This window comes from Rhipicephalus microplus, chromosome 9, assembly GCF_043290135.1.
Source record: "Rhipicephalus microplus isolate Deutch F79 chromosome 9, USDA_Rmic, whole genome shotgun sequence".
NCBI classification, from domain to species: domain Eukaryota; kingdom Metazoa; phylum Arthropoda; class Arachnida; order Ixodida; family Ixodidae; genus Rhipicephalus; species Rhipicephalus microplus.
The window spans coordinates 25,560,652-25,632,740 of NC_134708.1; the positions used below are offsets into that span (position 1 = coordinate 25,560,652).

Below are 72,089 nucleotides of genomic sequence, written 5' to 3' on the forward strand. Positions count from 1 at the left end.
TTATGTGGCAATTCGAATCACGGACCCAAAACGTGAATTCTCCCCCTTTGGAGGCAACATCACGACCGAGGATATGGGAGACCTGGTTTGCGAGCAAGGATCGGAAAAGCAAACTGGCTTTTCTAGACCAAACCCAGCGAGCCACAAAGGCCAGTAGAGCCCTAAACCAAGGACCGCACCCACTTGCCCAAAACGTTTTGGCGAATAAAAAGGAAGCTTCTTGTTTCACTCGAATACTCGAAGGCACCGCGAAAAGATTAAAGTGGCGTTGAAAGCATCTAGTATTCCTGTTAAGCATTTTCAAGATGAAACTTTGCAGTGTGCTAGCAGTGTGTTTTATTTGGAGTACGGTCAAAGCAAATAAATACATAAATAAATAATGACGTCATCGTAGGTCGCTGCTGGTGCCTTGCGGGCCACGTGATGACCAATGGCACCTGCGATCCCGTGGACTGCCTCGACGACTCGGAGTGCACCGAGGAGAACACGCGCTGCATCGGCCGTCACTGCCGCTGTGCCAGCGACTTCGACCTCGTTGAGAACAGGTGTCGCAAAAGCAAGGTGCGCTTATTTCACTATTCGCGCACAAAGGACGCTGCTTGTGGCGGCATTTTGACACAGACGCTATATAGGCTTGTGGAGTCACATTTCCTTTTAGAAGCTCTGCCTATCTATAGACAAATTCCACCGGACTTACGTCACGAAAATGCGGTGGCGCGGTCTTGGTAGGCAAAAGACGCTCTGCCTATACCGCAGTTTCTGATAAGGTTTCAATGGTGCATGTGGTGTTCTCTGTCAAGCAACGAGAAAAAAAAAACGGTATGCCGACCAGCTGCGTCGTGGTTAAATGTGAGTGGCGTCTCACAACTTAGTTTTGTTTGTTGGCGCCACAGAGTTTCCTAAAATCAACTAGCGGGGACTCTGGCGCTGCGATAGTTCAGCGACCGTGGGAATGATGGGTATAGTACACATTATGCCGAGTCTTCGTACTTGCGGGTGGTGACTAATACTTGCGACTTCGTTTATTGCTGGTTACGGTTTCTTTTTTGAAGAAAAGAATGAACCCTTTTGAACTTTGTGACCTGATCAGAAAAGGTAAGCTTTAAAAAAAATAAGGTGGTGAAGCACAACCGATGAACATTTGCTGATTTTTTTTTGTTTCGTGAGAAAACAGCTCCAAGCCACACACACGAAGACAGAAGCAGGCCAGAGGTACGAAGATTAGACAAAGGTGTGTACTACCCATCATTCCGATGCTCGCTGAAGTGCCGTGCGTTGCAGTTCCCGTAGACACTAGCGCCAGAGTTCACTCTATAGTGTAGTTTAGGAAACTCTATGGTTGGCGCCAAGGAGGATTAAAAAAATTGCTGGAGTGGAAATGATTGCGCAGAAGTGAAGCCGATCCTCTGGCAAGATGGTGGTTATGGCGGCCATCTTACTAGGGGAATTATAAAGTATCACCGTTCAGCGATTAAAAACAAAGCGTTTCCCTCGCACGCCCAATAGTTTAATGTGGGAACTTTTTCGGGTCACATAGTGCTCCAAGTGCGTCTTACAGTTACTAGTTTTCCTTAGTGAGCCTCTAATTGGAGGCAAATTTCTTTGAAGATTCAGTTATCCATACTCGTTTCTGCGTGTTATTTCGTCAGGAACAACTACCTTTTAATATCGAACTAACGTAGCATTTACATGAAATATCAAAGCCACTTGATCTTTAAGTGGGCACTATCAGAAAAGAACATGTTTCCGCCATCTTTGCAGTGGCAAAAGGCGGCTTCACTTCTGCTGGCAAGGCATTGCGACAGCTTCCACTCCAGCAATTTCTCTTTAATCCTCCTTGGTTGGCGCACATCGCAGCCCTCGGCGCTTATGGCGGAAGTCACGTGCGGGCGTCGCTATAATTTTAACCCTAATGTCGACGTCGGCCTACCTTTTGTTTACAAACATGGAATGGGTCGTGTCCCCAGGTGGGCGAGTGCAACCTGGACGCGCCCTGTCCTCGCAACCACTCGACGTGCACGCACGAGGAAGGCGAGTGCTTCTGCGCGCCGGGCTACCGCGCTGTGTTCGCTCTCTCGTCAGCCGAGCGCACCTGCCTTCGCGTCTCGTGCGATCTCGACTCGGACTGTACGGCGGCGTCGGCGGTGGCCCGCTGCCAGAGCGGCCTCTGCGTGTGTCCCGACGACAGGCCGGCCGGGAGCGCCTTCTGCCTGCTCCCTCACGACTCCCGAACAGTGGCGCAGGTGAGCTGACGCTTCAGTGGGGCCCAAAAAAAAAAAAAAAAAAGGCCGCCTAACTGCGTCGTCGAAATGACTTCGAAAGACGATAGTCTTCTGCTGGCCTTCTTTCGTGCACTTCGTCGCGTTTTGTGGGCAGCTTAGGAAACACTTGATTTGATATGTGGGGTTTAACGTTCCAAAACCACCATATGATTATGAGAAACGCCGTAGTGGAGGGCTCCAGAAATTTAGACTACCTGGGGCTCTTCAACGTTGTCCAAATCTGAGCACACGGGCCTACAACATTTCCGCCTCCACCGGTAATGCAGCCGCCGCAGCCGGGATTGGATCCCGCGACCTCCGGGTCAACAGCCGAGTACCTTAGTAACTAGACCACCGTGGTGCGGCATAGGAAACACTAGTGTCTTTACAATTACGCATATATGTATTTTAGAGTAGATGTGCACACCACCTAATACTTCCGTATTGATGTTGCGCCTCGGGTATGCGTAATGTTCGATTTTTGATCGACAATGTTCAAATGAACGAACGCAGCTACCAGATAAAGTTGATTTAGAAAATCTCGTTTAAACGTCGTCTTTGAAATTTGTACCGCAAAGCAACACATGGAGAAAGAGAACCAAACTGGCGCTAACTTAAAACTGTGTTTATTGGAGAAACGTACGTACATATATGCCCTGCACAAGAGCAGCAAAGCGCGTTGCCCCCGTGTTGACCGAAAACCAAGAGACAGCAGGAAAATATTTTGAAACATCGCACCACGGGAACGCATATAATTTTGGTCGGCTGCGCGCGTGCTGAACAAACTGATAATCCAAGCAAGTAGATACTATGATTTCTTGTGTGTTTCTTTGCGCTGAAATTTTTTTCCTTCGGAAATCATAAATCAACTAGTCCGAGAAAACGTTTTTCTGTGTTGACTCTTCTTATCTTGCGTACAGAGCGGCATTCGCAGGTATGGATTACAAGAGTGTGCTGCGTTGCTTACCAGAGACGGCTACATCGACAGTCAAACGGACAGCGATGATATTGTTACATACTGGCTCTTACGTAACAGGCAAAATGGGCAGCTTTGAAAAGACGGCATCATACAAAAATGACGCCGGCTAGTTTATTGTCTGAGAAGTGAAAGACGTTGGGCCAGTGATGTTGCATAACAAAAGGGAAAAGCAGATCGTGTTTTCATAACTTCCCATCCTCTTCGTAGAAGCGCCATTTTTTACCCTTTTCGGTAATGTACAAAGATAGTGGCTCAGTCAAATGGTCAGTATAGTCATGTGCAGACAAGGATACAGTTTACACTTGTTCAGTAAGAGAAACGCTGAAATATTTTTGTCAACTGTAACATCCCCACCCCACCCCCCCACCCCCCCAAAAAAGGTGAAACAAACATTTATTTTACTTTTTTTTGCTTTCGTTTAGAGACGCAATTGGTTCGGACACGTACTTGGGCGACTTGGGCTTGGTGCTGTCCTCGCAGCTATCAGCGTATTTTATCTACCATGCTCTTCTATGGGAGCATGCACAGCTCCGTATGGATGCTAATGCCACGAAATTCTATACTGCTACGTAGATATGTAAATCAATAGAAGATTAGGCAACAACACACTTACAGAATAGAAAGAAAAGTAGAGTACATACGCGGTAGTGGGAATCATTCATCACTGAGATATATTAGCTAGATGGGTGAAAAGATAGAGGAATAGCAATAAATTGATGGAGGGGGATGACCACAGGTAGGCAGAATGATTATACACCAAAAGCTGTATACGGTTATGAAACTCCCCCTCACAGAACGGGGAACTCTGCGCATACCCATGCTCATGGGTAACCTACAAGCACGGAACTCTCTTATCGTACGTAGGGACTGTGGGGCGTGACCAAGATGATCACTTACTGCGTCGGCCTCGTCGTCGGAGTCGTCGCGTTCGCCGCCGTGTTCATCGCCCTGCTGAGGGCCAGGGCTTCCGCGGGCTACGCGTCCAGTCCGGGCGACGAAGACGACGAAGTGGGCAAGAAGCTGGGCGACGAAGGTGCCATCATGGCCGAGGCTGTGCGCATGCGAAACCGGAGGGAAGGTACGGGAGACGTCCAGGCGAACGTGGACTTTGACGTCGGGGAATTGGAGCTGGACTACGACCTCGCGCTGTACTTGGACGAAGAAGAGCTGCGCACGGACCACTTGTTCGTGCGCTCGCTTTTTCCGAAGATGTGCGACGGGATGTTCTTAGCGTCGCACGGTGAAAGCCGATCGTCCTCTTTGGGAGGGGTTGAAGGCATGTCTCCGAGGACGACCGTTCATACTTAGATTACTTTAAAGATGAAAGCAATGACGCAGAATTCCTTGCTTTCAGTTTGCGATGCGTTCAATGTAGCTTGCAGTGCCTGATGTTTTATGGTTGGTGTTGATAGAGTTTATGAACTGCGATTGATTCATTTTATAATGGCATCACTCAAGTACGGTGCTTCTGATGTATTTGATTTTCCCCATTTACGACCTGTTTACCGTAGGAGGGAGCTTCTATTAATAAGCAAGAACGTTTTTCAATATATAGGAACATTTGATGAAAAATGATTTATGGTGCTTAATATTGAAAAGATGTACTCAACTGGGTTGTGTGAGGTCGTACTGGAGGAAACATTAATGATTGTTGTGAAAATGCGATTAATGCACGTTGAATTTGCTTGCTTGTAAGTGTATACATTTGGCTTGTGCTTAGTGAAGGACGTGTACAATATGATTTGTATTGCATTGTTATAACTTTGTATTATATCTTACTGTGCTTGTTTTTTGAACATTCTCAGTTAACGCAAAGGTAGAAGTTCAGGAGATGGGATTTTGAAAAGATGAATTCGTGAATCGGCACCCCGTGCTACAGAATTTTTCATCTACCTTCACTCAATCACTGTAATTGATATATTCATACTTCTATGCGTCATTCAGACAGGAATATAAAATGCTTTTAATACTGAATTTTTATATTTAAATAAAAACTACAGATGTCTGCATCTTGTTTTTGCCACAAGTAGATTAGTCGAAATCATTTGTGATATAACATTGTACTAATCCATGCACTTCAGCGTACATCGGCATATCTACACCAGTGTCACTTTGGCGATGACTATACAACTTATATAGTGTTTCGAACCGATCCTTGATATCGCACCTGACTTCCCGATTCGTGTCGGCCACCCGATCCCGACGACAGACGGTCTAACCCCCCTCCCCCATCTCTCTACACTACCCCTAACCGGCAGATCAGCTACCATCATATTCAAGCCTCGTCAGGGTCCAATTTAGAAACTCCCTTTTAACTATAGAGAGAGCACCCAGGGCTCACTGACGCATGCGTAGTCCACACCGTATACATCGTTACGTATACATGGTCCTCCGTGACGATCATATTCAATCCTCTTTTTTCCTATGGCGGCTCAACAAAAGGGACCACCGCTTCCCCATTCTTTCCCCACGTACCAAAGCTGATCGCCCTTTCGACCTTTATCCTCCCACTGTTGTCATGCATATTCCTTCTCTGGTTTCCATTCTGTAACTATACAGCCGCTCTGTGCAGTGACTACACGCGCAGCGCACATGTGGCACATGTATCCATAGGCCGCACGGGGAGAGAGGGGGAGGGGTGTCAGTGCGCCTTCCAATCTACCTACGCCGCCGACGACGATGGCTTGGCGTCCGAAACGGGGATCGCCATATGGCGCGGCGAAGGCGGGGCGCAGAAACGGGAAATAGGGATTCCGAGTTGGGGAAAGGAGGAGCCAAGCACGCGGCGGCTGGCTTTTCACTACGCGGTGCACGTTGTGCGGGGAATAGTTGGTGGTAAAGTGCGTGCGCCCCGATTCACTTAGCAGTTCCGTTCAGCAGCATTTACATCCTCGGAGATTGTCGACACTGCTCCCAGTTAGCTTCGCGAATGTACACCAACCTGCTAACGTTTGTGGAACGCGAAATTTCCGAGAAATTCCAATTCCCGCTCTGCCAGTGAACATGGGCTCTACATAAATGTTACAGCCTATACTGCTTCTTTCGACTTACACAGCTGCCCGCTAGTTTAGAAGCACTGTGTACTAAGACAGTGTGAATTCACGTTTAGAGTGGTGCTCACTATCCGGAAACTTCTGGGGTTGAGCGTACGGAAGGGAACAATTGTAAAGGAAACACTTGGGTTCAAGAATTTCACTCTCTTGCGAAAAAAAAAAACATAATGATTTGATTGATATGAGGGGTTTAACGTCCCCAAACCACCATATTATACGTGACGCCATAGTGGTGGGCTCCGGCGATTTCGACCTTATGGGGTTCTTTAACGGGCACCCGAATTTGAGCACACAGGCCTACAGCATTTCCGCCTCCACCGGAAATACCGCTGCCGCATGCGAAAAAACATAGTGGCATATATTTGCCTGAGACTATTGGTGTATTGGTGTTTACTGTTATAACTCCATTGGACTAACTAGTACCATCCAAAAACTACGTTTCTATATCCACTCGCGGTTTTCGAGGCCAGTAAATTTAGAGGAGTGAATTTGAGTGCTCCCTTGTACAACGAACTTAGCTCTACACGCACTTTGCTTGCAAACATAGTTGTGCCTGTAACTTCGACATGTCTGTACATGAAACAGCTTCAATGACCTAGCCACGATAATAGTGCCCCCATAAGCTAAAGAAATGTGCTCACTTGTTTTGTTGAATTCATTAACAAAATATTGACGAATGCTATCGCATAGAACGACGGGAAGCCAAGCAAGTTCGTATGCAGAAAGAGACTAGCGAAGTACGCGTGCACTATAGAAATACAAGCAGGACGACAACTCAAAATGTTCGTCACACGGGTGTGCAGCAAAGCTTTTCGTAACATCACAGTTAATTGCATTAATACCAACAGACTGCCACTGGAAAACATTTATAGAATAATTAGCTCCAGTTCTCGTCTATTGAATGTTGGGTCCACTGGAAGGCTGTTATAAGTCAACTAAACGTAGAATGCGAGCGCACAAGACCACAAAACGCGCGTCAGTGCACCGAGCATCAGGTGCTCGCATTCCCCGATTAATTCGGGCCGTGTTGCACACCTTCGGCAGTGCTGTACGGAACTATATCGATAGCCTCGCACCTCTCAACTTCCCGACCTGAGCGAGCTCGTTTGCGTACCGCCCCCAACACAGATTGTGCTCACCCTTCTCTCCCAGACTTTGTGCGGCTGCCTTTTCTTCCTTCTTTCCCAAACTTGTTAAAACCTCACTTGCGTGCCTATGTGAGCGTGCGGGAGGGCTGTTGTGGCGATGGGGAGAGGCCTGGGGTCCCGAATCTCGGCGCCACATGGCTTCTGATGAAGGATATGATGTCGGAGCGTGCTCGGGAATAAACTTCAGGTCCTTGTTCATGCACTGTCATCGGGCAGAACAGACGGGCCGCTGAGTTCAGGCTGGCAGGAAGTACCTATTTATTGTAGATATTGCCTTTGATTAGTTTTTTTTCTTATGTTATTCCTAATTCTGCTTTTTGTTTGTTTATATTGTACATTACTGTTATGACGTTGGGATAGCCGGCTCAAACGTAGCTTACCTTGGCACGTTCCGCCAAATATAAATAAATAAAAAAATCATGCTCCTAAAGGAAAAATCACAGCATATCCACGAAGTTAATGATGATGAGTAGGCGAAGCATCCATCCGTGAGTCTGTCTGTCCATCCGTCCGTCCATATAGTGAACACTCCAAGTACTACCATCTCGCATCATTTCATCTCATATTAATCGTCTACAAGTACCGCCATCCAGCAGACATTCTAAGTACTATACGAGAAGTGGCTATACACTACGACGACGACCATGGCCCATGGCGTGAAGAGCTTCGCCCCTAAAAAATTTGGCAGACCCCACGCACCTTGGAAATCGACGTTATGCGAAGCATGGGGAGGAAAAGTGACTATAGGATTTCTTTTACACACGTGCACGGAAAGACCGATCAAGTAAAAAAAATAATATTTAGTTGTTGGCATGAAACTAATCTGAAGCCATGATCAATCTTTCAACTCGTGAGGGCCGGGCGCTCCCGTGTTACAAGTCGTATTGAGTGCACCTGCACGTGCGAGAGACATGAACTCTCATAGGATATCGTTGTGCTCTCTGCGCGCAGTACACAGTTTTAGGATGAAAAGAGTACTTAAAGAGTAGTTCTGCATGCCACGCAGAAATAGTAGTCAACTTGCGTCATCACGACAAACTTGGTCACGAACTACACCATGAAGTACGTGCGGCCTATGAGCGTGACATACAATTATTTGATGGAAGAGTAGTGAGAGCGAAGGTTTGAAAAAAAAAGTAATAAGAAGCACGAGCAAGCCAGATGACGCTTATAGCTCCGTGGTATAAATACTCTCCAAAGACTCCTCTTAAGGTGTATAGTAGGAGCAACATAGAGTTGACGTGTCTGTAATTATATACCTGACTTGCAAGTCAGGATTCATCGGGTAGAGTCACGCGTGCTGCTTTCATTAGAGTGTATTGGCCATTCCATGAAATTAATTGAATTCACAATGTTCCGAAAGGGAATTCTCGTGTCATACGCAAATGCAGGAATTAGCAGTCTAATGAGCGTTCGTAATAACGAATATTGGGGCGCATTGAATGTTACCCTAATAGTATTATACTGACGGGTGATAAACACGTCAACTGTCAATTAGCGAAGTTCAGTTTTTAAAACTGCATAAGACAGGGAACGTTATATTTTCATTTATCTGAATATTTTCTCGAACGCTCCGCTCCTGACAAGTGAAAATTTGCGCTGGCCGTTTAAATAGATGTGTAAAAAAAAGAATACGCGCTAATACGGGATACTAAAAAAAAAAAAAAAACCTTTCCAAAACGAAAGACATAATTTGGACTTCATGCTGCGCGATGTAACATGAATCAGTTGCCGACCAAGAAGGGCAGCACAGTTCAAATAAAACTTAAAAGATACAACAATTTTACAGGGGCTAGACCCTAATCGTAAATACCTTGCTAATTTTTTCTTTTGACTTTCATCTCTCATAATCTCTAGTGAGTGCTTGCTGTGTTCAGCATACAAGCACATACGCTGCAACGGTGTATGTTGCAGTGATTTCACTTACAAAGGCATTCTGCTAAATTACATCTCACTTTTGGTTTAAAATATCGAGCCCTTCAGATCAAAGGGATCTCAGGTAACTAGGACGCTAAGGGAGACGAGGTGCTTTATCAACGGTTCATTTTCACTCAGGTATATCGGCGAATGCTGAAAGCCATCACGTGTCGCGAAGCTCCACCGGCCGCTAACAAATTGCCGGTGACAAAAGCGAGAAGAAAAATTGCCGTGAAGTTTGTACAAGTGTTTTTTTCTTTTTCGGGGTATGGAAAAGGTTCCAGCTACGGGTTCCTTGTTGTTGTGAGTTTTCAAGTTTTATGTGATAACTTCTAAGCCGGCTTTTCTTTCACCGAGGTATGACGTGGCCTGCTTCCATATAGTATGAGCGTTAAAAAGTTGGAAATTCTTGCAATATAAAGGAATTATACAGACCATAGTTCATTGAATAATACAAACTCTAATTTTACGTGAAATTCACGAAGGGATTACGAGGCGCGTCTTAGCGTAGGGCTCCGGAAATTTCGACCATGTGGTGTTCTTTACCAAGCGATGACACACGGGTCTATCGTTTCGGCCCCATCGAAATGCGATCGCGACGGCCGGTGCCAAACCGGTGACCTTCGCCTCACCAGCCGAGCACCGTAAGTGCTGTACCATTGAAGTTTTTATCTTTCTTTCATAGTAATTATGAAAATGTGTGCTAGAATTGAAATAAAATGACACTCTTAGTGCGGAGCATGAGTACAATCACACAGCGAGGCAAACCATGTATTGTTTAGTACAGCAGACCGGGGTACTACGCTCGAGTTACTTCACGGAGCATTCCTGCAAATCTACAAAGAAGCAGAAGAAAGTCCCAATAAAAAGTGAATAGACTCGGTGTTGACATGAAAGTTTTTGTTCTATCAATACCTAAATGTCGCCAGATTCCGACCTCTTGTGTTTGAAAAGAGCGCGGTAATATTTTTTTTTCGACGGCCTTTAATCTACTATGCGCATGCGCCTCGACTGTGGTGAACTCATCGTCGAACGCAACACCCCCTACGGCCAGATGCTTGTCTGCGGTCAGAACGATACACACCGCCCCCTTCTGTCACTATGTCGCGTGCGCCGATTCTTTTATGCAGCGTCATGTTCAGACTACGTCATCGCGTGGTGCTCGTTCGTGCCATTCGAGGTCACGCATGCGCAAAGTAACACCGACCACCGAAACCGACGGGGCGCCCCTGTCGGCCGTGCTTCGAAGCCACTCCCCGCTGCCAACGCTCCAGTCGGGGTGGCCAGAAGTCCGTGGAAAATGCAAGCGTATTATGTGACTTCCATCGGCCAAGTGCCGCATTGTGCATGACATCGACAGATCGTATCGTCAGGGGTAGCGCGAGCGTATATGGTAAATTTTATTTTATTTTTCATACTTTTTGTTCTTGTTCTCTTTCGCCACAATTGCCCACGGGTGACTTAACCGGGGAGTCGCGTCTGATACCAGTTTTCCAGGGGACGTATGCGGAGAAATTGTAGACTAAATGCAATTTGAAAATGAGAGTTTGTGTCCCGGTCCACTTATTCGTAATGCTATTGACAGGTAGTCGTAAGTGGAAACCTGGGAGTCCTAATGAATCGAAAACCTTAGATGACTCATCGAACGTGAATCGTGAGCGTCTGCTCAGCGCGAGTGATGCGAAAAAAAAAAATATCCTTTTGTGTCGTCATCTTTTTGTGATGGCATCGCCGCATGACGTCACCACTTATGAACTTCGTGACTTCATCATCATCATCATCATCAGCCTGACTACGTCCACTGCAGGACAAAGGCCTCTCCCATGTTCCGCCAGTTAACCCGGTCCTGTGCTTGCTGCTGCCAATTTATACCCGCAAACTTCTTAATCTCGTCTGCCCACCTAACCTTCTGTCTCCCCCTAACCCGCTTCCCTTCTCTGGGAATCCAGTTAGTTACCCTTAATGACCAGCGGTTATTCTGTCTACGCGCTACATGCCCGGCCCATGTCCATTTCCTCTTCTTTATTTCAACTATGATATCTTTAACCCCCGTTTGTCCCCTAATCCACTCTGCTCTCTTCTTGTCTTTTAAGGTTACACCTACCATTTTTCTTTCCATTGCTCGCTGCGTCGTCCTCAATTTAAGCTTCATCGTGACTTCATCGTAGCGTAACTATCAACCCACACAACATCACGCCATCACGTGATATCATCGCCAGGTCTGAGGTGTACCGATTCCGGAGGCACTTCAATACCACTTGATGGGCAGAGAACCTCCATTACCTTCTACCTCCGATGCAGTAGAAAACCATTATGGGTGCTGAAAGACTTGCGGTATGGGGGGGGGGGGATTCATACAATCAACTAACAATAAAAATGCGATGGCTTTCGCTCTTCAGTCGTCTTAGGAGAATCCATAAGGGGTAGTGTGACTTGGCAACAGGCTGGCAAAGGGGAAGATTCATAGGCGTGCGTAAAAAAGGGCACCCACCCTCCCCTCCCTTAGTCAACAAGAGGAGTGTTCAAAGACAGTACTATACATTGACATAACAGGAAGGGGAGGAGGGCTGCGTATCGAAGGGGGGGGGGGTGATAAGTCAGCCCCATGCATTGACATAATAGGGATGACAGGGTGCTGCAACAAACCTTCGCCCCTCCCCCCAACGCCTAAAGGGGAACCTTACGCACGTCTATGGTAAGGTCAGCAAACAGCTTACGCAGAGGCTTGTTGAGACCTCGGGGGCAACATGGAGAATACGTTATTTTGGTTTGTTTGTGTTTAGTGTTTAGGTTTTAGAAGACCTTGTCCACCGAGGGACTGGAAGCAGAAACCAATCTGTTATTTTTCTTCGTTCAGCGAACTGGGAGCGCAGAGAAAAAACACAAAGGACGAAGTGAGGAACCACACAACACGAGCTGTGTTGTGTGGTTCCTCGCTTCGTCCTTTGTGTTTTTTCTCTGCGCTCCCAGTTCGCTGAACGAAGAAAATGAATTACCAACTGGCCCACATTTTGATCCTTTTCCAATCTGTTATCTCTTCTAAGTACAGTACCAAGAGGATGGGACGATGCAGGAGCTGCAGGAGGTCACAGTGTCATGCTGTAGGAGCCGCGATTCTGGAAGATCAACGATTATCTGGCATACGTATATACGATAACAATAAAATATGTTCTAAGGACGAAAGCCGCTGATCAGAAGGCGCTTTTTTGCTTCATAATTAGAATAATCTTGGCAGAGGGGGGGATGTTTTCAATGATAATCTGAAGGCCCGCCGATTCTGTATATTAATATAACAAAATGTAACTTTAAAAAGCAAAATTGGAGGCCTCTTGCTTTTGGTGTCTCATCCTCACTATTAGCAGGCCTACTTTTCTGCATGATTGCGCTTACAGGTACGGCGTCATGCTTGGAATGTCAGGTCGAGCTTAAGATAAGGACTCCCTCAGCAAAATGAAAGGTTAGTTTCCTCCCAGTGAAAATGTGGGTGTTAATAACGAAAATTGTCACGCATGACGCATACTACAGAATCGGGACGTTCTTCGCCCGAGAAAATGTCGGTCTGGAACGCGATTCAGTCGCCGCAACACCATACCGTGGTGTGGTGTTCAAATTTCAGCACCACGCACAAGCGAGATGCAGGCGAGCGTTTGACGCGATTACGCCCCCCCCCCCCCCCTCGCGCGAAATCCCCACTCGCAGACCACCAAATCAAGACCGTGGCACGACTCGCAAATAAGTTTCGGCTCCCCGCACCCAACTCCAATCCCGGAACCAAACTCCTCTCTACCCCGCACCCCATTTTCCTACCTCTCACCCTCCTCTTGCCTGTTGCCTTCCTGCATCAATCCCGCATAGCAGGCTCCCGGCCAGCTAGCCTCGAATGACGTCGCGCTAGTTTAAATACTATTTAAAACTGCTTCGCACACCCCCTGGGGGTCTAGGGAGAATGATGACACGTGCCAGGTGTTGGGTGGCGAGTGACGTTTGGGTGACGTCAGACGCCAATCTGTCAGAGGTGATAGTGCCCAAGCCTCTCCGCATTGAAAACGCCACTGCGGTACTAAACGAAATGTAACAGATTGGGTTCGGTAATACAGAATGAAGGGGGGCAAATGCACGCCGTGTTGGTCCGTCTACGTGGATGGGAGAGGGAGGAGAGGGATCGCTTTCAAAAACTAGTGGTTGACGCTTTTCGTGCTCGTTAAAGATAGCATACTAATTTCTTGTTGTATGAAACGACATGTTGTTGGGCCTTCTATTATTTGTGTCTACCCTTCGTTATAGAATATTATTCCTGGCTTTTATCGCTCATTTTTTTCCAGGCTTCTAAGGGTTGCTTTCTCCTGAAAAAGTTATCCTATGGATCAACTAACCACGCTTTTATTCCGACCGTGTGCTGTAGCAGCTGTTATACGTTGTCTTTCCCTAATTCCAAGGTTAATATTTTTTTCCGCACTAAAGATACGATAAGTCAGGGTAACTACAAACATTGTACTTCTGTAATTTCTATGTTTAGCTGACCAATAATAAACTCTTCATCAGATTCATTTTCTCCATGTATTGGCTTCAATAGTGATTTCATTTAGCTTAAGAGACAACCACTAAATATCCAAAGCAAACCATCGCTTCCTGATGGCTCTACTTTTAGCGTGAGAGCTCCCACACAAAATCATTCAGACTTGTAAAACATTAAAGAGGAAATACCCAGAAGTGTTAGGCAGTAAAAAAAAGTAGAGCATATCGTGCGAAGCATTAAAAAAAGTAAAGAGATTAGCAGCGCGACACCCGCTGGGCTCTTTCACTTCAGGACGGCCCAAACGAGAATGCGTCCCCCTTTTCCCCGAGAACAAAGCCTTAATGTAAGTCCTCTTCCCCACTACCCTCATTTCATCTCTCATCACGTGATCACCGCCTCACCGTAGCTTCTGCAAAGGGGCGACAATTCTCTCCCTCTTCTTCTTCGTCGTCGGAGGGAGAACTTCTTCGATCGCTGCTCACTCGAAGAGATCCCTCTCTCCCCACTGTTTCTCAGCTGCTTTCCCGGAATGATTGGGGAAGAGGGAAGGGGGTCCCGCTTCTGCCGCGAAAAGGAACGAGCCACTCCTGGGACGGGTCGTTCGAGACGAGGGGCGGGATCGCCTCGACTGATATCGCCTTCCCTCGCTGGCGCTGCGAAAGAACCCTGAGCCAAGACTCCGCCCGCGGCTACTCAATGTTAAAGGGATCTCTTCTGGAGGCGTGCACACTTCGCCATTGGTTCGAGGAGGAGACTTTCGGAGAGAAAAAAAAATAGGAGAGATGGGACGGTAAGCGCAGTAGAGTAGGGAAGAGATGATAGAGAAGAAAGGAGGAGAACGAGAGCAATGGGGGAATAGGGACTTTTTTGCCCCTTTTGCTCTTCCTCCCACCGAGCGCTACTGAAAGTGTGTTCTCTCCCATCAGTTGCTCATCCATTTGGACGATAACGACATCCAAAAGGAAGATAAAGCAAGCTGAGAGTAATCCTCCGAAGAACAAGATCAATCGGCTGTTCGCTTGTCGGTGACGTGTGAGAGAGAAGGGAAATATCAAGAGGTTAAAAAAAGAAGTTCAAACAAAGAGGTCGTCGAGAAAAGTGGTTTTGATTTTGCGTATCCGAAAGCCGCTTGACGCGTGGCGAACGAGGAAAGAAAGATGAGAATGGAAAAATTGTTGAGAAGGAAAAAAAGAATAGTTTAGGGAAGAAAAGGGAGCCACAGCTGTTCTCTTCGTTTTTTAGGCAAGTGGTGGAAGCTTAGGCCCTTAAAAAGATTTTGAGATCCAGAAAGACAAAGGAATTCATACTTTGACTGTATCATCTGCTGGAGATAATGGGTGTGCTAAACATTACAAAGCATTTAATGGAGGAAGTGTATAGTACTTTGTTCTTGACAACGGTTGGATACCCTAATGAATGCACTGTTTGAGGGACAAAATTCCTATAATCCTAGCGTCTAGGTGACGGAAATGCGGACGCATCTAAAGTGTGGCGTGTAAGTCTAGACTGTAGCAACCCTAATCTTTTAACCCGACTGAAGCTCGTTATTGCGATGTGGTATATCTGGGAATGTTATACTCGTCCAAACTCGCTGATTTGATGCCGTCGGCGGTGGTCCCACTTCGGTGCTGGCCAGTCGCTGGAGGCTCATTTACATAGATTTTGGTGCATGTTGAGTGACCGCAGGGGGTATTCTCGGGACCTCCGCAACGGCAGGCATCATATCATATCAAACTGTTGCAACGTGAAACCAGTACCCACCATATGGCACACAGTGGCGTCTAGGCACACAGTGACGACTATGGCACACAGCCGACTAGTAGCAAAAGCACAGCTACGTAAATAAAAAAATAAAGTATTAAAAATTTGAAGCTTTTGTAGCAGTTTCCTCGCAAAACTTATGAAAAGCCATGCTGCAGAAACCGTTAGCAGGCAAAACTGAAAACCTTTTGAATGCTAATTAATAACGAGAAGTGCTCATAATTGAGAAGCACAAGAGGATATGGCCTCATCGATAACGGTGTTGCAAATAAGGCTTGCATGACCGGTGATGGCATTTAGGGAAAGGGTCTCAATGGGAAGAGGTCGAAGGAAAGGGAAAGGTACAACCTAAAGAGGGAAAAGTATGCTCTCCCCCGCTGGCACAGCAGCTAAGTCGGGACGGCCTGAAAGGCAGGGTCGAGAGAAAGAGAATAAAAAGAGGTCACAAATGAAACAAAAAGAAAGAGATATGACTGCGACCGACACAGAGCTGCAAGAAGGAAAAAAAAGAGAGAGTGGATGCAACGAAAATATAAATGACAGAAGGGAAATGTGGAGGGAGAGGTTAGGGTGGGGGGGGGGGAGTACAAGGGTGCACTTGCGGGGAGGTGTCAATCGGTGGCCTGCCGGCGAGGGGCTGGCTCTGCCACCCTGCTCTTTTCCCCCTTATTCCCCTTCTTTCGGACTTTCGAGAGGTCCCCCCTCCTCCCCACCCTCTTCTCCCGAAAAACTTGTCTGGTTTGCTGCTCCCGGAAAGCGCCCTTCCTAACAATTCCGGCGTGTTCAGTGGCGAAGTGTGAGCGACGTCGAGCTGACGTAGCCTCGCGTGGAGGCGCTGTGCTCACCGCGATGGTCGCCGTCAAGTGAACCTGCGACGTTGTTGCCGGGATCAGGCGGAGTTTGTTTGTTAGTTTTGTCGATCCATTCTCGCGTCTTTTCTCTCAGCATTCTTCTCTTTATTTGTTTACTTCGTGGTGTGCAAAGTATCGTTGAATGTGAGAAGAATTAAGGTTGCGCCGATGGACAGCAAAGATGAGAGGAGGATTCTTTTGTGCTGTGCTTGATACATCGCGACATCGATGAATGACAAGGGGTACTTAGCTTCTCGATCGGTAATGAGCTGTGTCGGGAAGGAAATCGACGCCGGGTTCTTGTGAAGATCGCGTCATGGATCCGACATCGAACGCCCTTCAAAGCCAACCGGTTGCTCTATGTTAGGTCTACGATACCGTGAACTGAATCGATGACAGCTTCTGGTGTGCAGCGATTTCAAAACAGTCGAGTGGGTTTTCCAATACAAAGCGTATGTCCAAGTAAACGAGGAATCCCGGACTGCAGCTGATTGCACCTAACCGCTCCTGATAGGGGATATCGACAACCGGTAAGTCGATGTTTTTCATATATAAGCAATTTCACAAGATTTGTTACTAGACTATCATTAGCATACCAGATGTTTTTATTATACGCTATATATATATATATATATATATATATATATATATATATATATATATATATATATATATATATATATATATATATATATATATATATATATATATATATATATATATATATATATATATATATAAGGGAAAGAAGTGTATACCTAAGGGCTCGTTTTTCCGTGTCTTTAACACAATAATAATGAGATATAACAGGCAGTAATGCCAAGGAATGTACAGGGGAAGTTATTAACATTAATGGAATGTAAATAAGAAGAAAGAAAAGTGGATGAAAAAATTACCAACTGTAAGCAGGAATCGAACCTACGACCTTCGAATATATATATATATATATATGTGTGTGTGTGTGTGTGTGTGTGTGTGTATGCAATTGTAATCACACATTTATTTTATTCAACGTTTACATTATTCGCATGTTGTAATGCGAAAACCTGTTGATGTTCATTTGCAATACAATTGAAAGTAGAGCTACGACAAAAGCTTGTATAAGAGTTCTTCGGTATCTGAGGGACGAAACAACTCAGATGTAGTCAGTCAACCGTATTGTTGGTCAAGTATTTTTTATGTTCTTCAGTGACCCATAATCACGGAGCACCCACAAAAATTAACCATGGATTACATAAGATGTTTTTATGAGGAGCTATCAGGTTTTGGAGGTTTAAATACATTGCTCACCGACGCGTAGCACTTTGTAAAGACTTTTTTGCTAATAGAACTGCTGTCAACGCCTGGTGACACTGAGTAAAGGTTTCATGAGGAATGTGAATGATGCTAGGTAGTACGTAAAAATTATAAGTATTAGGTTTACTACGTATGTATATAGGCGGCAAGCATTTGCAATGGTTCAGTTCGCCCCGCTCGCTTATCACTATACTGCCGGGCACGCACATCATGCAGCACTGCGTGGTCCCCCTGTAGTACACTATTTTTCCTCATGTTCTAGTCATGACATGGTGTCACGATGACAATCGCGAGCGGCAAGGGTGTACAGAGCACTTTCTGTGGGATAAGTTTGATCTCTTCTTGCCTTTATTTCGCTCCTTTGAATTATTACGACTTGAACAGAAGTGGAAAAATTAGCACTAAATTTGGATGACGCTGTGCTGCCAAACAGGATGCGAGTTCGTCATAACTGGACGGCGCGCAACTGCACGATTGCTAATGCCTACCGCATATCACGTTTCGTTTGACGACACCACGCTTCAGTTTCATTTGATGGTACCGAATGTGTGTCCAAAGTATTTTTCTCTTCTTTCTACTTGTATCTTGCAGGTTGACTCATCTTCCAGCTACTGCAACCGGGCACCGAATTCAAAGAAATTGCTCCTATTAGCGGTGACAATTTGTGGCGATAGCGATAATTACGTTCTCTACGAAACAGATGACTCTCAGCATCGTTGGCGCAGTGTCACAACGTCACGTGAGGCTGAAGATGAAGCGCGTCGTTATCCAACAAAATGCGGCTAAATGAACGAACGGATAAATTGTAACACTCGCGGGGATTCCGATGTTATGTTGTTCCTCGTTGAAATCGGACCCAGAAGCGAAACCACCTATAAAGGATGAAAAATAGCAACTGTTTGCGCTTAGCTGGTGATGGTGACATCAGTGAATATGTAGATGTGAAGTCGAGAATCAAGTATGAAGTTTCAGAGTTGGTTTTTCGAGTGAAACATTGAAACCAGGCAACAGTTTGTTATCGAAATTTGTCCTTGAAAGGGAATGGTACCACGCCCAGAATGTGGTAGCAAGAAAGTTGTAGTAGGCTCTAAACACGTAGAGACGGCCTCAGCATGGTAAAGGTGGCGTGAGATATGTTGTAAAAAGAACCTGAGGTTTCAAAAGCTTATCAGTGCTTATCAGCATCAATCGTCAGATTAGTCATAGTCAAAGAACAGCGACAAGACCTTGCCTCACATGAGTGCTTATTCGTACTCGTGTTTCTGTTGCATTTTCTCAGCAGCAGTCTTTGATAACTTTTGCTCGCACGCAGTGCCAAAGGTTCTCGTTTCTCACGAACCTAATAACTTAGAAGTGTGAATATTTCTTGCAAACTATTTCGGATAAACAGTGTTCAGTAAAATAAACCACGGAATCGTCAAACAGATGGTGGATTTTCGTGAGTCAGTCGAGTGCTAATGAAAAACTTGAACGAAAAAAAACTTTATACAGGTACTATAAAAACAGCGGGCACTAGGCATTGAGTTTGTTTTGAAAAATCCTCATGTTTAATGTATTTAAAATCAACATAGGTGCCGTCTAAAATGCCATAGCAGCAGAAACTAGTACCAGTGTTCCAGATCTTGCGCCTCAAAAAAAAAGTTATTCACGTTCTGCTAGAGTAGATGTTCATAAATACATGTTATCCTTTACTCCACACAGGTCAAAATAGTGGGGGCCAGAGCTTTGCTTATTTTGCGACTTAAAGATTCCCTCTTATGAAAAAGGCTACGTCACAATTTTGGTATTTACTTTCTTCAGTGACCGCCATAAAACTTGCGATAGACATAACCGCAATCCTCCTTTTTTAAAACTCTGGATTTTTATGCTGTTGGTAATGTGACTTACTTCTTGTTTTCGCACTAATATATATTTTATCAGTTCTCACGAAAATAACTTCGTTAAAAGTATTTGCCATTGTTCTATCTGCTTCATAGATTTGTCTGCATTCCAGAGAACTTAGGAGTAACGTTACAACGTAGAAGGCAATGCCTGACTGACTGTGCAAGGAACGTCTGGCGCTTATGATGAAACCCTTCTAACTTATCTTAACATATCGGTAGTCATTACCCAGATCTTAAAGTGAGTGTCACGCCCTTATCAATCACAAAAGTGAGCAACTCCAAATTAACAAAAAAGAACTCTAGGCTCCAGAAAGCCAAACATCACTTAAGCTTTGCCATAGCTTTGACCAAACTGCAAATTGAAGTGGCCATGTTCGGGGTCTCCTGATGAGTACTATGGCGGCCTAAACATCAGAACCGCATGTAAAGAAACTTTCGTGTTCAATTTTGTGAGGAATAACCCTACCAGATACTCTTGCAATTCTTTGCAATATGACTTCAGAGCGCCGAGAACAATCGCGTCTTGTTGACAGCCTCACAGAGACTTAGTTCATCAAGCAGGTCACCTTTACCGGGGAAGCAGTCAATCTAAACGACTGAAAAACATAGATACAGCTCTGATGAAGCTATTCCATACTACGCCGCCTTTAGGCTACGCGTAATGTAACGATAACTTTAGCTACACTGACACCGTATCACCTTGCAAGAAACAATATTCTTGGATATCGTGAACATCAGCATAGAGACAGGTCCGTCTTGAGCCCTCTATCCTGAACGTCACCTGTTGAGCGAATCTTCGGACTTAAAGCAGCGAAAACCGGAAGCCGCAGCTCTCCGAACTGCACCTCAGTTCTCGAGCATTCACCGAAAATCTCTGAGGTTTTCACCAAAAATCTCCACTCGAATATTTCGCCTTAAGTCGCACATAAGAGTTTTTCAAAAGGCGTCTTCACTTGAAGTCATCGTCTCGCCGGAAAACCTCCAATCGACAACGTTAGAGAGCGCGTGGACGTTGACCCAGACTTTGAAGACACCTCGTTCAGAGCAGTGCCGCTACATGGAAGCCAGCGCGGGTTTTCGGATCGGCTTCCCGTACGCCCTACACGCCCCAGGTCTGTACGGCCCACCGTCCTTCGGCAGCCAGCTGTCCGGTGACTCCGCGGCCGCTGCCGTTCTTCGAGGCAGCGGTAGCAGTGGACGCGGCGGTGCCTCCCCACCGGCCAGTGGCACGACCCGGGCCGAAGTGGCGGACCTCGGTGAGGAACTGCGAAGTGACGACGACTCGCCGGGACCCGTGGCCCGCAGGATGGGTCTGTCGCCCACCAGTTCGTGCTTCGGCGGTGAGTGGGAAGCGTATAGGCCCGTATTCACAAACCAACCTTGTTCTTACCGCTCGTTTTGCTCAAGTTCTGTATTTTCTGCGTGTGTTATAACAGAAAAAGAAGGAAGGAAGGGAAGCAACAAAAGGGAGAAGGAAGGGAGGTTAACCGGAAAGACATCCGGTTGGCTACCCTACACTGGGGGATTAGGAAAGGGAATAAGAAAGACGAGAAAGAGGGAAGAGAGGGAAAAGAAAAAAAAGAGTAAGAAAGATCAGAGAAAAGCAGGGAGCTTAACCAGAAGGTGGTATCTGGCATGCTACCATGCACTGGGGCCAGGGAATGTGGGAATAAGAAAGAGATAGAAAACAAACAATAAGGGGAGAAAGAAACGCAGCCACCCTCACACGAGAATGATCAACTGTGAGTAGTTCTGACAGGCCAATAAATCGCAAGACAAGAAACTTAAGAGCGCTTTTAAGGCCTTCTGTAATTTAAATCGGAACGATGACATATGGCTGGTAGAGTTACGTGGCACGTGATCATTATTCAACAATATATTATAACCCCAATGTAAAAAGTTATCTAATTATTTGCAATCAGTTAAGCTATGTATCTTTGTAAACAAAATTCAATGAACCACCAAAGCTACATCTTATAGTTACAATCTGGCCATGAAAATTACCAAAATAATAAAATATATATATTTTTTGGAAACTTGCTGAAATTCCTCACGTCGAACGCCCCGTTAAACACGTGCAGTATTTACGAAAGCCATCGTGTGAGGCGATATATTTATACCACAAGTGATATAAAGAGACTTTAGACCGCAAGAATTCTTAATTTACTACTACATTACTGCATGGGCCCTTTACTTTGTCAATAGTTCACAGAAATAGCGAAAATAGGTCTGCAAATGAGGAAACCTTGTGAAAAAAAAATTGTCCCGAATCTGCATGTTACACTGCAAATATCGTCGAAAGAGGATAGTATTGCGTCTGGAAAGAGTGAACAAAACGTTTATTCGATGTTCTGTGCAAGAAAACCGGTGAATGGTATGCTGTAGGCGCTGCGTTAGAGTGCCTCAAGCGTGTAGCGGAGGTGAACCAGCGCATCGAGGCACGTTAGACACGAGCACCATCTGGCAGTTATCTTCGAAATCGAAGGCATGCGCGCCCGCGGATAAAAATGCGTGCCAATCTCGGAGGTGATAATAGAGAGTTTTAGTACTGCGGAATGGTGCTACGTACGCATCACGCAAGCGCCTTGCGTTAAGTGGCGTCGTTTGCCACTAATCGGCTTTTAGTACGCCGTAGTACCCGCGTACGTAACTAGCGTGAAGCGTGTTGCGTCATCTGGTAGATCAAAATAGAAGCACGTGTTGTTGACAGCCAATGTGAGCCAATCCAAGTGTTATAGCCAGATTATGGCCATATTTTAAGCCACAGAGCCTGTCGGTGCTTGCCTTCGATGCCACCATTTTGCAAAACGAAGTCTCATGCTGTCGCAAACTTGTTCGAGAGCGGCGCGATCAGCTCATACGTACGCACGCACGCATTTCATGCGTGCGTACGTAGCGGCTGCGTACGTAACGCGATACGTGCGCGTTGTGGTCTGCGCATGCGCACTACGCAGAACGTGGCGTCCTTACGTACGCAACGCCGCCACGTACGCAGCGTACGCAGTACTAAAACTCTCTAATGTGTTGAACGAAAAGCGACGGGCAGGTGCCATTACCATGACGTCGTAGCAAAGCGTTGGAAACACTTACCTTTTTGAACATCGGGTTGCACTGTCAGCGTAGCCCGATATTACGCTACAGTCCTTAGACTTACTTGTGTGTGCCTCTTCTAGTATAAAGGCAGACATAGAAAACATCGAAGCGTTGTTGTGGCTCCTCAGATATGCGCAATATTTGTTTTTCAATTGACAATCGTACAACTTTAAAAGCTAAACCTTGAGCATTAATGGTGGGCTCTGCAGATGGGGTTGGCCGTTTGGTGCCGTTTAAGGTATTGTTAAGGGACGACATACATACATACATACATACATACATACATACATACATACATACATACATACATACATACATACATACATACATACATACATACATGCATACATACATACATGCGTGCATACATACGTGCATACATACGTGCATACATACATGCATGCATACATGCATACATACATACATACATGCACACATACATGCATGCACACATACATGCATGCACGCATACATACATACACGCATACATACATGCACGCATACATACATACATACATACATACATACATACATACATACATACATACATACATACATACATACATACATACATGCCCCGCCGCGGTGGTCTAGTGGCTAAGGTACTCGGCTGCTGGCCCGCAGGTCGCGGGATCGAATCCCGGCTGCGGCGGCTGCATTTCCGATGGAGGCGGAAGTGTTGTAGGCCCGTGTGCTCAGATTTGGGTGCACGTTAAAGAACCCCAGGTGGTCTAAATTTCCGGAGTCCTCCACTACGGCGTCTCTCATAATCATATGGTGGTTTTGGGACGTTAAACCCCACAAATCAATCAATCAATTACATACATACATACATACATACATACATACATACATACATACATACATACATACATACATACATACATACATACATACATACATACATACATACAGGCAGACCACAATTTTTCCGTTGAAGGTCCCCAAGAAAGACTATCGTCTTTAAAAGCGTTATGAATGTTTTCAGGTATTTGTTCGGTGTGACCTACTGACGCACAGGCTAGTTAGGTGTGTGAATGTACGCGTAGTATAAGCAGTATAATGAGCATTAGCAGTATTTACTCATATTAATGGAAACAGACCAGGACTAAAGCTCAATTGTAATGTTACAGTAATGCCCTGAATCCACAAAGGGTGTCCATTTACAAGCGAATCTATAAAGATGTCTCCAGAGACACCTTTCTGCTCCTTTTTTTTTGAGCGTATGTCTAACACTGAATTGTCTGTTCTCTTGCGTGCTTAGAAAAAATCGGATATATAGGGTTATGATTCACCATACACATAAATGCCTTATTGTGTAATTAAAAAAGCGCCCCAGATCTTGTCTTTCTGACTTACAATTAATTGTTTTGCGTTGAATTGTCATTTCACTTGCGGTGAACTCGTGTCAACAATTTCTACAAAACAAGCGTAATTTTCAAGGGAAGTACAGGTATAAGTAAATCCGACAGAGAATGGTGAACTGCACGGAGTAAGTTTCGAATCGCACACCAAAGTTTAACATGAGCTAGTTGATACATTCTAGAGAGAGAGAGATAAATATGCAAAGAAAGGCAGGGAGGTTAACTAGACGCACATCCGGTTTGCTACCCTGCACTGGGGAAGGGATGAAGGGGAAAAAAGAGGTTTCAGAGAGATACGAAGGTACACACAATCACGAGCACACTCGGGGAGCACACACAGTCTACAGGCGGTCGCTCAAGTTTGTTGACTTTAAGTAAAGTAGCAGTGCTTTAGTCGCTTTCTGCGCAACTGAGGCAGATGCCCAAGGTCCTAGTATCTTCTGCACACAAAATGGTCCGGGGTCAAGTTGATTCATTCTAAGTTATGCTTATAGTATAAGGCATTTTAATGTAATCATTCATTCACCAGAAACGCTGTGGCAGTTATGCAAGAAGTTCTGTCAGCAAAATATGCAAGTTAGCACATCTCACGTTTGAATATCGTTGAATAACCTCCGCGATCGGTTCCGTCTGCCCGCTGCCAGAACATGTCGTGGAGGCCACGACGCCACAACAAAGAGACGAAAAGTGATCCAGGACGACCTATTGACAGCCGGGCAAATAACGGGGCATTTCTATTCAACAACACACGAACCACGTTCCTTTATTACTTAGTTCTAAAAACGAAAAAAAGAAACCCAATGACAAGTGGTAAAAGCATTGAACTATTTATTGATGCAAACGAATCTAGGACGACTGGTGTCGTTAGCTTCAATCACGTCACGTTTGGTTTAAGAATCGGAGTCTAGTAGCGCTGAGCGATATGCGCGAAAGAGTAAGTACGAGGAATGAAAAGTCTGTAAGCAGGAGTTGTGTCGAAACTGATGTTTCGACTAGCAGACTTGTCTTCCTCAAGGCTAGAACGAGGAAGACGCATAATGTAAAACAGGATACAAACACGCACAACAGGATGCATAGGACAGGGCAGATGGTTATCCTGTTCTGTATGTCGTTAATTCTTACTGCTCGCTATGTGAAAGAGACATGATCTGTAAACAAGGACACAAAAGAGTGTCTTCACTTCTCGCGCGTCCGTGTTTGCACGCCTGCTATCTTTAGCGTGAATACCTATTAAGTAGCTCAGCTGGCCGCCATTTTAATCTTTGTTGTGTTTAGTTTAACGTATCTACAACAGAATGTCGAAGTGCTTCTAAGATGAATGCAAATGCCGTAGGCTAACTCAAAGTGGAAGTTTCGCTTGCAAGTTTCGCATGGAGTGTTGAAATATTGAATTTTTTTGGCGTAGTGTCTGTACACCCGTCCGCACTGGCCTCAGAGATGTCGTCCACACAAGGTCATCACGGGCTGCAGAGGCATATGCACCCGCACTCGCAACACCACTTGCACCCAGGTAAGTCCTACAGTCAACGCAGTTGCAGAATTTATTACGATATAAACTTGAGCGAGTCGTTAATGACTCCTAACTTCACTTTTCTTTTTAAAAAAAAATTCCTCAACCCGCCACGGTGCCTCTGGTGGCTAAGGCACTCGGCTGCTGACCCGCAGGTCGCGGGATCGAATCCCGGCCGAGGAGGTCGCATTTTCGATGGAGATGAAAGTGCCTTAGGTGCGTGGGCCTAGATTTAGGAGCACAATAAAAAAAAACCCAGGTGGTTCGAATTTCTCGAGGCCTCCCCAACAGCGTCTTCATTACACATATGGTGGTTTCAGATGTCAAACCCCAAAATTTGCTAGACTAATTAAAAATTCTTATTTTTCAGGGAGGGTATACAGAGTGGGCTTACAAATGTAGAGTACTCAATTAGCAGCCACTCTTCACTGTGTTGATGGGAAGGTGATCTCAGCAATAAGACGGGCAGGCCGTTCCACTCAGTCAATGAACGAGAAAAGAGGTTATCAGACGGCTGTAGTGGGGCTGGGTTGACGGGTAATTTATTTTTTTTATTTATTGAAGCACAAGACTTGTTTCCATTTGGAATACCATGTGTGGAGGGTCATACATCACGTTCAAGCAGCACAGATCGGGAGCTTACAATTGTACAGTACGTAATTAGCAACCACTGTTCATGGGAAGGCGAGGTGATTGTAAAAGAAGAGATTTTAGGTGATGCTCAGTATGAATAGAAGTGCATTGGGGTGGGGCCGAAATATATGGTGCCTGATGAAGCGAGCTGTAATAGAACTTCTGAACAAGCATCAGTGAATTGATGTGACGCCGGTATACATGGCGGTGATTCGAAGTGAGTCTTCCCGATTTTAGTACAGTAGGCTTAATTTGGAGACTGGACGGGTGCCTATCTCGCCGAAACCTTTCCGTTATTCGTCGAAGCATCGGGAAGCGCACACATTTACTACTGGGAAAGAGTGTATTTGCCGCGTATACGTTTTGCTAAAGATGACACGCGGCTTACGTCGCTTGGTTGTGCCTTGAGAAGTTGCAGCTCAAGAACCGCTTGAATGTTATCATAGGTAAAAGAGCTCAACATGATGCATGGCCAAAGAAGTGCCAGTTTCTTTCATATTGCGTATGGCTACGTTTACACACGCATGACCCAAGAAACTTCTGGTTTCATTTGATCACGTGTCCGATTAGAATCAGCGGGAAAGAAAAGCCTTGGCGAATAGCCTGCAGATATTCAGCACTTTCCTCACTATATTTCGGCTAATGTTTCAAACAAATACATTTCTGTGATCTACAAAAGTTTACAAAATGCACCCTAGCGTTTTAAACCCCGTACTGTTATCTGAAAATGTAAAAGGAGGCTTTCCTTGAGCTGACAAAACATGAACACACAGTTTCTTTCTCGGAGACAGAGATTGATAAGAGAAGGCACGGAAGTTTCTTGAGGCAAAACGTTCGCCACTACTATCTCATACCTAAAGAAAAAATAAAGAGGAATAATGACTTTGTTCAGATTGGCAAGCTGAACTCTCAGAACTCTAATGACATATCTTAGACTATTGTATGTTCATTATGTGCGGGAAGAAAATCAAGGCTGAACATTCATTTTAGGGGCGAAGCTTCTTATAATGGCACCCGTTCGTCCCTCGTAGCCGTTGTAGTATGTAACAAGTTTAACATTTTGACCTCCAAGGTGGTGCCGGTGAGAGATTTCTTCTGTGAGTTGTTGAACAATAAAAAATAGTGCTCAATGTACATGTCAATGGCTGCTAATGAGGAATGAGACACAGGAGCATTCGGCTTTTAGCTAACGCACACGCTGCGATCCTCATTAGCAGCCGTTGGCATGTACATTGAGCACTATCTGAAAAGAAAGGGTTGCTACGTTATACTCGCTGGGTGTAACCTCCTTAGTTTTAGAAAGGTTTCGCAAGCGTTGAGCCGCAGTGCCATGAATACAATGAACTTGTATATACCATGAATGAACTCGAGGTGGTTAAAAATGGGAAGTAGATACGAAGCGCAACTGCTGCTGCTGAAAAACATTTATTTACAGATGTTATTTACAGGGAGGGCGCGAACGGTCCTTAAGGGGCCGCCCCGTACAAACACTAGGTGAGCTCCCTCTTACGGGAGCCCATTGGCGTTGGCCGCGGCCCGGGCACGCCCGACCAGGGCCCGTTGGGCCGTCAGGTCAGAGCAGCCGAGCAGGGCTGCCTCCCAGTCCTCCCGCGAAGGGTTGGGTAGTGGGGTAAGGTTTGGGGTTTTTCGGCATGCCCACACCATGTGGAAAATGTCAGAGGAATTTTCCTCACAATGCGGGCACTTCCCCGTGCAAGCGGGGTCAAAGTGTTTTATGATTGCCGGGCACAATAGAGTTTTAGTATAAAGGCGAAGGAGGATTCGCTCCTCCGCCTTCGTGAGGCCCTTACAGGGTTTCGGATAGACGTTATGGCCGGATTGATAAAATTGTGTGACCTCCTTAAAGGTGTAGGCGGGATTGGGTTCGAGTTCCGGATCGGTAGGGGACGAGGATGGTGCCCGGAGAGTGAGCGCGCGGGCGGCGGCATCGGCCGTCTCATTACCATCGAGGCCCGTGTGAGCCGGAGCCCATATGATCGTTCGGTGCGCGGGGGCACCTAGGTAGCCGCTGTTCTGCAAAATTTTATAAGCACGGTACGGAATGTATCCCTGTTCAATATTGCGACAGGCACCCCTTGAGTCGGTGATGATGACCCTCGAGTCCTGATCTGCGGCGGCTAGTGCGATGGCGATCTCCTCCGCGTGCGTAATGTTATGTGCACGGAATGTAAGTCCGTTTACAACGGTGTTTTGGTGGACGACCGCAGCCGTGTACCAACCACCGTGGTGCGGGCCGGAGGCGTCCACGTAGAATACTCCGAATTTGTGGCCGTAGTGTCGAGCCAAGGCTTCCGCCCGCGCGAGGCGTCGGCCACTGTAGTCGTCTCGGGTCATGTTAGCCGGAAGAGGGCGCACGTGCAAGGAGTATCGCCAAACTTCTGGAATCCGTACGCGCTCTTCCGTGTGTATTGAATGATTGATGTGTAGCCGGGCAAGGAGGCGGCGACCCGACGGTGTTTTAGAGAGTCTAGTATATTGGTTTGTCAAGTGCGCCTCTCTCAGCTCCTTGAAGGTGTTCACCATTCCCAAGCCCAAAAGGCGCTGGTTAGAGGTGCTGACAGGAAGGTCGAGGGCGCGCTTGTAGATTTTGCGGAGAATGACTTCGAGTGCATTCTCGTCGGATTTGCGTAGGTGGAGGTATGGAGCCGAGTACAGGACTCGGCTGGTTACGAATGCATGCGCCAGCCGCAAGGCATCTTTGCATCGTAACCCCCCGCGCTTGTTGGAAACCCGGCGGACCATCCGGCCCACCTGGTCCCCCACCTTACGCAATTTGGCCAATGTTGTGTCTGCTCTGCGATTTTTGTGTATAAAAAGCCCCAGTACTCTAATCTCATCGCGTTCGGGTATTGGTCCGCTGTGAAGGGAGAGGTCGATTTTTGTGGTGCACTTTGGTGAGGGGCGTATGTGCACGAATTCCGACTTGGACGGGGAGCACTGAAGGCCGCAGCGACGGGCATAGTCATCCACGATGTCCGCCGCTTGCTGCAGGCTTGCCTCCATGTCTCCTGCCGAGCCGTGTGACGCCCATATGGTGATGTCGTTGGCGTACAGCGCATGCTGTATGCCTTCGACTTTCGCCAGCTGAGCGGGGAGTCTCATCATTGCCACATTGAATAGGAGGGGCGAGAGGACCGCTCCCTGCGGAGTCCCTCTCGTGCCTAATCGGTAAGGGCCGTGTTCAATGTCCTGAATCCGAATGTATGATTGTCGGTCAGTGAGGAATTGTTTAATATAGTTGAAAGTGTTTTGGCCGCAATCCACCTGTGAGAGATGTGTTAGAATAATTTCGTGGGTCACGTTATCAAAGGCCCCCTTCAGATCCAAAGCGAGCACAACTTTGTCATTCAGGGGATACTCGACTGGATCGAGGATCTCATGGTCGAGCTGAAGCAAGACATCTTGCGCGGACCGGTGTGGGCGGAACCCGAATATGGTGTCTGCAAATGCACTTTGGTCTCCAGGAACGCGGACAACCTGTCGCGCACCATCGTCTCCATTAATTTTCCCACACAAGAAGTAAGGGAGATGGGGCGGAGGTTGTCCGCGTTAATGGCTTTGCCCGCTTTGGGTATGAAGGTGACCAGGGCGGTCTTCCACTCAATTGGTAGGCTTGTTTTCCCGATCCAAATGGAATTGATGTAGGCAAGGAGCATGGTGTAGGCTGAGTCAGGAAGATTGGCAAGTAATTTCACGGTAATTTTATCCCTTCCCGGCGCCGTTCCTCGCCTCATTTTTGCTAGGGCTGCCTTCAGGTCGTGTAACTGGAACAGTTGATCCAGCTCCGCGTTCTCGGTACCTGCATACGAATACGCCGGCCCTCGGGAGTCCTGCTGTGTGCATAGATATTGGTCTCGGAGTTTACATGCCAATTTGGCTGTGTCTCCGTCGAAGCTGTGAAATGCTCGTTGCAGATGCTTTTGTGTCTCTGTTCGAGTTTGGGTCGGATCAATCAAGGCGCGGAAGAGGCGCCAGGTACTCCGGCTGGACATTTGTCGAGCGGCCGTGTTGCAACGGTCCACCCAGTTAGAGTCAGCGAGCTGGGCCGCGTACTTTGCTACTCGCTGGGTGAGCTCAGCGATGCGAATTTTGAGCTTTCGGTTGTGTTTTTGCCGGCGCCATCGGCGGACGAGGCTGCGCCGGGCCTCCCAGAGGTGAAGGAGATGGTTATCCACCACCGGAGTCGCCTCGGAGAGTTTAATTTGTGTTTCTGTGAAGCGTAATGAGGAAACCAGTTGCTGGGACCAAGTATGGTATCCTTGCTCCTCAATGGGTGTCGAATTGGCGTATATTTGCCGAAACTTCGTGTAATCGGGTAATTTTGCCTCTCCGTAGGGTCTTGCCAAAGGATAGGTGCGAATGGTGGTGTTGAGTATGCAGTGGTCGCTGCCGAGGGTTTCTTCAGTGTTGACCCAATCCGCATACTGAATGTTTTTTGTGAGGGTAAGGTCCGGACATGTGTCCCGGGTCACGGAGTTACCTACGCGAGTTGGGTAGGCAGGGTCGGTGTGAAGAGTTAGGCCCAGCGTGGACATAAGTTCCGCCAATTTACGTCCACGTTTCTCTTCACGTGCATACCCCCAGAGTGTGCTGGGGGCATTAAAATCACCCACGATCACCAGAGGGTCCCTGCCTGCAACCTTTAAGGCGCGGCTAAAAAGGTCTGCGAATGTAATGTTGCTTAGTTTCGGTGAGCAATAAATGTTTAGCATGTGCAGTGGCGGGTCCTGTTTACGCAGCGGAAGGAGTGTCACCATCACGTACGAGAAAGCTGGCTTAAGGTCGAGATCAGCTAGGTTGGCTGTATAATTTTTGTGCACGCAAATGCAAGATAAAGGGTCCTGCTGAAACGTAGTATAGTTTGTGAGTGTGGCAGCACTCCCTGGCTCCTGGAGGGCTACCACAGCAGGAAGGTTTTGAAATGCTGCGAGGAAAAGCCGGAGGTTGGCGCGCTTAGTGTGAGCCCTAAAGCCCCGACAATTCCACTGGGTGATTTGGATGGGAGTGGCCGTATTGGATACGAAGCGCAAGCCGTAAGAAAGTAAAAGCCGAATTCTCCGCCTCTCATTTCCCATTAGCAGCCATCGGCATGTACATTGAGCACTATCTGAGAAGAAAGGGTTGCTACGTTATACTCGCTGGGTGTAACCTCCTTAGTTTTAGAAAGGTTTCGCAAGCGTTGAGCCGCAGTGCCATGAATACAATGAACTAGTATATACCATGAATGAACTTGAGGTGGTTAAAGGTGGGAAGTAGATACGAAGCGCAAGCCGTAAGAAAGTAAAAGCCGAATTCCCCTGTCTCTCATTTTCCATTAGCAGCCATTGGCATGTACATGAGCACTATCTGACAGGAAAAGGTTGCTACGTTATACTCGCTGGGCGTAACCTCCTTGGTTTTAGAAAGGTTTAGCGAGCGTTGGGCCGCAGTGCCATGAATACAGTGAACTAGTATATACCATGAACTAGAGGTGGTAAAATGTGGGAAGTAGACACGAAGCGGAAGCCGTAAGAAAGTGTGTGTGTGCCACCTCTCGTTTACTCCTTGGAATGTGCGCTGGATGGCGGTGCTTCTATATGCGGAATATATGATGAAAATATGCGAGATGGTGGTACTTGGAGTGTTGACTAGATGGACGAACGGACACACAGACAGGTGCATGGAAAGACGCACGGATGGCTGCATGACCGGATGGACGCATGAACGGACGCAGGGGCGGATGCACGGACGAACGCATGGAGGGACGCACGGATGGACGTGCGGACGCACGAACAGACGCACGCACGTACGGGTGCATGGACGTATGAATGGTCACACAGATGGACGCATGGACGGACAGAAGCGAGCACGAATGGACGGACGGATGCTTCGCCCCCCTCTTCATCATTCACCCCGTGGATATGCTGCCATTTTTAGATGCGGAGCATCTAATACTCGAGGCTTGTAGTGTGGCGCCGTCCACAAGCTTCCTCCTCCTTCTTCCACCATCTGTGCATCCCTTCCTCCTCTACACACCACGCGCGCTTCACTCCTCCACCATCTGTGCACCCTTCCTCCTCTACACACCGCGTGCGCTTCTCCTCTTCACGAACATTCGCTAGCTGTATAATGTAGCGCGCATGCGCCGTCACGCTTCGAGAACATCGGCAGCTGACGCGCGCGCATGCGCCGTCGCGCTTCGAGAACATCGGCAGCTGACGCGCGCGCATGCGCCGTTGCGCTTCTCCCCCTTCTCGAACATTCGACAGCTGACAGTGTATGCGCCGTCGCGCTGTATATATACTCAAGGTCGGCGCTCGCTCGCTCAGTTTCCGCTCGTCGGTTGGTTTGTACGGCGCGTCGACGTCCGAGGTCGCGGTGAAATGAATTCCAACGAATCCACAAACACAATGATCGACGTCCCTTCGACCAGCGCCGCCCTTTCGCATACGTGTGTACGTGTTCACTCATTTAACACCCCCTCCTACAACCACGTTAACCAATTTAGCCATCGACCCAAGTAAGTCGCAATTTAACACCCCATTTCACAACCACGTTAACCAATTTAGCCATCGACCCAAGTAAGTCGCACTTTAACACCCCGTTAACCAATTATATGCTCCGCATCCTCCTCAGTGTTCCCCCGAGGGAAGCTGCGGGCAATATTTTTAAATCTTTTCTTATCCCTTCCCTTGTGAGCTACTGCTCAGGTGTCTCACTCTGGTGCAGACAGTAGCAAGATTCTCTTTTAACTTCAGTTTTTCTATTTATTATTCAAAACACCTTCCCCTCGCGTGTTCAGGGACCTCGTATCCTTAAGCATTCCTAGATCGGAGGTTGCCGAAACTGAGATAAAATAACAAAATTGATCCATTTTCACCTGAAACCTCCCGAAGACTCAGATAAAAGTAATATGTCATTGTAAAAACACTCCCTAATTGTCTCTGTAAAGATCAAATCTAGTCATGTTTGCACACAATGTACTAACGAACGCAACCAATGTGGCCATCCTTTCTTGAAGAATTTGCAAGGTGGGGTCTGGAGGATGGTAGCAGTAACGGTTTGTTTCTTACAGAATTGTTGTCAGGCATTGAGTTCTTGTGTATCGCATTGAGTTCTCGTGTACATATATGTCAACATTGTCATGTATATTAGAGCAAATGTCTTCACTGTAACGTAGTGATGTTAGTCGTGAAATATAGATGTGCCGAGGTGTATATGCCCTGTTACTGGGATGGTATGAAGCCTTTGTGTTCTGTACATGCTGTAAATAATTTTTTTCTAAGCAAACAGTGTGCATCTTCACTGTAACATAGTGATGTTAGTCGTGAAATATAGGTGTGCCGAAGTGTATGTGCCCTGTTACTGGAATGGTATGAAGCCTTTGTGTTCTGTACATGCTGTAAATAATTTTTTTCTAAACTGCATCGCTTTTGGCGCTTTCTGGGAACGGCTTTAAGCTCTCCCATTGTAGAGTACCCTCTACTCTAAATCGTTACCCACTCTTTCTAACCCCCCCCCCCCCCCCCCATTTGGTGTAGATTGTTTCTTTTCGTTCGCCAGTACGCTTTCGACTGGCGTTGAAGGTATTATAGTTAACCGAAGTCTTTTGCGTGACCACCATGTTTATTTCGATGCCTTCGGATGCGTGTTGGCATTCAACTGCACCTTCTTTTCGTTGCGTATAAGCATCGTTCCGTATAAGCATTTGTCGGTGTGCACGCCCCAGTGAATTATAGCTATGAATTATAGCGCATTTATTCGCTCCCTTGATGCATTCCTCTTAAATTAACAACAGGTGGGGCTCTCAGGGGACATTAATTGCGACTTAGACTCGCACATAGACGTTCTAGGTTCCGAACGCGGCCGGCCAAATTGGAAAGCCAGAGAACTTGAGCGTCTAATGCAGCAATTAGCCTTGAGTGGCATGCATGGAAGTTCACGACCCTGGGGTAACGTCATTGCCACCGACACCAGTGTACATTAGCGACTATCACCCGGTTATGTTCTCTCTCCGCCGGCCAGAGGGGACGCCGACAATTCACAAACCATGGCGTCTCGAATGCCGCGTCCTCCAGGACTCTCAGTCTAAGGAAAGAATGTCCTGAGCGTTAGGCGCATCACTCATTGGGGCGGACATAACTGATTGGGATCGCGTCAAAGAACAGTGGCGCCATAATTGCAGTGCGTCGGGCAGGGGACTTCGCACCCGCATGTCCAGAGATGCTTCATTGTTAATATAAAAAAATACGCATTGCCCACTGTGATCCCAGCTTTTCCCCCGAGGTTCGCGCATAGCAAGAGGAGCTCGCTGAACGGTACCAACGTACCATGCGCGCTTCTTTGCTCTCGGCTGCAGCTTGGCGCTGTAGAAGTGCACCGCGTGCGCACCCTGAGGTGCTGTGGTATGCACGCAGAGCTCTTCTTTGTCCACCAGGCTTGCCTGCCCACTCACTAAACCCCACAGCCTATGCTCCTGCGGGTACGCGCGACTTTCAGGCATTCACTCAATACTTTCAGTCAATGACTCAATCTGTTGCTAGTGTCAGTAACCCAGGATACGTTTCTTCGCATCAACTGCTAAATGGAACCTCATGATTCCAACATGTCACATGACGTTCTCGTATCACCGCCATCCGATGACGAAATAAAGGGTGCATTAGACGCAATAAAAAATGGTTCGGCCCCGGTTCTGACGGACACTCTGAAGAGTTTTATGTACATTTCTGCATGACCTATAATTGGTCCATTTATGTCACGCGTTATTCACTAGTGTTTCAGAGATATTATCCTTCCAACCTCTTTCCCCAGAACCCTTATAACTCTATTTCAGAAAAAAAATGGCAGATCTCACGTACATGCAGTGAGAATCGACGATATCGAAGCATCAATGAGAAATGTTGATATGTCACTTTAAAATCAGCACAAAGCTACGAGGTGGAGCTAAATGATGTCGTACATAACTTCCGTGTCATGATTATTATGTTTGGATGTGTCATTTACCTCCGTTATCTATTCACGTCACGTGATACCAAATTTGGTATATGTGGAGCAAGCGAAACGGCCGCGAGCATGCTGGGAGCGTGGTATGTTGTCATGTTCTTACATGACACGCCTGTAAAGATTATCATGTTCGCACGAGTCATATATTTTCGTCATCCATTGACGTTACTTAACACCAATCTTGGTGTATGTGGAGCTGCGAAAACGGCCGCGAGCGCATCAAGAAGGACCTAGTATACTCCAATGCAGCGTTGACGCGCGCGCACGTTGGGCCAGCGACGCTACGTTAGCAAAATGCGAGTGCTCTAGTCTGACGCCAGACGCGACCGGCGTCCGTCGGTGCGGCCCAACGGGAACCGGTGCGAAATGTGACATGCTGCATTTCGCGCCGATGTGTTACCCAGACAACACTGCGTCTCCCTCTTTTTGTGACGGAGGAGCGCCGGACGCGCTGAAACGCGCATGCGTCAAAGCAACGCAGCGCGGCGCACGCCTGCGAGTATATAGCAGGACCGGCGCCTGGCGTCGCAACGCCGGCGTGACGCGTCAAAATGAATGCTGGCGAGCATGCGCACCGCGTCACGTCGAAAGGTATTCGCGCCTTGACTGTGGCGCGTAGTCATGTTCTCACGTGACACACATCTCATGAATATCATAGCACCAGTCACATACCTTCGTAATGCATTGACGTCGCGTAATACCAAATTTGGCATGTGTGAAGCTAGCGAAACGGCCGCGAGTGCATCATGAGTTTGGCATGTAGTCAGGCTGTTACATGACACGCATGTCGTGATTATCATGTTTTTATGTGTCATTCACCTATGTCGTCCGTTTGCGTCACGTAATACCGAGTTTGGTAGATGTGAAGCTAGCGAAACGGCCGCGAGCACATAATGAGCGTAGCATGTAGTCACGTTGTCACATGACACGAATCTCTTGTTTATCATGTTTGCACCAATATCATACCTTCATCATCCCTTCACGTCCCGTAATACCAAACTTGGTATAAATGAAGCTAGTGAAGCGGCCGGCAGTGCATCATTAGCATGGCACGTAATCATGTTGTTACATGACATGCATCTCATGATTAACATGCTTGCACCAGTCACACACCTTCGTCATCCATTCACATACCGTAATACCAAATTTGGTATGTGTGACGCTAGCGAAACAGCCGTGAGCGCATCATGAGCTCGGCATGTAGTCATGTCGTTACATGACATGCATGTCATAATTTTCATGTTAGAGTCTGTCGCTAGTGTTCACCTTGCAATCATGTCATAACATACCAATTTTGCAACGTGCAATGTGAACAAAACCACCGCAAGAGCTTCAGGACCATGAAATGTAAATCATGACATTCATGACATTCATGTCATGATTTTCAAGTTATGACTAGTCAAATATGTTCTTCATAGTCATGAAATGCCATACCAGGTTTAGTATCGATACCATTATCGAAACGGCCAGTAGAGCTAAAAGTCGTAGGCGGCTAAATAGATAGATACGCTCAAAGTTGCCGAAGATCGCTAAGAAATGCTTCGCATTAAAGAAAAACGGCCGATGATTTACATTACTATGTGTAGTCTACTATCATGTACTTTTTTTACTCTTGAGAGAAGTTTAGTGAACCAGTCTACTCAAACACTAGAGACACGTTAGTGCAGTGTCACGTTAGTGCAGTTGTTTCTTTGGCGTATGTATATAAGCTACACTGGCCGAGGTTGAGGAGGTTCGGGTGCCTTACCGAGAGGCGTGCTGTGCATGCCCGAGGAGCAGTGGCGTCACAAGGCTCACATGTGGTGCGTCGGAGGCGGCCTGGAAGCTCTTGGAGTGAGGTGTCACTAGGACGCTGGCGCCTGATTCACATGAGCTCGCTCGCTCGCCCGTTCGTAGCTTACACTACGTATATCCTTGCATATATCAGAGCTAAATCACTGCTAATTTTTTTAAAGCCTCCCTTGTCATGGTTTCTCATATGAAAGTAGAACACCTTTTTTTTTTCTAAGAGCAGTCATAAGAGACTGCTTACTACTGTTTTACCTTAGTATTCTGCGCAGTTCGCCGTTGGTTGCCCCGCCGTGGTGGTCTAGTGGCTAAGGTACTCGGCTGCTGACCCGCACGTCGCGGGACCAAATCTCGGCTGCGGCGGCTGAATTTCCAATGGAGGCGGAAATGTTGTACGCCCGTGTGCTCAGATTTGGGTGCACGTTAAAGAACCCCAGGTGGTCGAAATTTCTGGATCTCGAGCCCTCCACTATGGTGTCTCTCATAACCATATGGTGGTTTTGGGACGTTAAACCCCACATATCAATCAATTAATCAATCGCCGTTGGTTCTGACACATTGGCAAACGACGTGTTTTATGCCGGGCTCCAACGAGTTTGTGCACCCGCAGCTGAACAGCATCGTCATGCGAACGTACTGCTTCTGCTGTACAATACCTGAACTTGTTTCTTATGAAAAAGGCAATCACAGATACAGAATGCGTGTGCAAATTTTCAGCTCTGGCCAGCCGTATCAGCAGCCACTGCAGAATATCGTTAGACAAGGGTGCTTGCAAGCGGCAGTAATGCCACGGCGCAGCATATTTTCGCGCTAGGTTTCGCAACTCGGTAGCGTGCCGGCGAGCTTTCGTGACCAGAAAAAAAAAAATGTACGGAAAGGCTGCGGTGTTACTGATGTACTTACAGTGTAAAGACCGGTAGGACTGTTCATGATCTGCTTTGATCCCCATGTGTTCTTGTAGTTCTGTCAATATCTTCCTCTCCTCCTGTGTCTCTTTTGGCCCCTTTAAGACTTATCTTGGTGCAGGGTAGCAAACCGGACAAGCGTCTGGGTAAACTGCCTGTCTTACCTTGATTCTCTCTCCCATTTTGTGGCTGATGCAGGCTCCGTCGTCTCCGTCGGAGCACGACCCTCCCTCGCCGCTGTCACAGCGGCCGTATCGTCGGCGCCCAGCCTGGCCAGTCTGCCTGCAGTGAGCCAACCCGGCGAGCGGCACCGTGCCCCGTCGTCGACCCCCGAGCCTCCTCGGGCGCCGCCCGCGAGTCAGGCGTCCGCCATGATGGCCGGGGGCCGCAAGCACCGGCACGCCAAGACCATGCGGCTGAGCATCAACGCGCGCGAGCGAAGGCGTATGCACGACTTGAACGACGCGCTCGACGAGCTGCGCTCCGTCATTCCGTACGCGCACAGCCCGTCTGTGCGCAAGCTCTCCAAGATCGCCACGCTCCTGCTCGCCAAAAACTACATTCTCATGCAGGTAGTGTATACGGATGTGCATCTGTCTGTATGTCCCCCTTTTCCCCCCGTCTCTTTATCTGTATCTACCTGCCTCTAGTCTCTGCCTGTCCATTAGTCTGGCCTTCTGTCTCTCCTTTGGTGCTACTGGTTTTTAACTACATGTTGGTTTCAGTTGATATGTCTGTTGACTTGTCTGTCTCGTGGTTTGACAGCCAGCTGATTTATATATCTAAGAATGCTTCCGTCTGTATTATGTGCACAGCATATTACTGTGCAGCCATCTTTGTCAATGTGTTCGTCGACCTGGTAGGTTGTCTGGCGCTTTTTTTTCCCGTCAGTCAGTCTATAAGTACCTGCTTTCATGTGCCTGTTCCTTCATCTGTTAGTTTGTCAGCCCGTTTCTCGGCGCATCCTTCTGTCTGTTTGTAGAAAGATACGGCTGGCTCCAGAGGTGTGCGCCTGGGGAGGGGCCGGGGGTGGCCACCCTCTCACTCGTCTAAGAGGTCTGCTAAGTCTGCCACGCACCTTTACTCAGTCGTACCTGTCCCGCCATTGGGGGAAGTGCAGGGCTATGGCTTCGCAGGATTTTTACAACGGCGACCGAGAACTGTGATGTTGCATTACAAGAATCATTTACATCTCAGCTGTCTCCCCCCTACCCATCCCTTAAAAGCCGGGGATCAAAGGCAGGCCTTTCGTAGAAGCACGTGACCACTTCATTCGTGTTTGCATTCGTTGCGAAGCTTGGTTACTCTATAATTTTACGAGGTGGGAAGGGGGGGGAGAGTTGCAGTGGTACTTCCACCCACGCCCCCTAATGGAGGACACTGTTTACGCTCATGGTTGGTTCGGTGCAGGAAGGATATTAAGACTTTCGTGGTTAGCCTTCCTAGAATTTCTTAATATTTATCCACGGAGAAGCTCAGAGCAAGGTTTCGAGCTAAAGGCCGGATATCGAGAGTGAATTAATCCTGTTAGTGCCACTTATATGTATTTACACTGTAGAAATTTCACGTCTAAACTCTCTGTCATTGTAGGCCAACGCCCTGGAGGAACTGCGTCGCATCATCGCGTACATGAATCAGGCCGGAGGCGTGGCCATCCCAGCCGCAGCCGCGGGTCCTCTGGCGGCTTGCTGCCCCGTGCCGACACAGGTGGCCTCGGTGCAGAACCACGGCGGCGAAACCGGAAGAGGAGGCAAGTTCCCGGGAACCCCTAGTCCTGGTCTCTTCTCGCCATTCGCTCCCGCGCTGAACGGCGGAAGCCCTACGGACTCCGGAGGTGGCATTAGTGACGTCAAGCCGTGACATATGCGAATGCGTCGCGAGATTTGACTGTGCGTCGCTTTTGTGGACGCCGTTGTTGTGACAACGTGGTTTCGCTCCCGTCTACATCACATGCACGGCGGACAACGGTGACACCATCGGCGAAGAACAGTAGTGCCATTCACAGCCACGTCTCCTGGACTCGTTTGTGCGAACGCCCGTGATGTTGTTTCGCTTGCTGTGTGCGTCACATCCACAACGGACAACAGTGACGTCCTCTGCAGTCGTGGTCCCAGGACGCGTTGACCAGTGCACGTGCGCTGTTGTAGCGAAAGTGGCCGCTAGGACACGACAACAGCGCCAAGTCATGGTCAGTCGTTCGTGGCCCACGGAACCAGTGGCCAACTGTAAACGCTGCGCTCTTCAAAGTGTCTCGACAAAGACGCGACCATGACTTTGTGAGCTCGTAAGCAGACGGCAAGGATCAGTACATCTTCTCGACAAGCTTAGGACACGTGTAGTCTTAGTAGATAGGCGTTGCTCTAAATGAGAAGAAAGACGGGCTGTTTGGCATTTGTCCTACGATGTCACGTGTCGTACGATAGTAGCCGCGTAAGAACTATTGGCAAAATTGTGTCTTTGCCAGGCTATTAGAGTTTAACATGCTGCCACTTCATAAACCCTGCTTATCGGCCATTCCAACTGATTTCGTCGTTCCGAGCGCACTTTTCGATTCGCGAACGGGAGTCGATCGCGAAAATGAAATGTCGAGAGAGCTGTACAGGTAGCCTGTTTCGTGTGACCAAATTATTGTGCCCCTGAAATATGTATATCATTTAGCAATCGATAGTTAAACATCTCTTTTTGGTTAGGGCCATCGCCTCACTTTATCGATCATCGTACAAACTGAGGATGTTGGCGTGTACTACCAAACATCGGCGACGCTTGTCAGACGACCACAAATAGTTGATAAAATTGGTTCATGTCCTTGATTTAAAAAGTGGATAATCTAACAAAAAGCAGCGTATCGATACACCATTCTTAAAAAAATTGTACCCTTATTTAGAAGCCAAGAGGGGTATAATCGGTAAAGCAAATAGCAAAGTGGCGTATTGGGCTAGATTTCTTTGCGTATTTTTAATTATAACTTATAGGGCAAAAAGTTTGTCGAATGTAGGTCATCTGCGTCAAGTTGAAGTATTAGGCTCACTGCTTTGTTTAAGTTGAGTACGAGGCTAAGCACGCACTCGGCTATAGAACATTTGGTCTTAGGTAATTACATGACAAACCCACACGGACGCACTGTCACGAGTTCCTCTTAAATCTTTGATGTGATTATTGACTCTACAAGCTCATAAAACCACTCTACTGGTTACATTTACCTGGGAATCCTACTACTTGAAGATAGTTTGATTCGCCGTCAAAATTTCTCGACGCATTGTGTGCTATTTATTGCCCTGACTACATCACGCGCACTAGAAAGTTTCAATAAATGAATTTTATTATCCTGTCGTCATAGTGTTAAAAACAATGCCGTGATTCGGAAAACCTTTGCAGGACATTAGAACAATATATTGGAATTTCCTGCTAGTCTTTGACTGGATGTTTGACTACGTTCATGTGACGCGCCTTAAAAAGCTTAAATATACGAAGTAATTTATCCTGTCCCCATGGAGCTGCAAAAACAATGCGGTGATTCGGACAGCCTTTGCCGGACGTTAGTTCAATATATTGAGGCCGCCTGCAAGTCTTTGATGGGGTGTATATTTTCTTGCATCGAAAGTTTGCCGGGATATTAATAGTGTTTCGAAGAGCTTGGATAAATTATGATCAATGAGAGGTTGCTGAAGAGTGCAAGCCCAGGAACTGCTGTAGCCAGACGCTGCAGTTTTTGCATTTCACTAATGAAGCTGCATACGACTATAGCGGAACCGAAATTCGTCAGTCCTACGAGCGCGAAAGCTGGTCATGCTTATGTGCCACAAAAAATTAGTCAAGTACCACCACTCAGAAGTGGTACACAAAAAAGGAAGAACGGAACACATGAGTGGGGAACACAAAATAACGTTTTCATGGCAGAGGTAACCAGTAATTGATAAAGACTTTGATTAACCATTGAAACTAACAAAGTATTAAAACTTTGTTCCAAGCGCTTCAGCTTCGCCGCATAACCATAAGTACGGAACGCTTTGACGGTGACTTTTGGAATATCCTTTTTTTTCATGATCTCATGTGTAATAGTGTGCGAATTCAATCTAATTGTGATGAAAAAAAAGCGCAACGTGGCTTTATTTTTTTCCTCGAGTGTTCATAATATTCTACATCTGTGGCGAACTTCGTCAACGGAGTTTTTTTTTTCTTTCAAAACGCGGATGTTCGCGGTTTGAACGCGAGCGCGCGAGATGGATGCATAAAGAGACAGAAGAGTCGATTTCCACTTACGTGTCTTGGTTTCACTTTATTTCCTGCCGTGTGCATTGGTGTTACCTCTACCATCGTAGAGATTTGGGTGCACGTTAAAGAACCCCAGATGGTCAAAATTTCCGGAGCCCTCCACTACGGCGTCTCTCATAATCAAATAGTGGTTTTGGGACGTTAAACCCCACAAATCAATCAATCAATCAATCAATCAATCAATCAATCAATCAATCAATCAATCAATCAATCAATCAATCAATCAATCTACCATCATAGAGCAAAGTTCACCGTTCGGCGCTGTTATAGGTACGCCGTGGAACGACGTGATGTGACGTGACAGCATTCATGTTGCGCTTTCTCACACATCTTGCTTTGCACATGGATGGCAGTGAACGTCACTCCGAAAATTCACTCACTCGTGAAAAGGTAGTGGTTTGGTGCCTGTTAGGTTTTGACAAGGTTATAAAACACTTAACCAAAGAAATAGAAATGTAACTTACAAAGGTATAGTCCACCATGGTGGGAAGTGGTTACAGGGCTTGGTTGCTGACCCGACAGCAGCGACTTCAATCCCAGTCATCGTGGCTGCATTTCCGATAAACGAGAGATTAACGAGAGGGTCATGTGCACCGGTGCGATGCCGGTACGCATTAGACATCATTGATTGATTGATTGATTGATTGATTGATTGATTGATATGTGGAGTTTAACGTCCCAAAACCGCCAAATGATTATGAGAGACGCCGTTGTGGAGGGCTCCGGAAATTTCGACCCCCTGGGGTTCTTTAACGTGCACCCAAATCTGAGCACACGGGCCTACAACATTTCCGCTCCATCGGAAATGCAGCCGCCGCAGCCGGGATTCGAACCCACGACCTGCGGGTCAGCAGTCGAGTACCTTAGCCACTAGACCACCGCGGCGGGGCACATTAGATATCACCACACGTGTGAAATCTACGGAGGCCTCCACTACGGCGTGCCTCACAATAATGTGGTGGTTGCGGGACACACACAAACCCGAGATATTAGTATAAACTTTACACGCAAATACTGGTCTAGGTAGACAAATGCAAGTGGTACTCGCGTTTGTGCTGCGCAGTCTTCGCTCTCCACAGCGGTAAGAAAGACGCGCCAAACTTTGCTAAATTCGCGTAGGAGTACAACACCCACGGATTCGAACGCGAAAGGTCAGGGCCGTGTGCATTCGTTTCTAGCGTCTTCAGTAGAGGTTTTTCTGCTCTCTATCTTTCATCTCCGCCATCCCTCTCCCATGCGCAGGGTAGCAAACCGGCTGCCTATAGGCTGGTTCACCTTCCTGCCGTTCTTTCCCCCCTGTTTTCCTTCCTTCCTTGTTGGCGTAATTTTTCACTCGAAGCCTTGTCTCAGAGCCATCATCACTCTAAGCAGTACACTTCTAGCGCGAGGACACAGTGTCAACAAAAGGACGACACACTGTGCCACCGTCCACACACTACATACGCAACTTTAACAGCATAGTTTTATTGCTGCAACAGTTTCACGTTCATGAAGATGCATACTCGTGAGCGTGTCTACTTCTAAGAAAGAGGGTAAAAAGTGAATAGATGAAGGCGTTGTTAGAGCACACACGTCGAAGCGAAGTACTATCTCTGCAAAAACTGCAAGAAATCTGCAAAAATCTCATCATGTTCCGACTACAAAAAAAAAAAAAAGGTTTTTACATGGTGAGATAGCAACGGAAAGGGAGCTGACGCAAACGCTACACAGCTTTTCGATGCGATCAGCATCGATGATTTTGCGCGTGAGCTGAGAAGTCATTCTTCGCCAATGCATGCGTTCTCTTGAAAAAGGAGCAAGCAGCCGCAGTTCCTGCAGCGACCACCAAAGTGTTTATTCTCATTGTGAAAATTGTTATAGCACTCAGTCTGAGAAAGCTGGGCAATGATTGCGTCAGCTGCCTTCTACTGCTTTCATTCCTCGTGAAAGCAACATGACGAGCACTCTCTCATAGCAGCAGTTATCACAAGTAATACGACGTCGAATTTCAACCTGTGAGTACTGTCCATATGCAGAAGGGCCACCGCAATATTGTGTTATTATTGCCAAGTGAGTATGTCCACGAGTGTAGCAGCAACCCTTCAGTTCGACGTATTTAGAACCAAAACGTTGCCCTATAGTGCACACTGAATGGCGTTGCCTCGCATCCACTACATCAGTATGCCTGCTTTAAGCGTCCCCTGGCGCCGTTTCAAAAAGTAAGGTACGGGTGGAGGAGATTGGTGTTCGCAGCATACTTTTTCTGCTACGCTGCTCGGCACGTGCCCGTATATATGACCAACTCTGGGTAGTCAGGCCAGCGGAACACGCTGCCAAGACCCAAGGTCAGGCCGACGCCTGACAAAGGCATTCTCCGGTTGGGCTAGATTCTCAGCCCTCGCCTCCCTCGACCCCCAGCGAGAAGAAAATATATAGTTTTGTCTCTCGATCTCTCTCTTGCGTGCGCGTTCGTCCGCTTCGACGATAGGTATCCCTTGGACACCACTTGCCTCGATGGATCTGTACGTTGTTACGCGAAGACACGCATGCGAGAAGCTGTAGAGAAGCGTATTTACAGGAGAGTTCCGGGCAACTTCATTTAAAGGCAGCGGCACAAAGCCGCCTACAAATTGTCGTTTTCAGCGTAAACATTTCTTGACAGCCGTCCTCAGCAATACGTACTACGGCGTGTGACCGTGACTATAGCGCACGCAAAATTCCGATGTTCTTGCCCAATGCCGAAGAGAGCGCGCCGGGTTTCCAAACGATAACGACACAGGAGCACACGAAAACCTAAGAAGTGTCGCGGAACCTCTCAGACTTCTCGATACATCGCTAAGAAGCAAATAACGCTAACTAGCAGTGCAGAACATATGCAATTCAATAGGGAAAGCCACTGGCCAGGTGCTATCGACCGGCGGGTACAGTATAGCATTACGTACGCAGGCCAGTTTGTTCACCGCAGAGTTTCTCTCTCGAAGACCATGGACAGTAACACATCGCATATTTCCATAATAGTGACTAAGAGAACAGTCGTACGCCAGTGTCTTGAGGAGTTGAGACTCAAGGCGCTTCAGCGACCACTGGAATGTTGGCCACTACGTGGATATACCCAAATTTTCGTTCTTTCTGGTCTGTGTTGCGTGCAAGTTCTTAGTCGCAACACGAAGTTCGGCAAAAGTTCGACAGTCCCTCTCTGTCACCTTGACTCTTTTAGGCTGACCGATGGAAATGGGCTTGCGAGGTTCCCTGCGACTTTTATTGTTTATCAGAAGCAAATTCAAAACTCAACAATAAACAAAGCTACAAGTGAGTTCGAAGTCGTACAAACGGATAATACGTGTACTACCTCATGATGAAACAAGCGCTAAAAATTACGCACACACGGAGAGGACACAGACGAGCGCTTACTAGCAACTGAAAATTTCATTTCGAAGCGAACACTAATAAATACCTCACACGCATGTACGTCATTCCCGACTTCCCTCTGGCATCATAAACAATGTGATGTACCAAAATAAATACTCCCACAATCGATGGCACACAACCGGAAACAAACACGTGTCAAGAACTAAGAAAAGAAAGAAAACGTAAAACAGAAAAAAAATGCGCTGGGTTATGTTACGTCCAAAAAAGCGAATTCCACATCTGTCAGTAGAACAGACGCATGATTGACGCAACTGTCGCCTCCTTTCCTAATTTTATCTGCTTTCATTATTGATTGATATCTGGGGTTTAACGTCCCAAAACCACTATATGATTATGAGAGACGCCGTAGTGGAGGGCTTCGGAAATTTAGACCACCTGGGGTTCTTTAACGTGCACCCAAATCTGAGCACACGGGCCTACAACATTTCCGCCTCCATCGGAAATGCAGCCGCCGCAGCCGGGATTTGAACCCGCGCCCTGCGGGTCAGCAGCCGAGTACCTTAGCCACTAGACCACCGCGGCGGGGCATGCTTCCATTATTTCCCTCGTCGTCCGCTTCTTGTGCCTGTCAATTATTCGTGTGTCTGAAAATTTCGGTTGGCAGGTGCATGCACTTCTTGCAGTGCATCGCTAAGTGTAAGTAAGGGGCCCCTTATTAGTGTTCACTTCGAAATAAAATTTTCAGTTGCTAGTAAGTGCTCATCTGTGTCCTCTTTGAGTGTGTGTAATTTTTAGCGATTGTTTCATCAGAGACCTTTACCAAAACGCCCAACTGGCAGTCATCCTAAATGTACTGCCTATCATTATGGTGGCTAGCATAGCATCATCCTCACGGTGGCTCAACGATCGCAGCGCCATGGTTCGCTCTAGTGGATTTTGTAGAACACTACGATTAAAACATGGCTGCTGTTATCACCTCCAGCGCCAGGCAACGGTGCGTTGCAGGATTCAGTCGCTGAGGCCACCGAAATAACTTCAACACAGAAAAGATTTTATCTCACGTTACCATAGCAACCTGGCGCTTCACGGCAAGCCCGAATTCACTGACAGACGGCCACAAGTCTGCACATGGCGCAATCACTTTTTTTTCCGTCCGCCCGGGACCTTCTTTCGCCACCGGGCTCAATAATTCCGAATATTCCGTGTGACGACGGTTGCTATGGCAACGAGAGATAAGACTATCGTGTCTCGCAGTTGCGTCACGTCGCCAATAGATATCCGCAGCCGTCACCGCATCGACGGGCGCACGTGCCGCTGATAATTCCTGGTCGGTCACGCCTTGCAAGTGAACCGAGTTTTCCACATCTAGACCTTATGTATCTTGCCGCGTGCGCTGCAGTTTCGGTGGAGTGTGACGCCATTCTAGGTGCCCAAAGAAATGTGTCCGCGCAGGCATGGACCATGACTTCATTTTCTAATCGGTGTTAGAAGTGCCTGCACACGTGTTAGATGCCGGCGCAGCCGCAACATGTTCAACATTTTCGCCTTGACAACTTCGTTACAGTGGTACGGTGAGTGCAGCTGAATTTTTATTACATGAACCGCTCAATGTGGGAACGTTTTATATCAACGATAAGACATTGCGCATTGAAGTGTAGGTAGTGTATCGAGATAGTTAATTTTTCGTAGTATTAAGTGCTGTTAAGCGGAATGAGGCGGTAGTGTAGTACCGAGAAAGACGAGCACAAGCGAACGCGTTTCTCGTAGTCCTACCATGCTGTTTCGCGTTGCATCACCTAGTAGTACGAGTAAAAAGTGACGCAATGCCTACTTAACTTATTTTATAGGTCCGGGTCATGGTGTAAGGCATACTCCGGGTTCATCAAAGCTGTTCTCTTTCTCCCTTCTATATGCTACCGTTTTCGGCACCAGCAATACAGTACTTAAAACTTATTCACTGGTACTGCATGGTCGCACCACAAAAAGCGCCTAAGGGCAACCGATATTCACACCTGTATTATAGACAGTTTCAAGTTTGAAAGCGTTGTGCCCCCAAGAAACTTCCAGTCACCTCATTCACCCGCTCGTAGCGTCGAAACTGAAAGGTCGTTTTCACGTTTTTTTTTTCAAGGATAAAAAAAGTCTCTTATCAGTTTTTCAGTTAAAAAGAACGTGCGTAATGTCAAGGGCAATTTCTTGTAGTTTTTATGTAGCTGAAAAGAACACGTGTTTGAATAGATGTTGCCAAATGAGGGAAGGAAAATGTAGAAAATTAGCGGGCTATTTTCTAACGTTCTTCGTGCCCACTGAAGCTATTCGGGAGCATCAGCAGATGAAACCGGATGTAATCAAGGGTCTGAGTTTGTAAACAGTGAAAGGAGGTATATACTCGTCAACACGCAAAATTCAAGTCTATTCGCGTATCTCTTGCCTTTCCATTATCCCCGTAAAATCATCTGACGCCTTGTTCCATCGCGTCTGATAGGTTCAAAGATTTGAGGCTGCAGTAGCACTGTCGACAAATCGAGCAGTTGGCGCATGTAGCGAAAGCAGCCCCTCTGTGACCAATGCCAGCATTTGTGACAAACTTGGTCCCGTGACCGATGCCTGTCGCCGGCCTGAACGAGTGTTTAGTGAGATGGAAATAGGAAATATTAAAGATTACGAACCAATCTTGCACATTTTTCGGATTTAGGACGGGCGTCGAAATAATTGTACGCGAGCGTTTTCATACGTTGCACTTTTATAGATGGCTTGCAGACACGTCCCTGAAATAGCCACATTGGATCAGCGACATGGTGGGAGGCGAGCTTTGTAGCTTTGTGATGTCATGTTAGTGCTATCAGTGCATCGCTTGCTGGCTGTCTCGTTATAAACGCATGTTGGCCCAGTAACAGTTCAGCGACGTTTTTATGACACTATAGATATGGTTAATCACCACGTTTTTTTTATTGAAATAGAAAATAAACGAAGGAGTTTTTGTCACAATTACTTGGCGATGGCTACCCATTTCCACATAATTGGTACAAATAAAAATATGAAAAAATGGCATATATACATATATACAGTCCTACATGGGTGAGAGCAAAAATTCTCCTAATATGGGCAAAACAAACACGTAGACGACACGCTCACTTTTAACTTTTGTCCGCTCAGTAGTCGTCACAAATCTTCGTTTCTTCGAAGAAGTATTGCGGCACCTTCATTGCTTGGCCGTTTGTTTTGGATGGCCATGGACCTAGTATTTTATTCAACCCAAATGGTCGCTCAGGATCTAACCTATGCAGTTCTTGTTCAAGTCGCCATCGGTGTGTGTCGTGCTTCGGACAGTCGAGCAAGAGGTGACAGATATCCTCGTCGTAGTGGCCGCATGAACATGCTGACGATGTTGCACGATGAATACGAAGTGAGAAGTGCTTTGTGTAAGCAGTTCCAAGTCGCAGGCGATGAATGAGTGTGTCGATACGTCTTGGGAGGTCACGTTCTGGTTGGTATTCAAGATTAGGATCAACAGAATATAGGATCGAGTCCTTTGTTTTGTCTGTGAAGCAGGTAGACAGGCATAATTCACGTTTTGTTGTTCTTAAAATTCTATTTACATCATATTGAGATACCGGAATGAGGCACGTTTGCGTAGAATTATGAGCGGTTTTCGCCAACTCATCCGCCATTCCATTTCCCTTAATTCCGCAGTGACTGAGAACCCACTGAAATACCACTCGATGATTCGACTTCGTAGCTTCTGAGAGCTCTTTTAGTATAGCGTATACCATACGCGCATCAATGTGTCTTGAAGTGGCACTTTCCACACATGCCAGTGCTGCCAGAGAGTCTGTAATTACCACCCATTTTCTTGGTGTCCTTGACAGTTTAATAAAGCTTATGGCTAGCAAAATTGCTGCGAACTCCGACGTTGTTGAATGAAGAGAGGTGGCCCAATCAACATGCATATTCTTCGTGCATTTCCGGAATTATGAATGCTGATGTAGCTGTCTCTTTGGTGACGGAGCCGTCATTGTACATGTGAGTGTATCCTTGGTACCTGTAAACAGGTGATGTGACGCCAACTGCTGAGCGGCAACGGTTGGCACTTCATGTTTGCTGGGAAGTCCTTCTATTGACGTTTCAATAGTTGGTAGCTCAAGCAGCCATGGAGGGTAGTTTTGGTCCAGGGGCCAATGTGTCGACACAGGAAGCCAGGAAGTGTACTGTTGGTACACACGGTGTATTTGCGCTCCAGCACGGTTCACGATGTTGGATATCAGCGGATGGGAAGGGTGTTGCGTGACTAGACGAAAAAGGTGCCGACATGTCTCCACATTTCTAATTACTATAAAGTTGGATTCTCTTGCCTCTGCCAGTGTCAAAGAACTTCATGTTGCCTGTGGAACCCCCAGACATATGCGTAAGCTTTGTGCTTGTAACAGCTGAAGTCGGTGTAGCGACGTCTGAGAGATGTTGTGGAGAACTGGCACAGAGTAGGCAATTTTCTGTCGGATTAGTGCACAATGGACGTGGGGGAGAGACGCTGATGTACCACCCAATTTTGTTCCCGCGATGCGACGTATAACATTTATGGTGCTGTTCACTTGATTTTCTAGATCAGCAATATGCTGACTCCATCTGAGTTGGCTATCTAAGGTAACGCCATGGAAGCGATGCTTTCGTGCGATTTTGATTCTGTGGCCATCCATCCACAAAAAGCTTCAAGTTTTTCACTCCTTTTCTCGTAAATGGCAGAACTACAGATTTGGTGTGATAAATCTGCATGCCTCGCCCTTTGAAGTAATCACTTATTGCGTCTAGTCCTTGTTGAAGCCGATGTTAATCACTTCCAGTGATTTGTGAGACGTCCATATGCATATGTCGTCTGCATACATGGATATGTTCAAGGCTTCGGGCAGTAATTCTGGAAGACCTGCCATTGCAGCATTGAAAAGAAGCGGACTTAGAACGCTTCCTTGGGGTACACCTCTGCTCATGTTGAAGCGATCGCTGTCTCCGTAATTGGTTGAAATGCATATTTGCCTGTTACATAGGAAGTTGGCGCTCCATTGAAGGATACGACCGTGAACTCCTAGTGAGGTAAGCCCGTGCAGCACAGAAAGGTGGCCCACAGAGTCGAACGACTTCTTAATATCTATGAACGCCGCAACAGCCATGTTGCCACAGCTCATCTCATGTTCTACAAATGTAACGAGGTTGAAGACACAGTCCATGGTGCATCGCCGTCGTCTGAAGCCAGCCATCTGTTCTGGAAGTGAGTTGTTAGCTTCAATTCACCATTGTAATCTTCTGTCAACCATTTTTTCTATTACTTTAGATACACAGCTAGTAAGGCTGACTGGTCGGAATGAGTCAAGGGAAAGCGGTTAATTACCGGGCTTCAGTAGTGGGACGATTCTCGCGACCGAACACATTGGAACGTACGACCTCGTCCACATGTCGTTATATATCCGTAGAAGAACTGGCATGTCATTGGGTGCTAGATTTTTCAAAACACTGTACGATACGTTGTCGGGACCGGTTGCTGTTCATACGCGAGTTAGTGATAGAGCAGTACGCAACTCTAGTAGAGAATACGTGTTATCTAGTTGAGCATGTGATAAAGTGTATGACTCTTGGATTTGCTGCTCTACAGAACTAGGCAGTGCAGTAGTTTGTGAACCAATTGCCCAGTTCCAGTCAGCAATGTACAAACCTTCTTAGAAACATCACGTTCGGATAATCCAAGAGATATGGCCAATGCTCTGAATGGGTTTTGCTGAGATACTGGATGACTTAGAGCAGTGATTGTTTGCCAGATTTTCGGAAGTGGAGTAAATGGGGTCAATGAATTGCAGAAATTGTGCCATTTTTTCTGACCTAACTTTTGCATGTGTCGCTTAGATTGGATGTGTGTGGCCTGATTCTTCTTGTAATCTTCAAGCCTCCCAGTGTGGTGATAGCAACGTTCTGCTCGCCTTCTAATAGCTCGTAGGCGCTCATAGTCTGCATCTACACTGGAGTGGCCAGCTAGGACAGCTGTAAACCTTGTTGCACGGGAGTAAATGCTTTTAATGTGGGACATAAATGTATCCAATTCATTGACTCGCATTAAGTCAATGAATTGGATACATTTCGTGAACATACTGCACGTATGTGAACATACGTCCAGTATGTTCACGAAATAGTTTCCAGTCAGTTAGCTTTAAAATGAATGTGATAGTTTGCACTTGCATTCTTGGGTGTTGCATAAGAACTGGGTAATGATCACTCCCTCGTGTTTCGAGGTCTGTACACCAGTTCATATCTCGTGCAATGTCAGGAGAGGCTGTAGCAAAATCTAGACAGCTGGCATAAATATTACTTCTTAAAAACGATACTGATCCATCATTCAGTAAAAAAAGACCACATCGATCAATTGCTTTTTCGAGTGTTCGGCCACGTGAATCGGTATGAGTACTGCCCCACGTGGTATTGTGCGCATTGAAATCTCCACAGATGAGGGCAGGTTCCTGGGCTTTACCCAATAAATGAACCAGAAATGATTCGGAGATACGTGTCGATGGTTGCAAATAAACACAAATTACAGTCATGGTAAGTTTCTGGAATTGAACTTTGCACCCTACAAATTCTGGCACCCCCAAGTCCGACGAGTATAAAACAAAAGAGGGTATGTCGCGCCATACGCATAAGACTGCCCTGCTCAAGCCTGGATTTCTTCTTGATGCATATGTGACATATTTAGATATCCTAAAGTCAGGGCCAACGTTGGTTTCATTTAGACACAGAACGGGGAAGCTATACTGAGCAACCAACTTCCTAAAGTCTGCGCTTTTGGACCTAAGGCCGTTGGCATTCCACTGAAACACAGCTGTGTTGCGGAAACAGTTGTTCATTTGTAGAGCCATTTTACTATACAACAATTTTTTGTTTTACTGCTAGAGGCTCTAATGAAAGGAACTCTGGTAGGTCATTGGCTTGTGGAATTACACGCAGGATTGCCTTCAAAGCAAGGCAGAGCATCGACATAACCATATCCACATCACTTGTTGTGCCTGTGGCTTTAGCGAGGTGAAAGGTGTAGACGCTTGGTTGTCCTGAGTTGCTGACGGTTTCGGTGTCCTGCTGTCGCTCGTCTGCCTTTGAACACTTGGTGATCGTCCTCTACGGTCCGTTTTGGCTGTACTTTTGTTTTTCTGAGCTGAAGCACGCTTGGTTACCGTCGCATATGACAGTGGTGATGTACTATTTTGTGATTTTGAAGTCACAGGGAGTGGATGCACAGTTTCAAGATTCGGACAAGGCGATCCCTTTTTTTCGAGCTCTTCCAAGCAAAATTTCTTGTCGCTTTAATCGAGTAGCTGCCTGGTGTTTCGGACAACCAGCATATGATTCTACGTCGTGTGCATTGCAATTGCCACATTTGGGATGATTTCTCGATGTACATTCTTTGTTATCATGTGCTCCTGCACAGTTTTTGCAGCGAAGTTGTCCATGGCATGATTTGGAAACATGTCTATATCGTTGACAGTTGTAACATCGTGTAGGGGGCTTCAGGTACTCTTCCACCGGATGACTTGTGAAGCCTAGGAGAATACGAGGCGGCAGTGGCTTGTCGGGGGAGAACTCAAGAATTACACTGCCGAGAAAATGTGGCTCTGCTGAACCATCTTCACGACGGTGCCATTTAGTCTGTCTCCTGACTGAGATTACACCGCTGTCTCTTAAATATTAAAGCAGTTGACCTTCACTGTATTGCACTGGTACTTGTCTAATCTTTCCTAGGTTCCTCACATACGACTGTGGTATATACGGTGCCGCTTCAAGACCAGCAACATGTGTTAGCTCAAGAGGTCTGGAGAATGCAGTAACTGTAGAAACACTTACGGAGAAGTTGCCATCTCTGTTGACACTGAACGACTCCACTTTCTCTTTAGCAGCAGATACTACTTCACTGGCCAGTTTGTTCGGATTGACTTTCCAGAACGAAGCGCTGGGGTCTGTCAGCTTGCAAATTACGGGTACCCCGCTGGTCGGGCTTTCTTGTACGTGACTGTTGTGAAAGGCCTGTCTTCTGCTTCTACATCACAGTGCATTTCCGCGGATTCGATGATTGTTGCATCGCTGTAATCCTCTTGATTATCAGTTCGCGCCTTCTTCAGAGTAACACACTCGTCGTCAGCGTTAGATGTCGTCGAGGGGCCGTCACAGTCCGCCTCGGGTCCGCGAAACACGGCATTATCTTGCTGTTCGGACGCATTCATCACTTCGTCTTCATCTGATGGGCGCCGAGAAGAATGGCCCCCACCAGTAGCCGAAGCTTTCGGACGTCGTGGCACCCTAACATATGGCTTCGGCGCCTTGGAGACGTGGCGCCTGGTGCACCGCGAAGGTGGTGGCCGAAACTTGGCAGTAAGAGCAGAGGACGAATAAGAAAACTTACAAAATTGGCGAAAAAAACAGCAGCGCTAGGAAACTCACGCCCAGTGATTCTTCACTTCGTCTTCCTTTTCACCACGTCATTATGCTTTCTTTACGTCATCTAAGTCACCATACGTTGGAGCCATGTTGGGCGTCCATGACGTCATGCGAAAGCTATCTATACGAAAATGGCCTCGGCGTGCACCAATCGAACCGGGGCTTCGTCGATCAAAATGTATTCACGTCACGTGGTATGTAGTCGTCACACGTAAAACGTGCCGCCGGAACGAGCTGGAAGGATGTCAAAGCATACCATGCCAGCGTCATACACAACTTTTCCAGCCGTGCACAACTGTGCTTTTTTTTTTGGTATACAAAATGGCAACCTTGGTGACGTCAGTACATGCCACTCGTAGCACTGCACCGAAATATGGCAGCAATTTAACTGTCATCACTCTGTGATATGTAAAATGACTTGCTTTAGCTGCTTACGGTATTAATTTTTTTTCGAAATAGGGTTCCTATAAATTCAAAATTCTTTGTGTATGCATCATAAGTGCGGTGTTGTGTATCAATTGCAGTCACGTCTTGTGGAATCTGTTATCATGCATCTAGCCTTCATAGCTGGCGTGCCATATTATCAAAGGCCGGCTTGCGGTAGTTTATGGATTTGTTTTTACTGTAACACCTGACGTGTCTGTTTAATACGGCGTGCATCTGCTTACATCACAGTCGCAGAGAACTATGGACGCGTAGCACTCATTGATAAACAGGGCCAGTTTTATGTTGAAGGAGGTTAAAAAAATCCTTGGTTGAGATGACAGCCGGAGTAAAGGCAACCTCCAGGGCAAAAATATAAAGATAGTTTTGATTCATATCGACTGCCATAAACAACACGAGACATGATACCGAATGAAGCGTCATGCTCAGATACATTTTATATTTTGCAATACCCTGTTCACACATGTGCACTCCGGTACATACAAATAAGCGCAAACAGGCAATAAGTCGTTAGAGGTGGCTTTAGAGTAGGGTGCGCAAAGCTTTGCGTCAGCGCTTGTTACTTGCGTCACACGCGATATTCTTGCTTACCCACGTTTGGGGACTAAAATAGCGTATCGCAATAATACTTAACGCCAGGAGGAAGGAGAAACGACTTGGCCTTTTCTATTTAATCATTATGGAGCTGCTACTTGTTGATAAGTCTCGCTACATAAATGAATCTAAGACCCGCATGGAGCGAAACAAACCTAGTAGGCACTTAAGGAAAATAGATGTCACAAGAATTGCTACAAATATTCATTCTGTCTTTCAACAGCACGCGACTGGAATTGTCTCCCTGCGAACATTGTAAACGCAGGAACTCGTGATAAGTTTTCTGCACTTGTGCCGGCAATATTTTCAACGATAGGGCGTATATCACTGTATTGCTGTATTCCATTGTACCGTTGACTGCTTGATAGATGTTGATGTACTGTTACAGCTCCTGTATTGGTCCCGATGAGGACCGACAGTATTCGTAAATAAATAAATAAATAATAATAACAATGATAATACTAATAATAATCTTGCGTTTTACGTCCCAAAACTAAGATGTTTTATGGTAGAGGTTGCTGTGTAGGGCTCTGTAAACTTTTAGCATCTGGTGCTCCTGCACTGACATCAGGCTGTACACGGACCTCTACGATTTCACCTTCATCGAAGCGCAACCGCCGAAGCCCGTATAGCACCACACAAGCGCTACGGCTGAGAACTCTGTTACGAAACAGTCTGTCTACGTGGTTGAGAAATCTGAAGAACACTATGGACAACAAGTTCCGAAGGGGATCGAGCTTGTTATTGGTCGCACCTGTGGCCTGGCAGAAGGTGACGCTCGCCGCGCAACATTAGCGCATGACTGTCGGTCGTGCATAACTCGGCGCAGTGGTCTAGTGGTTACGGCAGTTGACGTCTGAGGCGGGGGCCAAAGGATGGAAGAACGGTCATCACGACCGCTTTTAAATTGAGACGAAATACTGGAAGCCCGTGCGCTTTGATTTGGCTGCACGTTGAAGAACCGTTGGTGGACGAAATTTTCGGAGCTCCTCTCGACTACGGCGTATCGCACAAACATAGTTGTTTTGGGGACGTTTAACCCGAGCAATTATAATTATCGGTCGTCGATAACCATATAGCAGGTGGGAGTCATTGCCTTTTACATGCACGCGACATCGTCTATTTACCCGCCGCAGTGGTCTAGCGGCTACAGCACACTAGGTGAAAATTCATGAGGCCAGTGTGCCTAGATTTAGGAGCACTTAGAACCCCAGGTGGTCGAAATTCTCCTATCCCTGCACTACGGCATCTCTCATTATGATATGTTTGTTTTGGGACGTTGAACGCCAACAATTATTACAACATTGTTTATTTCAGGATTATCACGGTTTTTTTTTTCGTGTGATTCGTATGACGCGTAAAGCTTTCCGTGGGTTTATATTTGTTGGCAAACCTCCCAGTATGCTACGGCATATTCATTCCCAGCTTGAGCGTACAATAACACGTACATTTCGGTTTTGACGAGTGAAACCTGACGACTTTGAAAAAGCAAATTCTTGAGGTCGTGATAAGTGTTTCACTGGATTACAGAGCAGCAACACACAAACGGTTAGAGAATGTCGTAAAACTCTTTCTGTGAAAAAGTCTTTCTGTGTATACTGGCGCGTTACAAGTCTGAAAAATCTGTTAGTGGTGCTCTTGTTCGAAGTGAAACTGCGCATAGAATTTGCTAAAGTTAACTAGAGGATACTCTGGCGCTGCGATCATTCAGCTACCATGGGAATGATGGGTAGTACACACATATACCTAGTCCTCGTACTTGCGGGAGGCGAATCGTACTTGCGGCTCTGTTTATTGCTGGTTACGCTTTTGTTTTGAAGACCTTTGTGACCCTATTCAGAATGGTAAGTCTAAAAAAATTGTTGTGAAGCGCAAACGCTGAATATTTCCTAATTTATTTTCTCGTGAAGACAGCTCTAAGCTACACGAACACACACGAAGCCAGAAGCAGGCCAGAAGTACGAAAATTAGACAAATGTGTGTACTACCCATAATTCTCATGGTCGCTGAAGCGCCGTTCGTTGCAGGTCCCACAGACATTAGCGTCAGAGTTCCCTCTAGTGTATATTAGTAAACTTTATGAAACTGCGTATATAGTTGCTTCTATACTTTGTCCATCAGCCCAGAAAACCACAGGAGCTCTTTTGCAATACTTGGCGGCAACTTACTTGAGCGATCACTATTACCTATTCTGCACAGTGCACGTCTGTGGTGAATAGGGCGTGCTTGTATCTCTTGCTCTTTTACCTCTTCGTCGACCTACCCGTGTAGAAGGCAGCAAATTCGAACAAAGTCTTGTTAGCTTCCCCACCATAACAGAACATGTTGCGTGGCCAGTTAGTTGATGATTGATATTTTTCTGCACGAAAGTTATGCAGAGCTAAGTTTGATGGTGAGCCCCCAGAAAAACACGATAGGACGGGCGCTGAACTCCAACTAAGAGCATTTAGCTAAACTCTCGCTACACTCGACACAAGAGGAGAACCTCGGGGTATACGCATTCAAGGTGGGAGATGAAAGAAAGCAGACTGGTCATAATCGCGTCAAGACATGTCCTTCTGCGGATTTGCTGCAAGGTATAGCGTGGAGTAACGTTCTTGAATAGAACTTCCTAGAGTTTCCTGTACCTTCCTTCTGTCTGTGTCATTTGCTTTTAGAATAAGCCAGCTTTCAAAGAAGGTACTGACAAGACCCCCACCCGAAGAAGCGATGTCATGCTTTCGGAATATTGATTTTCTTTAGGTCATCAAATAAATAAACAACGACGCTGATAAAAATGAGCAACTTGTCGGACAACACGGTTACTTGCTCGGATCAAATTAACTAAGTGGATACTTCCCCATCAGCACTTTAGTTTACTCAGTGTATCACTGTAAGCCGGGAGATCATCTCACAGCTTATCGCGTAACCCCCCATGATGGACGATGCTGCCGGGTGTTCGGGGTGCGAATTAAGTGGCGGGGTCGCTCGTTTACGGAGAGAGCCAGGCAAAGCCAGCTTTACGAGCTATAAAGATGCCACAAAAATTGTCGCGACGAGGCCGGGATATTTTGAGGAGTGATGCAGGGAATAGGGGGCGTAGGTGCGCCTGGTAGCCGCGAAGGGAAGTTGTTCTTTTGATTTGCTCTGTTTAAGAAGAGTGCCTGAAATGGTTACGTTTAAGCTCTCATATGCGGGACTTGTTGTGTGTGGCATTGAGGTTTCGTAAGGTATCACAAAATAATAAAATAAACGTCACCTTCTATGCTAGGGAGCCCTGTCAGTAACTCCTCAGGATCAATTAAAATTCATTGTCTATCCGTATGTCTCCTTGCCCGAGAGATGAGGCTACGAATTGACAAAATTTGTCACATCATGACGAGGCAGGGCGTCACATGGTGACGTCATCATACGAGGTCAACACGTGACAACGGCATGAACATCATCGAATTTCGAAGAAGTGCAAAATCTTGTTAAGTTCAGAGCAATTCTTTATGGGGAAGGAAGGAGAGGGCGCAAAAGAAATTGACTGAGAGAGAGAGAAAAAAAGACACGCTCCTCCTTCGAGTCGTCTTAGGGGAAGGTATACGAGATCATGTCAGTTGTTTTCTCTTTTTTTTTTTGCTTGTTTACTTAAATGTGGTCAGCGTTTACGTGTCCTTCTGTTTTCTGTTCTGTTCTGTTTTAACTGATTTGCTGTAGAGAGGTTGAAGTGCCTATTGCCTCGGCTATTCCATATCACAAAGTTCTGCAGCAAAAAATAAAATAATACAGACCGGTCCTTAAGGTTAATCAGGACGGTTATGCTGCTGTTAAACACATTTATGTATGTTTGCCCTTTCTGTCTGCTTCCTTGAACTTTACCCTATCTTTTATACGTTGACCATATTGGAAGCACTACCCTGTGTTCACTTTTTGTTAACGAAGCCTGGCTAAGAGCGAACCCATGTCGGATAGAGCTGGGTTATATAGCGTATTTCTGTTTATAACTATATTTAGGAAAACATACCTTCTGGCATTCCTCTGCCTCCTGGGATACTGCGATAACGGCCGAAGTACTGTCGAAGTACCTCACACGTTATGACAGTTATACCCTTACGAGAATTCTCGGCTCAATCATGAAAGCAATATATATATATATATATATATATATATATATATATATATATATATATATATATATATATATATATATATATATATATATATATATATATATATATATATATATATATATATATATATATATATATATATATATATATATATATATATATATATATATATATATCAGGGAAAGAAGTGTATACCTAAGGGCTCGTTTTTCTGTGTTTTAACACAATATTAATGAGATCTAACAGACAGTAATGCCAAGGAATGTACAGGGGAAGTTATTAGAACCAATGGGATGTAAATAAGAAGAAAGAAAAGTGGATGAAAAAATAACCAACCGTGGGCAGGAATCGAACCTACGACCTTCGAATATTATATATATATATATATATATATATGCGCCTCAGTCTCCTCTGTGTTCTACGCTTTTAGCCACTGTAGCGCATCTTTATTTGTCTTACCAGTGCTACCGGGGTAGACAAAAGCTGGACCTGAATATTGGTTCGAGCAGCGGTAAGAAGAAGAGGAGAAGCGAGGGACGAAGGCAGGACATACAAGGGCGTCTGTCATCGATGCGTACAACGGTTGTTTCTGTTTTGTCACTCGAACCAGTATTCATTATGAACGAACTACCTCCACCGAGGACCGTTTTGCTGCAACGAATTACGTGTATCGAAACGCCGCCAACACTGATTCCTGGGGACCTACCGAGCACGGAGAACCATGCATACAAGGCTCAATCAGCTCTAAGCAACCGATACAGCACACATCCTCGTGATAGCTACACTTAAACACGCGCTGTAATAATGAAAACAAAGCTCTGTTAATCTACGCGCGAAAAACCGCGAGCGAAGGGATCTGCCCCAGTGTTTTACAAGGGAAGCAGATATGCCGCGATAACACGAACATTAGCGGAACCCACAGAGGAGTTCTGAAGGAGCGGTGCTGTGAATACCCCCGCAATGAAAGCACTGCAAAAAAAAAAAAGGTAGGGGAGGGGGCGCGAAGTGTTTGTAGAAAGAGTGGGGGGGGGGAAGGAGTAGGGAGGGGGAAGGTTCTACCACTTAAGAAAATGAGAGGCCACTAAGATGGCAGAAAATACAGAAGCGCAAAAACGATGAAACGATGCGTTAAAGCCGACTAGCGATCGACAATGGAGAAGGAAGCAGAGCTGAAAGAAAGCGCGGTTGAGCGTGTAAAAAGAATAAATACATAAAGATAGTGAAACTACTACACAAATTGGTGCAAAAGAACAACGAAAAACGCCACAGAATCCCATGAGGGGGCGGAGTCCTTGTGGTACGACGTATATCGGGCCGCTACCGAAGCGTACCCTAAGATTGTCGAAGGGGATGGGTTAACGGGAAAGTGGGGGGGGGGGGGGGGGTGTTAAGGGGTGTAGGAGCGGCGAAAAGACAGAGAGAGAAATGGGATGACAAAAAAAAAGGCCAGAGAAAGAAGCCATTTTGTGGCTTTGTACGATGGTGCCGGGTGCGCAAAGTGATTCAACTACCGTTTATGATCAATAATGGACAAGTGGATTTTTGTTCCCCCGGAAATCTTCGCCCGTCGGGTCCGCAGACATTTGTCTATACGTGTGTTTGTCTCTCCATCAGGGCGTGTAGGGGGCGATGTAAGAATGGGTATTAGAATATACGAACAGATGAAAGAAAAACAGACATGTAAACAAACAACATGGAGCAGTGTGCTCGGTCTTCTTCGTAATCGGGAAAGAGATTTTCCCATCAACGATGGAGACGCCTCGGGCTTGACGCTGAACGGGATGTGGGAAAAGGATTTCGGGAAAAGAAATTGGGGATGTCGAGGAGTCGTCGTAGGGATGAGGGTTTGTCATCGGCGAGAAATATAGGCTCGTTCGATGGTAGAGAAGAAAGAAGAATAAACTGTGGAGGCCGTATAAAAAGTGAGAAAAAAAGAGGGAGTGCCTTTTTGTCCATCCCATTTTCGCCACTTCGATGGGAGTTAATGAAGAGCGGGATTGGTTTTTCTCTTCCGGCATTCTCTGGATCACTCGGCTTGCCGCAGTGCCTGTCATTGCTCCTAAAAATTAGCTCAGAAACAGTTTTCTGAAGTGTTTATGCACCGCTGCTCGAATATTTTGAAGTAACATTACCCTACAAAATAACGCAATTTCCCGTTAAAGGTAACCATGTTTGGATGTGAAGCAGTGGGGATATGGTGAACGACATCCACAGAAACCCCCCAACCTTCCCTTAAGCAGTGCGCACCAACATCCAGGACCTCTACCTAACTAACGCAGCCGGTGAGCGCTGTCGTGAACGCTGCTGATGACCATGACTATAGCACTGATAAACTGCCGGTCCCTCAACGCACACGCCAGAGACATCGAAAGTGATGCCGTGCTAACCAAAGCAGACGTACTCTGTCTCACGGAAACGTGGAACGCCGCATGACCGACGGTCAATGGTTACAGAGTGATGATACTACTACTACTACTACTACTACTACTACTACTACTACTAGCACTAATAATAATAATAATAATAATAATAATAATAATAATAATAATAATAATAATAATAATAATAATAATAATAATAATAATAATAATAATAATAATAATAATAATAATAATAATAATAATATCTGGGCTTTCACATCCCCAAACCACCATATGATTATGAGAGACGCCGTGTAGGAGAGGGCTCCGTCAATTACGGCCATCTGTGTGGGTGGTGGGCGGGTTCTTTGACGTGCACTTACATCTAAGTACACGGGCCTCAACATTTTCGCGTTCACCGTTGAATGCTGCCACCGCAGCCGGGATGTATTCCCGCCACCTTCGGGTTACCAGACGAGTCTATCTATCTATCTATCTATCTATCTATCTATCTATCTATCTATCTATCTATCTATCTATCTATCTATCTATCTATCTATCTATCTATCTATCTATCTATCTATCTATCTATCTATCTATCTATCTATCTATCTATCTGTCTGTCTGTCTGTCTGTCTGTCTGTCTGTCTGTCTGTCTGTCTGTCTGTCTGTCTGTCTGTCTGTCTGTCTGTCTGTCTGTCTATCTATCTATCTATCTATCTATCTATCTATCTATCTATCTATCTATCTATCTATCTATCTATCTATGTATGTATCTATGTATCTATCTATCTATCTATCTATCTATCTATCTATCTATCTATCTATCTATCTATCTATCTATCTATCTATCTATCTATCTATCTATCTATCTATCTATCTATCTGTCTATCTATCTGTCTATCTATCTGTCTATCTATCTGTCTGTCTGTCTGTCTGTCTGTCTGCCTGTCTATCTATCTATCTATCTATCTATCTATCTATCTATCTATCTATCTATCTATCTATCTATCTATCTATCTATCTATCTATCTATCTATCTATCTATCTATCTATCTGTCTGTCTGTCTGTCTGTCTGTCTGTCTGTCTGTCTGTCTGTCTGTCTGTCTGTCTGTCTGTCTGTCTGTCTGTCTATCTATCTATCTATCTATCTATCTATCTATCTATCTATCTATCTATCTATCTATCTATCTATCTATCTATCTATCTATCTATCTATCTATCTATCTATCTATCTACGACTTTTAGCTCTCCTGACCGTTTCGATAATGGTATCGATACCAAACTTGGTATGGCATATCATGACTGTCTGAAGAACATACTTGACTAGCCATAACATGAAAGTCATAATGTGTATGTCAAGAATGTCATGATTTACACTTCATGGTCCTGCAGCCCTGGCGGTGGTTCCGTTCACATGGCATGTTGCAACACTAGTATGGTATGGCATGATTGCATGGCGAACGCAAGCGACAGGCCCTAACATGAAAATCGTGACATGCGTGTCATGTAACAACATGAGTACATGCCACGCTCATGATGCGCTCGCGGTCGTTTCGCTAGCGTCACATATACCAAATTTAGTATTACAGTACGTGAACGGATGACGAAGGTATGTGACTGGTGCAAACATGATAATCATGAGATGCGTGTCATGTAACAACATGACTACAAGCTACGCTCATGATGCGCTCGTGGTCGTTTCACTAGCTTCACATATACGAAACTCGGTATTACACGACACGAACGGATGACATAGGTAAATGACACATCAAAACATGATAATCACGACATGCGTGTCATGTAACAACATCACTACATGTCACTCTGATGATGCGCTCGTGGCCCTCTTGGTAGCTTCACATATGCCAAATTTGGTATTAAGTGACGCCAATGGATGACGAAGGCATGTGACTTGTGCAAATATGATAATCATGAGATGCGTGTGGTGTGAGAACATGACTACATGTCAAAGTCAATGCGCCAATACATTTCGACGGTAACGCTGTGCGTGTGCTCACCAGCGTTCATTTCATCGCGTCAGGCCAGCGTTGCCACGCCAGGCGCCGGTCCTTCCATATAATCGCAGGCGCGCGCCGCGCTGCGTTGCTTTGAGACATGCGCGTTTCAGCGCATCCGGTGTCCCTCCGTCACGAAAAGAGGGAGACGCAGTGTTGTCTGGGTAACACATCACCGAGAAATGCAGCATGTCACATGTCACGCAGGTTGCCGTGTGCCGCGTCGACGGACGCCGGTTGCACCTGGCGTCAGACTATAGAGTGCTCGCGTTTTGCTAACGTAGCATCGCTGTGCCCAGCGTGCAAGTGCGTCAACGCTACATTGGAGTATATGGGGCCCTTCATGATGCAGTCGCGGCCGTTTTGTAGCGTTAGCTACACGGGCCTCGCCGAGCCGATTTCGCGTGGCACTGGTCTGCGCATGCGCAATGATACTCCGCCGCCACCGTGCGCGGCTCACCGCCGGTGTGCGCGCAATTAGATGAGCTGCGCAGACGATCAGTGGTGTCACGCATTGGAGCCGGCACCTCCCTCGCACTCGGCCGCGGCCGTGCGTGACTCGCCGCCGCCGGTGTGCGCTTTCCAGAGGAGTGCCGTCAAAGCCTTGGTAGACATATGGACACCGACGCGCGCGCCTTCCCTGTGCAGTCGCCATCTGACACTGCGCTGGAGCCGCTTGATAGCGCCTCCTCTGAGTGGCGTTTGCCACTGTGGTGTAGCCATGGAGAAGGAGAGTGCAAATGCTGCTCAATGGTGCAGTCGAGTGGAGAAGCTTAACTCATTGGATCCCGAAGTAGTTGCCCGGCAAGGTAAATGTACGTGTGTCATTGCAGCAGCAGTAAGCATGATGATCAAGCTAATCCTAGACACTCTGGAAGGCTTAGAATAATCAGCTGAACCTTTGCTAACGCTACGTATATCCCGGCATAGCTGAGCTAAGCCACTGCTATTTTTGTTAGCTCCCCATATACGAACTTTGGTGTTAAGTGACGGCAATGGCTGACGAAATATATGACTGGTGTGAACATGATAATCCTGACATGCGTGTTATGTAAGAACACGACAACATACCGCGCTCCCAGCATGCTCGCGGCCGTTTCGCTAGCTCCACATATACTAAATTTGGTATCACGTGACGTGATTAGATGACGAAGGTAAACGACACATCCAAAATGATAATCACGGCACGGAAGTCATGTACGGCATCATTTACCTCCATTTCGTAACGTTGTGCTGATTTTAAAGCGGCATTTCAACATTTCCCACTCGTGCTTCGCATATCGTCGAGTCCCACAGTATACGTGGGATCTGCCGATTTTTTTTGATTAACAATGACGAATTTTTAGAGATATGGGTGCAATGTCCTCTGCACGACGCACTGCAATGATGGCGCCACTGTTCTTTGAGGCGATCCCTATCAGTTATATCCGCCCGGATGAGGAATGCGCGTAACGCTCGGGACAGTTTTTCCGTAGACTGAGAGTTCTGGAGGACGCGGCAATCGAGAAGCCATGGTCTGTAAATCGTTGGTGTTCCCGCTGGCAGGGAGAGAGAGAGCATAAGTGGGCGGTTGCCGCTAATGTAAGCTGGTGTCAGTGGAAATGACATTACCCCAGTGTCGTGAACGTAGGTAATGAGACCGGGGGATGCATACACGCGATCAATTCTGCTGCTCGACGCTGCTCGACGCTAAGTATAGGCATAATTGCTGCCATGCACACTTTCATGAATGTCACTCAATGCCGATTGCTGCACTATACGTTCGAGTGCTCTGGCATTCCAGTTTGACCGGCCACGACCCGGACCTCGAACGTCTGCATGTGAGTCTTAGACACAATTGAAATCCCCTAAAAGTACCACATTTTGGGAATTTAAAAGGAACGCATCAAGAAATTGGAAGAACGCATTAGAGTTCCCGGGCGCCACTGGGGTGCAGTCGAACGCCAGCACACGCCCGAAGGCACCGCAGGAAACGTGATGGTCACGTAAAACATCTCGGTTAAAAAAATGGCAGCATAATCACGAAGTGAATGATGGAAAGTGGGGCGAAGCATCCGTCCGTCCATTCGTTCTTGCTTCCGTCCGTCCATGCGTCCTTTTGTGTGACCGTCCGTGCGTCTGTTTGTGCGTCTGCACGTCCATCTGTGCGTCCATCCCTGCGTTCTTCCATGCATACGTTTCTGCGTCCATTCATGCGTCCATCCGTCGGTGCAGCCATCCGTGAGTCCATCCATGCATCTGTCTGTGTGTCCGTTCGTCCATCTATTCAACACTCCAAGTACCACCATCTCGCATCTTTTCATATTATATTCCGCATATGCACCGCCGTCGAGCGGACATTCCAAGAACTAAACGAGAGGTGGCACACGCACACTTTCCTACGGCTTGCGCTTCGTGTCTACTTCCCACCTTTAACCACCTCGAGTTCATGGTATATACTAGTTCACTGTATTCATGGTACTACGGCCCAACGCTCGCTAAACCTTTCTGAAACCAAAGAGGTTATGCCCAGCGAGTATAACGTAGCAACCTTTTCTTGTCAGAGAGCGCTCCATGTACATGCCAATGGCTGCTAATGGGGAATGAGAGACAGGAGAATCCGGCTTTTCATCAACGCGCACGCTGCGAATTTTTCATTGTTCAACAACGCGCGTCCGTGCATCCACCCGTGCGTCCATCCGGGTGGATGGATGCACGGATGGTCACACAGACGGACGCATGGACAGACGGAAGCAAGAACGAGTGGACGTACGGATGCTTCTCCCTACTCTTCATCATTCACCCCGTGGATATGCTGCCACTTTTTTGTGGATTGCGGAAACTTTGAACGTTAAAAGTAATAACTTTTAGAGCAAGAGCCATGGGGAAAAGTAAAACGTAATAGAGAATCAAGCAAATGCAGGGGTACCTTTAGCAGGTGCGGGAGCCGGTGCCCCGTGAGCGGCTGAGTCATTTTTTGCAGCCAGGCGATGCACCGGAGGCTCGGGGCTTCCGGGACAGGATCAAAGTCCGCAGGAGACTTCTGTCTCTTGTGGGGGATTCTGAGTCACTAGTAGTTATCCGATGGCGTTTGGTGTCCGGGTTCTTGAGCGAGGATGATACAAAGGCGTCTACACTGTCCTGGCCTATGTTACTGGGGCTGGTGTCTTCATCAATTTGTAGGGGCGCCTCACTCATGGTGTTGTTGGAGTCATCGTAGATGCAGGCATCGTCGTCTTGAGATGTAGAATCCTTGATGACACCTGAACTTGTGGCTCACTGAGCAGCCACGCGTGGAGCGTCAGATGCAATATTTTCATCTTATTTCCTCACGAGGCGACTTGTCTGACGAGGGCTTGGCCTGCGATTCCTCAGAAATGGCCACAGAACGCGGGGAGCTTGAGTTTTTAGAACCTGGAGGAATCACCAGGTACGGAATCGTTGGGGACGCAGTGGGCGTCTGGTGCAGCGTCGCGATTGGCGCACCTAAGTTGTGGTCGGTTACCGCGGCTCGCGTTGACGAACCGTCGCACCTCTTTTTAGACGGTGTTCCTGGCTGAAGTGGAGGGAAATCCTGACGCCGCCTCAGAATACGACGGCCTGATGGTGCTGGCGACGGTGACATGTGGGTCCCCACAATGGGGACATGGCAGCGAGCAGCCTTTCTCGTCGTGGCCTTAAACGCCGCATTTTCCACAAAACGGAGCTCGTGCAATTCGTGCGGAAGTGCCCACTGCCTCCACATCGACGGAACACTCTCTGGATTTTTTTTATAGTCACAGGTCACAATATGGCCCTTGACCTTGAGGTAGTTAGGCACCGGTGATGATGCCTTCATTTGCATGCGGACGTATCGCGTCCCAGTGGCCATGGTTGGGCGCGATTTCATGCGTCCTCTGGTGATATGCAACACCTTCCTATAGGAGGACAGTGCTTGTGCGAGGACTTCGCTGGGGACACGGTACGGCAGGAACACGACAGTTACCTGTGTGATTAGGGCTCTATCGGGTACGATGGCGATGCGCTCTCTTAGGATGGTGAGGTGTGACGGGTCAACGATTTGAACCAGGGCGACTTCGCCGTTCACGGTAACTTGATAATTCCGGCCTCCGATGTGTTGAACATAGTCAACTTCTTCGTTGCCTACTATTGAAGACGCCGCGTCAACGACGTCTTGAAGGCTTGCCCCCTCAGGGACGACGACATCGAAGGCTAATGCATTCTTCGGTGGCTGGCTTGCCATAATGGCGCCCACCAGCCTAAGGACGCCCTGAAACTTGCTGCTTAGCGCGTCACCAAACCAGCTTTTTGTTTGCAAAGAAGCCGTCAAGCCAGACGGCTGCCGGTTTCGCGCACCAGCGTATATCATTCGGTGTGTTTAGAAAAAGTGGGCAACGATTCAGAGTACTAGGTACTCTACTAAGGGAGAGTGGCGTCTCTCATAATCATATGGTGGTTTTGGGACGTTAAACCCTACATATCAATCAAATCTACTAAGGGAGAGCTTAAAGCCGTCCCGTCGTTATTGTTTTAAGCCGTCTTAAGCGGTGGAATCAAGACATCCTAGCTAAACCACTCATATTTATTTACTTCACTTCTCGCTCAATTCAGGTGAATTATATTACCATGCAGACACGTGGTCACGTCGCTGGGTTTTGATGAGAGACTTGAACTTCCTGACAAATTTCATCAAAATGTTAAACAGTAGTGCTCAGTTAAGCGAAATATTTTGAGAATGGACAACATAATTTTTATTGGTAATCACCACAGTAAGTACACTATCAACGAAAACGTAATTAGAATTTTATTGGAAACCACTTAGAATAAACGTTTTTTCACGTATGATTCAAAGTTTCCCCGCAGCGCTTAAGTTGTTCGGCGATTAGTACGGTGTACTCTATTAGCCCCGAATAAGTTGGAGGGGCATCGCCTGGTGGGAGGCTTGCATGACGTCACGGCACGAACTCTGAATCTGGCTGTGTAAGTGATTCTTGAAAGAGAGAAAAGGAAGATAAAAGTGAGCCTCGTAACTGTCTGCATCATAGTGCGACACCTCAATAGTGGCTCACGAGGGATGGGGGTAAGGAGGGTTAAAAGAAATAGAGAGGAATAAAAGGAATAGCGGTAGATATAGGGACAGATATCGACAGACCCACATGGAAGTAAGGAGGAGATAAGAAAGATGGACACAGTAGCAGGAGTCCGAGGACGGGGCACCAGTCAGCGAGAGCTTCGCGGCGTCAGGAGATGGCGGAGGGCGAGCTGGTTGGCCAGAGCTGCGCTGTCGTCGGAGATCGCGGGAGCACAACCGGTCGGCACGAAATCCAGCGAGCGATTCCGAATCTGGCTGTAGCACGCGTGTATAGAACACGCGCTCTCCTCGAACGCCGTTGCGTTGCAAGCGCCTACTTTTTGCTTGTCACACGCTTAAAATAAATGACGAAAGCATCATCGATGATGCTCCTGGTAAAACAATAAAAAAGTGCCGTCATATCCACAGAGTGAATGATGATGAGTAGGCGAAGCTCCGGAGGTAAACCTGGTAAGCCATGAATCCTCCGTAAATTTTACCCACTCGATTTTATTACAACGCTCCCCCTAGAGTACGTTGCCGCACTAAATCGAACGATTGTTTTCCACCAATGACACACGCCATATGTGACATCATTCCTATTGTATAACATCTCGCATATTTCATCATCAACTACAAGTACCACCGTCTAGTTTATAACATCTTGCATCTTTTCATCATCAGCTACAAGTACCGCCATCTAGTGAAGACTGCAAAACTGAGGTGGCTACATGGATGGATGGATGGATGGATAAGGCTGCACCCTTAAGATCGGGCTGTGGCTAGCGCCACCAAGCCGTAATACTTAATGACCCCAAAACTATATTTATTTTTTTTCCTTAAAGAGTGAGTTTTGAGGATTCGTACTTTGCAGTGAAGAGTTTAATTTTCACTCGTGTCTTGACTTTAGCCACCAATCAGATAACCTCTTTCTAGTTAAGTCTACCCGCTTAAAGTTTATTTTGCTCTCCCGGTCCCTAAACCCCAGTGCTTTGAAAAACTCTGCGCCATCATCCTGAACTATAGGGTGAAGCCCTTTACAGAACATTATCAAGTGTTCGGCAGTTTCTTCTTCCTCTCCACACGCACTGCATACTGTGTCTACCCCTTCGTATTTGGCTCGATATGTTTTGGTTCGCAGTACTCCCGTCCTGGCCTCAAACAGTAGAGAACTACCCCGAGTATTATTATAGATCCTTTCCTTGGCAATAGCCTGCTTAAAAGTTCGATAGATCTCTAGTGCGGACTTCTTAATCATGCCCATTCTCCACATGTCAGTCTCCGTTTCCTTCACTTTCTTCTTAACCGATAGTTCTTTTTGGTTTGGCCACCTGCTGTTTTCTAAGTATTTACCAGTCAACTTCCTGGTTCGCTTCCTTCATTTTGTATCTACATTCTTCATGTACAAGTAGCTGATAACCTTCCTAGCCCAACGCTCTTCCCCCATTTCTCTCAATCGTTTCTCAATTTTTATCTTGCTGCTAGCTTCCCTGCCCTCAAATGATGTCCATCCCATATCACCTTGGACTCCCTGATTTGGTGTATTCCCGTGAGCTCCTAAAGCAAGCCTACCTATTCCACGTTGCTTAATTTCTAATCTTGCTTGAACTTCTGATCTCATGCACAAGACCGCATTGCCGAACGTCTGCCCAGGAACCATGACCCCTTTCCATATTCCTCTCAGAACATCATACCTATTGTAATTCCACGGTGCCCTATTTTTCATGACTGCTGAATTCCTGTTACCTTTAGTCGTCGCGTATATTTCGTGTTCCCTCAGATACTCAGTCCCATTGCTTATCCATACGCCCAGATATTTGTATTTATCTGTTATCTCGAGCGTGACCTCCTATATTCCAAGCTCACTACCTTCGTTGTCATTGAAAATAATGACTGCTGGTTTTTCCTTACTGAATCTAAAATCTAACCTATCTCCCTCATTACCGCAGATGTCCATCAATCTCTGCAAATGTTCCTTGTTGTTGGCCATTAGCACTATATCATCTGCGTACATTAATGCTGGTAGTGCCTGATCAATAAGTTTTCCTTGTTTGACTAAAGAGAGGTTGAAGCCCAGTTCACTTCCCTCTAATTTTGCCTCTAATCCTTGTAGGTACATCATGAATAATAAGGGTGACAGGGGGCACCCCTGCCTAAAGCCCCCGTTTTACCTCTGCAGGCTTGGATACCTGTTTTCCCACTTTATAACTATCTTGTTACCTTTATAGATACCCTTTAAAAGATTAGTGCAGGGGATGGTACATGCAGGGGATGGCACCGCCATCTAGTGAACTCTTCAAAAACCAAACGACAAGTGGCTACATACAAGGGACGCGCAGCCCACGCCATAAAGAGCTTCACCCCTAATAAACATTTTTTTAAAAAGTAGAATCGCCAACGGTGCCTGCGCTTCAGCGTACACGCTTTGATGAGTTTTGTTATGATGTCGTGCTGCTTACCTCAAAGATGGGTTCGATTCTCCGCCACGGCAGCCGCACTCTGACAAGGTGAACAGCAACACGGGGTGAACAGCACTGCAGCGTGTCTCCCAATCATGTCACGATTCAGAAACATACGACAGCGGGCTTGCAATTCAGGTTGCGTTGTTCACGGGCGATTCCTCTGAAAACATGTGATTGTTTCTCTTCCACATTTGGTAACGAGCATATCGGAGTAACTGCTGGTAGCATTTGTTTTTGCCTTTGGGCGTGTGCCTAAGTTAATATTGAGTATCGCAAAATATCTCGAATGAACTTGCCCGAGAATACCACCACAGCTGTTGCATTAGATTTGATCTTGTGTAGTGGCTCATATTTCATCACGTTATTTAGCTTCATTATTTTGGCGATAATTTCGGGGCTCCGTTTGACTAGAAAAACAAAACTGCTACTGATTTCCGAGAGGAACTACGCTCGACATCCTAGCAAATGTGCTGTCACGCTTGTAAGTACGAGTTTAGATAGCCACCTGATGAATAAATTTTTTTCCCACGGTTGATTACCACAGAGCAGCATCAATCTGTACATGAGCATGACATGCGAGACCAATTGTTGCTTCATTGATGCAAAGGGCGTTCCATTATCACCTGGGCCACGAAGCGGAATGAATGCCCAGTCCCGCCGCTGTGGTCTAGTGGATAAGGTACTCGGTTGCTTACCCGCAGGTCGCGGGATCAAATCCCGACTGAAGCGGCTGCATTTTCGATGGAGTCGGAAATGTTGTAGGCTCGTGTGCTCAGATTTGGGTGCACGTTGAAGAACCCCCAGGTGGTCGAAATTTCAGGAGCCCTTCACTATGGCATCTCTCAAAATGATATGGTGGTTTTGGGACGTTAAACCCCACATATCAATCAATCGAAGCAGTGTGTGCCTTCAAAACAGTTCATTTCGACTTTCTTCCGTTTGTTTCGCAAACCATTGCTACCAGCAGTGCTCCTACGTGAAGTGAATATTACCGTTTATGACATGGTGCTAGATCGAGTCAG

The 72,089-nt window shown here is 46.6% G+C and overlaps 1 protein-coding gene across 1 annotated transcript; it reads left to right on the plus strand.

Annotated features, from left to right (window-relative positions):
• Nucleotides 1-16,445: 16,445 nt before the first annotated feature.
• Nucleotides 16,446-42,216, plus strand: LOC119164939 (uncharacterized). Its single transcript, XM_037417137.2, has 5 exons — nt 16,446-17,016; nt 18,374-21,005; nt 25,528-25,632; nt 38,160-38,533; nt 39,552-42,216. Exons 2-5 carry the CDS (start codon nt 20,723-20,725, stop codon nt 39,819-39,821), a joined length of 1,032 nt encoding a protein of 343 aa, XP_037273034.2. The 5' UTR covers nt 16,446-17,016; nt 18,374-20,722; the 3' UTR covers nt 39,822-42,216.
• Nucleotides 42,217-72,089: the final 29,873 nt, after the last annotated feature.

Excerpts from the sequence above, each read along its gene's own strand:
- LOC119164939 (XM_037417137.2), top strand. The coding sequence starts at position 20,723 with ATGGAAGCCAGCGCGGGTTTTCGGATCGGCTTCCCGTACGCCCTACAC. Across the intron at positions 21,006-25,527 it reads CACCAGTTCGTGCTTCGGCG|TGTCTGTACACCCGTCCGCA; the intron begins GTGAGTGGGAAG and ends TTTTTGGCGTAG. Across the intron at positions 25,633-38,159 it reads GCAACACCACTTGCACCCAG|GCTCCGTCGTCTCCGTCGGA; the intron begins GTAAGTCCTACA and ends TGGCTGATGCAG.